The following is a 72,089-nucleotide window of genomic DNA, read 5'->3' as shown; positions in this document are numbered from 1 at the left end:
TCAGCTGAGAAACACTCAGAAGGTTATGTCTAAGACCTTCTACCCAATACACATTATCAACACTTCTTTTTCCATTTAGAGAGATGGACCCTTTGCCTTTCACCATACATGATGCATCATTACCAAATCGGACTACACCTTCATCATACTCTTCTAGAGATAGAAACTTTCTCTAGTCACCAGTCATGTGGTGAGAACAACCATTGTCAATAATCCACTCATTAGAATTATCAAAGTGGGAGACAAGAGCCTTCTTGTCTGACACATCTTCCTTAACAACTACAAACACCATGTCTTCGCTTTCTTCATCTTCTAATTCATTATCAGTGGCACCTTCATCAACTGCAACAAGACAGTTTCTCCTATTTCCTCCTTTGAACTTTTTGAACTTTTCTAGTTTGTCCTTATTATAATTATTAGGACAGTTGACAGCAATGTGTCCTATCCTATTGCAAGAAAACCATTTCAAAGGGAGCTTACCTCTGTATTTTCTAGTTCCCTTAGGAAGTCTCTTGGCAAGAAGAGCTTCAAATTCCATCAGGATCTCCTCATCATCCATATCCCTTCTTTGTTTAGGTTCACAGCTAGTACTAACTTCTTTTCCCTTTCTAGATAGTGCAATAGATGCTCTAAAGGTTGATTCAGTCTTCTAAACACTACCATCCTAATTGTTTAGCTCATATGCCGTCAACTTAGCAAGAATGGAGTCAAGGGTTACCTTTCTCTTGTCAATAGATCTCAACTCCTGAATGTAGGTCATGGAGACAACTGAGAGGCGGGGGGGTGAATCAGTTGTCTAATAAATTCAAACCAAAAACTTATTAACCAACTTAATGCTTAATACTGGTAAATCAGTTAAGTATGCTGGTAGACAGTGTTAACAGTAAATTGCTATATCGGTAAGAATTAATGCATGAAACATAAGCACAAAGTCATCCACAACATATGACACCAATATTTGTACGTGGAAACCCTGTAAGGGAAAAACCACGGTGGGAAACCTTACCCACAATCAGATGATACTATTGCAGATAGTAAGTGTACAAGAGGGGTCTACACATGCAGAAAGGCCAACAACCTAGAGCTCACTACTCAATCACAAATGGGAGTCACACTAACTACAGTTGGATGGTTAAATCCAATAAGAATGTACTGCACAAAATTGCATCTACATATGCTAAATTCAGTACCGGTGTAATGCTGATATGCTTTTACAAACACCTAACTTCACCTTCAAATGATGTCTTCGTGTATGCCTCTGCTTTATCTCGCATATACTTTCACTTGAATCTTTTTCGCATTCCACACTTGATCTTACAAATAAGATCTTACATTTATACCATACCCTAAGACCAATTTTAGTAGGTCGGCTCTACAAGATATTACAATAAAAACATTTTACAAACAATACAATATCCGATGCAATAACCGATTGAATATGTCGGCTTAATGCATTTACAACAATAATAAATCATCTCCATAGTTTGCCATGCTGATTTGGAAAAGATAAACCTGCTAGTGTAACCCTAGATAACCTGGACCTATTTGCCGGTAAAAGCAAATATGCAAATAAGAATATACCAATGATTATTACTTCAAAATAAAGTGTCCACATGATGTCTTTGACATTACCAAGTGTCTTCCATGTCATTCCAGGTACTGGTGAACATTATATCTTGCCGGTTAATCATATACCGGTAACTATTGCATAGTTGCTATTTGCCGGTGAATGTTGTTGGATCTCCAAAGTAGGTGTATTTAGTAGGTGTTCACATCAATAACAAAACCATACCAAAATACCAACAATCTCCCCCTTTCACATTGATGGCAACACAAGATGGACAAACCATCAAAGTGCCAAAACAGAAATGCCAAGTGTAAAACCAACAATCTCCTCAAGGTGACAATCTCTCCCCCTGGAAGCAACATGAGTTAGTTGATGTTATCCTGTACCAATTTTCACCATAGATATCTCTCCTCAATTGATAATGTGTTTTTCCATATATCTCCCCCCCTTTGACATCAAATGCCAAAGCTATAAAATTTAAGTCCATACAAAAATAGCAACTACTCCCCCTAAGAAGTAGCTTCCTCATCAAATACCGGAATAAAAGATTTGTCCATTTAATTCTGCCAGTTGATGAAAATCATCAACTATCTAAGTCTCTACTGGTGGAGGTATGACTCTGAGCTGATCTCTGAGATACTCAAAAGTTTCCTTAGGCAAAGGTTTTGTGAAAATATCTGCAAGTTGTTCTTTAGTATTCACATAAACCAGTTTTATCTCCTTTTCTTCAACTTTTTCCCTTAGAAAATTCAGTTTGATAGAAACATGTTTTGTTTTAGAATGTAATACTGGATTCTTAGATATATCAATTGCTGTAGTGTTATCACAATATATAGTAATAGGTTCCTTGCATTTTACCTTTATGTCTTTCAACATCTGCTTAAGCCAAAGTACCTATGTATAGTTTGTTGCTGCTGCAACATATTCTGATTCTGCTGTTGATAAAGATGTACAACTCTATTTCTTACTTAACCAAGAAACTAATCTCTTTCCAAGAAAGAATGCTCCTCCAGTGGTGCTTTTTCTATCATCCACATCTCTTGCCCAATTTGCATCTGTGTATACATATAGATCAAAATTTTCATCTCTAGGATACCATAATCCAAGATTTGCTATGCCTTGTAAGTACCAGAAAATCCTTTTTACTGCTGATTCATGATTTTCCCTAGGATTACTCTGAAATCTAGAAACTATACATACTGCATTCATAATATCAGGTCTGGTTTGTGTCAAATATAGTAGACCTCCTATCATAGATTTGTATCTAGTTGGATTAACAGGTGTAGATTCATCCCTTTGAGATAATTTGTCATTTGTAGTCATAGGTGTGCTTACCAGTTTAGAGTTCTCCATCCCAAATTTATTAAGTAGTTCTTTCAAGTACTTAGATTGACTCAAAAATATGCCTTTATCAGTCTATAAAATCTGCAATCCTAAAAAGAATTTTATTTCTCCGATCATAGACATTTCAAATTCTTGCTGCATTTCAAGAGAAAATTCTTTGCATAATTCATCTTCTCCTCCAAAGATTATATCATCACCAAATACTTCAATAATCAAGATGTCATCATTAGTTACTTTGTAATATAAATTGCTATCTGCATTTCCTTTAGTAAAACCAATCTTTAAAAGATACTTATCCAATCTTGCATACCAAGCTCTTGGAGCTTGTTTTAATCCATACAGAGCTTTTCTTAATTTGCAAACCATATCATTGTCATCTGTCAAGGAAAATCCATCAAGTTGTTCAATATAAACTTCCTCTTCAAGATCTCCATTCAAAAATGCACATTTAATATCCATTTGATAGACTTTGTAATCCTTGTGAGCTGCAAAAGCCAAGAATAATCTAACTGCCTCAATTCTGGCTACCGGTACAAAGGTTTGATTGTAATCAACTCCTTCTTTCTAAGAATAACCCTTACACACTAGTCTTGCTTTATTTCTGACAACCTTACCATCTTCATTGAGTTTGTTTCTAAATACCCATTTGGTTCCAATTACATTTTTATTTTTAGGCCGGGGAACTAATGTCCAAGTATTATTTTTCTCAATTTGTCCTAATTCTTCTTCCATAGCTTTAATCCAAAATTTATTTTCACATGCCTCATTGATAGATAATGGTTCAATTTGAGAAATAAGACATACCTCTTCATTTGCCAATCTTCCTCTTGTCATGACTCCTTTAAATTTGCTTCCAATTATCTGATCTTCAGAATGATTTAGTCTTACATACCGGGGTGTCTTAGTTTGTTGTTGTTCTTCAATTACTGTGGAATCCTCTGATGATACTGGAGTAACTGGATCATCATTCTATACCGGTGGATTTATTGTAGGTCCATTTGTCATAATTTCTGTTTCTGGTTCAGAGTCTATATACCTTGAAGTTCCTCTGAATTGTTCATCAATATTTACATTTATACTCTCAATAATTTTCCGTAATCTTTTATTAAAACATCTATATGCTTTACTCTTAGATGAATAACCAAGAAATATTTCTTCATCACTTCTAGGATCAAACTTGCCAATATACTCATCTCTTCTAATATAACATTTACTTCCAAAAATTCTGAAATACTTAAGAGTGGGAGTATTACCAAACCATAGTTCATGAGGGGTCTTACCGGTTTCACCTTTGATGTGAACTTTGTTGAATGTATAGACAATAGTGCTTACTACCTCTCTCTAGTACACATGTGGTAGATTTGCTTCTGATAACATACTTCTTGCTGCATCCAAAATAGTTCTATTTTTTCTTTCAACAACTCCATTCTGTTGTGGTGTCCGAGGTGCTGATAACTGTCTTTTGATTCCATTTACTTCACAGAATGTATTAAAATCTTTAGATGTGAATTCTCCTCCTTGATCTGATCTTAAACATTTAATTTTCTTACCGGTTTCATTTTCAACCATTGCTTTGAATAGTTTGAACTTCCCAAGTGCTTCTGATTTTTCTTTGAGAAAAGTAACCCAACACATTCTAGAATAATCATCAATAATTAGCATAAAATAACTATCACCTTGTAAGCTTTTAGTTCTAGCTGGACCACATAAATCAGTCTGAATTAAATAAAGGGCATTATTGGATTTTTCTGGAATACTTTTGAAACTAGCTCTAACTTGTTTTCCAAATTGACATCCCTTGCAAATTGTATTCTGAGGTTTCACAATTTTAGGTAGATCTCTAACTGCCTTAGAAGTACTGATTTTTACCATGCAATCAAAATTTATATGAAATAGTCTTTTATGCCATAGCCAACTTTCATCTATATGTGCAATTAAGCATGCCTTTTCACTGTTATTTAAATGAAAGATATTACCTCTAGTCTGATTACCAGTTGCAATTTCCAAACCAGTTCTATTCATGATTTTGCATTTTCCATTTTTAAATTTTAACTGAAAACCTTTCTAAACTAATTGACCAACACTTAAAAGATTATGTTTTAATCCTTCAACATAGTAGACATTGTCAGTGTTATGTTTACCATCAAGAGATATTGAACCCTTACCTTTGATTGAATAGGCTTTGTCATCTCCGAAAATTACTAAACATCCATTGTATTCTTGAAAGTTCAAGAATTTACCTTTGTCTCCAGTCATGTGATGTGAGCATCCTGAGTCAATAATCCATTCATTCTTTGATTCAACTTTAGCTGCTAGGGCTTCTTCTACTGGTTGAGCAATAGGTACTGGTTGATCTTTTGTTATAGCAACAAAGACCCATCCATTGTCTGCGGATCCTCATCAGAATCATTAGTCACATCTTCATCAGCAATGTAACAAGATTTATCATTGTTTTTCTTAAATCTGTATCTCTGATATTCAGGATTAGGTTTGTATGTTTTCTAGCTTCTTCTCTTAGTCTAGCATGTCTATCAGGGCATCTTGAAGCCATATGACCAATCTTATTGCAGTTAAAACATTTAAAGGGTCATTTACCTTCATACTTACTTCCAATTGGGCCTTTTGGCATTTTTCTTGCAAATAGTGCTTCGAGTTCTTCAAGCTCTTCATTCTCCTTCCTAGTTTCTTCAAGTTCTCTTGCATAAAAGGCTCTGCAGTCTGATTTGTCAAAGGATGGAGCAGATGATGTTGATGCTTTGAAGGCCAAATCCGTTTTTATAGTAGTAATAGGACCAAATTCCTCAATTTCAAAAGCTGAAAGTTTTCCAATCAATGTATCCCTAGTTACTGATGTATTAGGCATTGTTCTCAACTCATTTATAGCAGTAACCAATACAATATCTGATGCAATAACTAATTGAATATGTCAGCTTAATGCATTTACAACAATAATAAATCATCTCCATAGCGTGCCATGCTGATCTAGAAAAGATAAACCTGCCGGTGTAACCCTAGATAACCTGGACCTATTTGCCGGTAAAAGCAAATATGCAAATAAGAATATACCAATGATTATTGCTTCAAAATAAAGTGTCCACATGATGTCTTCAACATTACCAAGTGTCTTCCATGTCATTCTAGGTACCGATGAACATTATATCCTACTGGTTAATCATATACCGGTAACTGTTGCACAGTTTACTATTTGCCGGTGAATGTTGCTGGATCTCCAAAGTAGGTGTATTTAGTAGGTGTTGACATCAATGACAAAACCATACCAAAATACCAACACTGAATAGCGGAAATCCTTATTGCATAGACCGGTAATAAGGTTCTCAAAACTTTTCTAACAATGGTGGAATCATCCATAGTACCTCTTGCACTCTTGATGTATCCAACAATAGTTTTAATTCTTATCCCATATTGTTGAATGGTCTCTCCTTCAACCACCCACATGTCTTCAAACTTTCCTCTAAGGATTTGTTCCTTAGCTTGCTTCACATGCTCATCACCGCCATACATACACTCTAGAGTGTCCCATACATCTTTGGGATTTTCTTTATCCCGAACATCTATAAACTCAATATCAGATAGCCTACTGATAAGAGATTCCATGACTTGCCCATTCTCCTGAATTTCTCTTCTTTGATCATTAGTGAGAGTACCGGTAGGGATAACATAAGTATTCTCAACATAGTTCCAGTGTTGAGCAACCATGCTTTTAATGTATATCTTCATTCTGTCCTTCCATATCTCAAAGTTATCTCTGTTGAACTTAGGACCTTCCCTCTTCATCATTAGAATAAGATCTTTTCCTCAAGCGGTTAAGCTTATAGCACAGAGGACCTAGAGGACGCTCTGATACCAATTGATGAATAATGAGGAATAGTAAATACCCAACAGATATTGAGAGGGGGGGCGTGAATCAGTATAGACAAAAACTTTCTCAAACAACTTAAACTGCAAAGACTGCACTAACCGGTAAATAATATCACCAATCTAAGTCAAGGCACTACCGGTAAAACACAATATGAATGTAAAAGACATAAACCGGTAACACTAAGATCTTCACAAAACCTAATATCTCATTTCCACTTCACCCATATGCTTAGACAAGTAATACATCAGAAGTATAATGACCACTGGATCAACATGCTTTTACCACTTAATAGAAAACACTAAAACATCACATGAAAAAGCATCACACATAACACACTTATTTTTCACATGGAAACCCAACTGAGAAAAACCACGATGGGGATGAATACCCAAAAGTTGTTCTTGAACTCTTTTGAAGTTCACTCTGTTAGGAGCCTAGTCCGGTTAAAGACTTTATAACAAGTTTTGCTAGGAATCGATCCTGCTAGGGATCACTTGGTTAAGGGATGGCTAAATACCTGGTTAGAGGTTAAAACCCTCTTAAAGGTTACCTTGTCAGAGGATTTAAAGAACTCAATGATTTTGAGTCACCCTATTAAAGGATTTACAAAAAGCCTATATAAGCTACCCGGTAAAGGGATTTTCCATATGCTGAAATGGTTAGAAGTCAACAGGTAATACACTAATCTGATAACAACACTTAATGCCAAGGCAGATCCACTTCAGTTCCTTTACATCTGCAATCACACTCTGCAGATCTCTACTCACTGCTCTAGTCTGGCAAGAATCACTTCCTATAGATTCATTTGCCATCAACTTCAAATGAGAATCATCATCGACCTTATAGACAATGATTAGGTCGGTAGCCAAAACCTAAAACCCTAAGCATCTAGGTTAACAATACAGTCGATCCACTCCTGACCATTTAATCACATTACATAGGGTAAAACAATCTTGAACAAATCTCAAGATGTTCTCCATTGTTCATTCTTCACCGCTTCTGGAAGCTGATAACCCATCATGCACTCTCCACCGTTTACTGAGATTTTGTACATTCCTGAGGTAGATAGAATCAATCTTCTTCATGCAAGATCCTCAAGGATATTCTTCACATGCACATGGCTGATGTGGCAACACGATCTGATCTTCATTTCAATGCTAGCTCATCACAGGATGTCATCGGTCGAATCATATAGACCTGGAATACATCAACCAGAAACCTTGAAGTTGATACTACCAACTGGTAGTCATATAAAATGAAACCCCGATACAAACTTTGCATATACTAGTTCACTTCAATATACCGGTTCACACTATCCTACCAGTTCACTTGCTAGTTTGCATACTTCAATATACCAGTTCACACTTCAACATATTGACATCAACGACAACATACAATCATACCATGTTATCAAACTTTGCACATATGCCAACAAAGTAAACTTCTTATGAAGGTTTATTCCAAACTTTGTTGAACATACTCGTCACATAGTTCACATGATGAAAGGTAATTCTCTTTTCAAGTGGACTCATGAAGGAAAGAAATCTTTTCATGAAATTAAGTAAGCTATGGCAAATGCCCCAGTTTTGGTATGCCTTGATTATACCCAAGAGTTTATCATGTATAGTTATGCATCATATCATACCTGTTTGGCTATACTGATGCAAAATAATAATGAGGGTGTTGAATCACCCATTGCATTCATGAGTTACCCATTAAAGGCTCATGAATTGAAATACTCATAACTAGAGAAGCATTCCTTTGCCGTGGTTAAAATGGTAAAGATTTGTAGATTTTATATTCTAAATTCACATGTCATTGCACTTGTTCCTAATGTTGTTGTCAAGTCAATTCTCATACAATAGGAATTTGGAACTAAAAGGGCAACTGGGTTTCTAAGATTCAGGAATATGACATGGAAATTAAGCCTACTAAGTTGGTTTGTGGAAAAGGTTTGTGTTAGTTGATCGTTGATAGAAAATCAAGTGATGAAGTGGTGCTAGAGAATGAAGGCATGAATCAAGATCTTCCCAAGGCTTTATTTGTCCACACCACTATTGAGTGGTATTTTGACTTGGCATATCTTTTAACATATGGAGAGTTTCATGCACACTTGTCATGCATTGAAAGTGTTGGCATTTTGGCATTAAGTTGTCATTGATGTCAACTGGTTTGGGAAGGTCACCGAAAATTAAGAAGGGGTGACCAATATGATGGAAATACACATCAGAGTGAGTAGATAGAAGGAAGGTTACTGGTACACATGACTTGGGTCATCTACCGGTAAAGAAGGCTTACGAGTAAGGCATAAAACAGGATAAAAGTCGTTTGTGTGTTATGAAGGTACAAAAACCGGTGAGCTGATCAGAAAGGATTCTTGATGGTTATACTGGTAACTTAGACTAAACTAGTGGTCAACCTAGGTCGACAAATTATGTCAAATCGACATAGGAATCCAAGAAAAGGAGGATGTCGACAATCATGACATCTGAATACTAGGTGGAGGTATTGCATAGGTTGGTGGAGTGTACATTGATGAAACAAATCTACATACATGTTGGCTTTAATGAGAAGCTTGCAAGTCACAAAGGTTGCCAGAAGATTGCGGCTTGAGGAAGGCTACCTGGAAAAGCAATTGCATTGATCTTACAAGAAGATTTTATCTTTTTACCTATTAGGTGAAGGAAACAACAAATCCATTAATGGTGCAAGTGACATATGAAAGCAAAAAAGTGTGGTGCGGAAATCCAGTTTTAGAAAATGCACATTGGAATGCGAAGTTTAGTTGGTAATTGAACGTTGTCATAAAGACCATATCCCTAAAAATAAGATCATATCAGAAGGGAGTCACATTGAGTTGGAAAAGGAAAACCTAACACAATAGTATTTGAATGCATTCTTGGCAGGAAATCATACATATAAATAAATGAGCTCAAAATAGAGGAGATTGATGCATGTAGAGAATAGAAAGAGAGCTTAAGTGCAGAGAAGGATCATTTTTCCTTATAATTGATTCTAAGAAAGTTGCAGAGTGAATGAGAAAGAAAACTGGTGAGAGGGTTTAACCAGGAGTGATTTAGTATCGGTATAACTATAGAAGGTCCAACAATTAAGAAAATCGGTGAGGTGTGATAGAGAAAGACAACATCCAAGCATGACACAATATGTTCTAAGTTTGCACGAGAGAGAGAGATAAGAGAGGCCAGGAATCAGGGAAAGTGATATCACAATCGATAGTGTGAGATTCTATGGAGAATAAAATACTATCAACCGGCAGAAAGATTTTTGATCAAGTGTTGCATAATTCATTTGCAACAAGAAGCCTTAACTGTATCTAATTTGTATTTTAATATACATCACCAATTTGGAGTTTGGTGCAGAGGCTGGTGCTCCTTGGGTTGGTGCCCTGAAGCAAAAGGGGTTGGTTCTCCTTGGGTTGGTGCCCTGAAGAAGAAGGGGTTGGTGCCCTAAATATTTGTAATCCAGTGTTCTACTTGTGAGGCTGGATTAGAGCAGTAGTCTCCAGCAACATTTCTAACCGAGGTTTTTCCCATATTGGGTTTTCCTCATATATCTGGTGTTGTGGGTTGAATTTGTGTGATTGATCTCTTTGGTTTTCTTTTTTGCTTCTTAGGTTTGATTGTTTAGTGCTTAAGTCAATAATTGTTATCTAGAATTTGTTTTGAAAAGTTAAATAGCTTAGGAACCACTGATTCAGTGGTACTATATGTTCAATAGAAAGGCGGACCTTGAAGCTTAAAGTGGTGAATTTTGTCTTATGGGACAATGGTTTATATAAGAAGGGTTTGGATGGAATTTTCCCTTGTTGTGTTGACAAGCAACAACAAGTAAGGTTACTTCAATATTTTCATGATCTTGCTTGTGGTGGACACTTTTCAGCTCCTATCACTTCACACAAAATTTTGTGTGCAAGATACTATTGGCCAACATTGTTTAAGGATGCATATAGTTGGGTTTGCAAATGTGAGCAATGTCAATAGTTTGTTGGTAAGCCTAATCTAGTTGCACTTCCTTCTAAGCCAGTGGTAATTGAAGAGCCCTTCCAACAGTGGGGATTGGATTTCATTGGAATTGTCAATCCAACATCTAGTGTAGGTCACATGTATATTTTCACTGCGACAAATTACTTCACCAAGTTGGTGGAGGAAATTCCAACTAAGCAAGCTACTTCAATAATGGTTTGTCAATTTTTTAAAGAGAAAATCATTCCAAGGTTTGGTGTTCCTCATAAGATAGTAACTGATATTGCTTCCTATTTTTCATCTTATGAGATCATTGACTTCTGTTTCGATTATGGTATTACTCTTTTGCACTCATTTGACTATTGTCCACAAGGAAATGGTTAGGCTAAGTCAAGCAATAAGAACCTGGTTACAATTTTTAGAAAGCTTATTGATGAGAGACAATAGACTTGGCATAAGGCTCTCTATCATGCACTATGGGTAGATTGTATAACTCCTAAGAGAGAAATCAACATGTCACCTTTCCAACTTTTGTATGGACAAAATTTTGAGATTCCTATCACTTTGGAATTTCTAGCATTGAAGCTTGCGAAGGCCATTGAAGATGAAACTTACCAAGGTTCGCTTGATAAGAGGATTGTGTTTCTTTCTCAGTTGGAGGAAACAAGAGTAGAGGTGATGGATAGAATTGCTGCACACCAAAGCCAAGTGAAGGTGTTATTTGACAAGAAGATGACTTCTCGTGAGTTCATAGTTGGTGATCAAGTCTTGTTATGGGACAAGAGGAGGGAACCAAAGGGTTTGCTTGAGAAATTTGATTCCTTATGGAGAGGCCCCTTCACTATTCATGAAGTATGTGGTGAGCATAGTTACTTGCTCATGTATGTTGATGGTACCCCATTCTCACTACCTCATAGTGGAGAACATTTGAAGCTCTTTACTCAATAAGGAGCAATGCAAAAAGGAAGTTGTACATTTTGTAAATTCTTGTATAGTTTTTTCTTTTTGAGCCGTTTTGTCACCTGACTGTATTGCCCAATGGATATAGGCACTCGGAGTTCTGGATTCTACAAGGTTCAAGTAGTGTAGCTTGTTCCCTAGTTAGAGCCATATGTTGTCCTTGATTTCAGCATGACTAAAATCGTGAGGTAAACATACGAAATTGGTCCATTTTGTACCTTACATCCTCCGAGAAAGGTTGATCGACTTCGTCGGTTAGTTGCCTTTTACTTTTTGTCATTTATTTTTGTCGTTCTTGAGTTGTTAGATTTTGCATTTTTTCTTGCAGGTTGGACTTTAAAGTCCGACCTGCAGGGGAGTCTAACTGCACATCGGTCTTTAAAGTTCAATGTGTAGTCTCATCGAATTAAAGATGCATTTTAGACTTTAAAGTTTGACTTACAAAGAGTTCTTCATGCAAGTCAGACTTTAAATTCCGATATACATGGTGCGCATTATAATTAATGACATCATTAATAACTTTTTAAGGGTTATTTATTCAAAGTTTTGGTGATTTTTATTTCATTTTTAGCTTCATCGTTGTCTTATGTGTGCTCTTTGGTTCTCCTTTCGTGATTTCCTCTTGATCATGCCGGTGAATTCCTTCTCCTTGTTGTTCGACGTTTTTGAGGTAGGTTTTCATTTTGTTTTCATGCTTTCCTTATTTCTATGTGCATTTTTTTAAATAAGGTAGGGTTTTAGGATTGTACATCGATGTTTTTTATGTTTTGTAGAGATTAGGGCATGTCAGATTTTAAAACTTGATGCCCTAATCTCCTTGTCTAGATCCTTTCCTTTTTTCCCTCGCATGTCAGGTTTCAAACGTTGGCATGCGAGATAAATGTTGTTTTTTCCCCCTTCCCACATGTTAGATTTTAAAATATGACATGCAGGAGATGTTCTTTCCCTAACAAGTTGGACTTTGAAGTCCGACATGTTAGAATTATTGTCGTCTCTTTGAGCATGTCAGATTTTAAAATCTGACATGTTAGTTGCCTTATGTTTTTACCTTCTAACATATCGGACTTTAAAATCTGACATGTTAGCAAGATGTGTGAATATTGGTTCACATAACAAACTTTAAAGTCTGATATGTTAACATGTAATGTTTTACCTAGATGGCATGTCGGGTTTTAAAACTTGACTTGTCAACCTTTGTGTATTTTCTAGCTTACAGGTCAGGTTTTAAAACCCAACATGTCATCTATTGCATTTCCTTTTACATATCAGACTTTAAAGTCCAATGTGCATATTACCTTTGCATTTCGTTAAGGTGTAGGTCGGACTTTAAAGTCTGATCTGCAAATATTGTTCTTCCCACTTGTATATTGGACTTTAAAGTCCGATATGCAATGAATGTTGTTTTTCCCTTGCAAATCGGACTTTAAAGTCCAATGTACGAATGTTGGTTTCTAATTGACATGTCGGACTTTTTTTTACGACCTCCCAGTTTTCGACAATCTTTTTCCTAAGTCCAGTTTAGCTCCGGATTCTTGTTCCAATTGATAAAATTTTCTTTTCTGATGGAGATGATCTTCAAAATGCTAATCTTTAGTGTTGGATGTAGTATTTTGCAAATGTCCAAGCCTGATCAAGGAAAATTAGAGCCTTCCTCAAGTCAGTTAGAGTCCTCACTAAACAAGCCATCGATAAAAAAATGAAGTACAAGTATGATAAATACTTGAACATGTATCCAGAAAGATTAGTTGACTCCAATATCAAGGAGATAAGGGACATAAAAATTGGTCATGTGAATATGCAGGAATTAATTGGTCAAGTTGGGAAATATCCTTCACACATGTCAAGTTTGATCAAATCAGAGCTGCACAAATATGCTTCCTTCCAAGTCATAGCTCATGATCCAGACTTTGTACTTGTAGTGGCAGATCATTTTTATCCAGATACAAGACAAGTAAAGGATGTCGATCAGAGTGTTGTTATGACATTAGATAGTGTTTTTTTTAATAGTGTATTCAAGGGCTTTCCAGTTGAGGAAGTAGCTAACATTACTCAGGAAAGTGCTCAAGAATATTTTAAGAAAAATGAAGCAAAGTGTAAGAAAATGATCAATACAATTTTCTCTCTTTTGTTAGGAATTCCACCAATTAAATATGGCCAAAATATTTTCATAGAAGTGTTTTAAATGAGGAAGACAATGATAAGGTTACTATGGTGGCACGAGTAAAGGGTTTAAAAGATTCTCATTATTTTTAAAATTGGATGTGTTATTATATGAACATAATCAGAAAGGAAGCTACCAAGATAGATTGGGGTGAGAAGATCAGTGATGCACTTTGTCCATAATTGAAAGAGGTCAAAATAACCCTGATTTTTTACATGACCTCATACCTTGTGTATGTAGCCGCCTCTATGTGGCAATATCTAGGTTTGTCTACAAAGAGTGACAAGAAGTTAGTGCCTGTTTGGACCTATTATGATCAACTCACCATCAATAATCAAGGAAGTCATTTCAGAAGGGTCAATGATGCCTTATTTTTTGTATGGAAATGTATGTTTGATAAGGACTTACAAAAGAAGATACTTTCAGAAGCAACATCCAGTAAGGTTTCTCAGTTTGGTTGTGTCTTACTCCAATTTATTACATTCACTTACATCTGGATAGGATGTTTCATAGGTTAGCCTTTCATTTTGCCAAGCTATCCATCTGATAAGATTATACTCATGGAGTTATGTCAGCAATTGATCTTTGTGCATGAAAAGAAGTCACAGGCTCATAAAACTGGCTTGAAGTTTCTAGAAGCTATTGGCCGATTTTCAGTAATGACTAATCCAAAGGCCAAGAATATCAAAGAAGAGATGCAATGGAACACCATGAGGAGATTCAAAGATCAAAATAATTTTGGTTTTTATGGAATGAAGAACAAACTTAAAAGAAGTTACACTCATGTATATGGGTTTGAAGATGTATGGGCTGATTGCAAAGATGAAGAGGATGTAAGGAAGATGTATTTTAGTTGCCTTACATTGGAGCAAATTGAAAATATGGATTTGGCAAAAATCCCGATGACCATGGAGGATACTGATGATATAGTGGATCAAGTCTATTTTGAATGGAATATTGCTGATTTCCCATTGCCGCATGTTCAATGATCAAAAAAGGAAAGTAAGTCCATTACTCAAATAATTGCACCTATTTTGGCCAATACTAATGCATGGTTATTGAAGAAGAAGATCAGAATGAAGAATCTTCTTGCTAGTTCTGGTGATGATGATAATAGTGATGGTCCAGTTGGTAAAAAATCTATAGTTGAATTGAGGACCAAAAGAAAAGTAGTTGTGCAAGAAGCACCATCGATCCCTTCGACACAATCCAAGGGAAAAGGACCTAAAATCAAATTTATTATCAAAGGGTTGAAGAAAGGTGAATCTTCTTCAATAGTACAAGTGACACAAACAAAGGAGCCTAAGCAACAAGCTATTGAAGAGACTGAAAAAGAAAAAGAACAAGAAGAAGGAGAAATTCCTCATGAAGAGGAAATATAGGTTGAAGAACTAGCTCATCAAGGTGAGAGCGATACTCCCACCACTTCACAGTTATCAACTCACACATAGGTTATTATTCATTACATTGAATATGATTTAGATCAAGAAGAAAAGGAATATAATAATGAAGGGTTGAATATGGAAATACCATAACGAGAGGGTGATCAACAGTATATTACATTGTCTAGTCTCTCTAGTTTTGATGATGTTCCCTCATCCATTATTGAGTCTTTAATTTTAGATTTTACTTAATCTATGGTGCAAGAATTTGCTAAATAATAGATGGTGCCTTTACCTTCCATAGTAATTATAATTGAAGTTCCACTGAGTGTGAGTACCATTGTTGCCACTAGTGCGCCATCCAAATTTTCATCCATAGTTGTTTCCAAGGAGGAATCAATAACGACTACTGTTGCTCCATCAACCAAAACACCATTGGTCATCATAGCCTTGATACCAATAATTTTATCTACAACTGCTGCAACTTCAAGTCAGAATTTTCCTCAGATACTAATTGATATTCAGAAGGAGGACACAACTCCATCCACTAACACAAAATTACCACCATGGATGGATATAGTAGCACACAAAATAAAGAAATGGGTATTTTCATGGAATGAATTTGATTTTAAACAGTTGGCTCCTCCCAAATCCAAAAGTACTAAAAAACCAAAGACTATTTCTCAGGTACTAGTGGATCCTACTATCAAAAGGAAATATGCCGAGGTTATGGTGACATCTTCAGACAAGAATACAGATAATATTCAACGTGCAGATTATACTATGCAGAATATTGAACTTGGAGCAGAGACACATGAGATTATCAAATTAGACTCTCAGTCTTCTTTCAATTCTCTGATGCGAAGATTTGATCAAGAAAGAGATTAAAAGAATGAATTAAAGTGGAAATGTGACCATTTTACGAGTGTGCTTCTCAAGGTCACATAATCTTCCTAGGATATTGAGCCAATTATTTATTCAATGGATACTGAGGCTCTCAAGAAGTGGAACAGGTAGGCATCAAGGGCCGAGTAATGGATTGCTTGATTGAAATCAGAAGGTCCCCATCTTCTAGATTCAACAATTAAGTTGTTGACTGATTTTGACATTATTCAAAGTCAAATGAAAGGTGTCAAAACTTCCTTATCTTAAGAGGTGGAAGATATTGAAAAAAGTGTAACTCTTTGGGGTAAAATGGAGGATTTAAGAATTCATGTCCTTGTGGAAAATAAAGTAATTCTAACAAGAGAGAAATACATCCAGATTCTGTCATTATTGTCTCATAAGAAAGAAATAATAAGGTCAATGATTATGGAACTGGATCGGGAAAATAAGGTGATAATGAGATTGATCTTATTTCAGTAAGGATAGCTAAAATTTCTTGTTATTTGTATGATGATAATCAAAATCTTGTGACCAGTGATGCCATCATACAAGAATTTATTTCCCTAATAGATCACTATACATAACAAGATTTTACATTGAATGCATTTGATAAATTGCTAGAAATACAAGTTAGTTTTGAAGTTCTTGCATCAATGTTGAAAGATGGAAAAAATAAATACATGAAGGCTAAAGATGCAGTTTCTCATGTTCACATTATCACCAATTGTACCACAATGTCGGACATAGCTAAGATGGAAGCTATTTTGGTCAAGTTCAAGGAATTCCAAAAAATCCATTGAGGAGGAGAAAGATGAATAAAGTGTCCCCTTTTTGACAATTTCTTTTCATGTAGTTGCATTGTTGGATGCTGCAAGTTTTCTCATAGTTGCATATTTTGTTTTTGTTGTAGTTGTAGTGAAGTGGGACCATACAGAAAAATCAGTCAACTATGTCCACATTTTTCTCCACTTTTTTCCTATATAAGGAGGACCCTCATTTATATATATCTATCTTTGATATGCTTAGCAAAACTCTGCCAAAATTTTGTGCCAACTAAGACTTTGTGCTTTTTGTTGTAAAATTGATTCAAGGAAATAAAGATAGCAATCAACTTATTTCCAAACTTTGTGTTGAATAGAAGATTGTGATTATGATTGGGATTATTCTTATGTTTAATTCTCATAATCATTCCTTACGTTCTTGAATCTTTTGGTGAAAATTGTTAAAGTTTATGAAAGAGATTTCTAATTGTGGAAATAGAATTTATGTTGTTTACATATTTGGGAAATTTTCTGATGTTAAGTGATTAGTAGTAGGCTTTGTATTACTAATATTACTTGTGGTTTAAGGAATTGAGAAGTTATACTTGAAGACTTTGAGCTGCAAGTTAAATGTCTTATCATTTGTAATCTTTACCTTAGTTAGAATTACATTCAAGAAAGACTTTGTGTTTCTTGATTGTAAGTTTTGGTTTAATTTATTGGAGTAGTTTGTTCATTTCTTTAAGTATCATAAGTGATAGGGAATTTTACTTTTATTACTCTCATTCCCAGAACTCAAGGCACTGAATCTATGGACAAATTTAGACCTATCAGTCTTTGCAATTCCTTTTATAAGATTATCTCTAAGGTTCTAAGTTCCAAACTACTGTTTGTCCTTCCTGCTCTTATTAATCACCTGCAAAATGGTTTTGTCCGTGGACATCAAATTCTTGACTCTATTATAATTGTCCATGAGAACATCCACTCTCTTGTTAAAGCAAAGAAGCAGGGTCTCATCCTCAAGCTTGATCTCTCCAAAGCCTATGATAGGGTTGACTGGTATTTTCTCATGAAGGTTCTCATGTCTTTTGGTTTCTCCTCCAGAGTTTTGGATCTCATCACCCAACTTATCACCTCTGCCTCTTTTTCTGTCCTTGTCAATGGTTCCCCTTCTCCCTTCTTCCAAGATTATAGAGGTCTAAGACAAGGGGATCCTATTTCTCCCATCCTCTTCATTATTATGGCAAATTGTTTTGGAAGGACTATGGAAAATATGGTTTTGCAAGGCTCCTTTAAGGGTCTCCACCCTTCCTCAGCTGATCTTGTTTGTTCTCATCAACAATTTGTCGATGATACTATTATCATGGGGGAATCTAGTATCTTTGAAGCTAAAATCTTAAAGAGTACTCTTTGTAAGTTTGCCTCTGCTTCTGGTCAGCTAATCAACTAGACAAAAAGTGAAGTTTTTTTCATCAATTCCCTTGAGAGAAGACAACAAAGAATCAATAGAAAACTGGAGTGTAGGATTGCTGATCTTCCTGCTACCTACCTTGGTCTCCCCATGGGCACTGCATCTCCTGAATCCTTTTGGAGTTCTCTAGTGGACAAATTCCATAAAAAGTTAGCTGGCTGGAAAGGAGCCCTCCTAAGTTAGGCTGGAAAGCTCCAACTTCTTAAAGATTCTGTTCAAAGTATTTCGATTTATGCTCTTAGTCTTTTTAAAATTCTAGTTAAGTATGCTGATGCAATTGAGAAAATTCAAAGAAGATTCCTTTGGTCTGGGGTTGATGACAAGAAAAGAATATCTTTGGTGGCTTGGGACCAGGTCTATAGACTGAAGAGCCAAGGAGGTCTTAGCCTGAGGAGAATTCAAACCTTAAATGAAGCTCTCCTATCCAAACAAGTCTAGAGAATGTTTCATTTAGATACCGAATGGTGTAAAATTTGGTGAAGTAAGTACTCTCTTAAGTCCTCCTCTCTTTATTCTTTTATTAATTTATATCTTAGCATTAATGGATCCCACATATGGAATCATGCCTCTAAATGCAAAGAAAGTTTAGCCAAAGGAGTGATCTGGAAAGTTGGAAATGGTAGGAAAGTTAAATTCTGGGAGGGTCCTTGGCTTTTTGATAAACCTTTGATAGAAATCAATGAATGGGCCCCCCATGCTCCCTCTTATATTAGAACATTTGGCTCCTTAGTTGTTGAGTATTGGGCTGGTAACAAATGGCAGAATATTGAAAGCATCCATCAAGATCCATTTGTTTGCGGTTTGGTTGAATAAAGAGGTAGACTCCCTGATTTGGAAACATGATCCCAAAGGTACCTTAACTGTTTCCTTTATGTATTATGTCCTGTCCCCCACTCCTTCAGGTAATCCTTATTGGTCTAAACCCTGGATTAAAGGACTTACCCCCAAAATCAATTTCTTCTTCTGGACCATCCTCCATAATAAAATCTTGACCCTTGACAACCTAAAAAGCAGAGGCTTTGCCTTGCCTAATAGATGTGCTCTGTGCCTTTAAGAAGAAGAGTCTATGGACCACCTTGCCATCCACTGCTCCTTCTCAGCCTTAGTCTAGGAAAGATTTCTTAAAATTTTTAGTATTGTCTGGGTGTTTCCTAATACTATCAGTGATTTGTTTTTCACTTGGAATATAAAATAGACTAACTCCTTTTTGAGATCTTTGTGGTAGCTTTCTCTTCCTCACATCCTGTGGGGACTATGGAAAGAAAGAAATAATCAAATCTTTAGGGGGTTCTCCCTCAATAAGGATATTGTTTTCCAAAAAATTCAATGGGCGATTCTGGAAAATATAGGGATCATTGAGGGTTCTTGTTTCTCGAACAACTCTCTGGAATCAAACATCTTAAGTGCATGGAATATGAAGATTACTGAAAGTCGTAACCCCAACCATAATAAAAAGCTAGAAGCTAGATGGCAAACCCCCCCTTATGGTTGGTTCAAAGTTAATTTTGACGGTGCTGCCAAAGGCAACCCGGGTCCTTCAGGTTATGGAGCTGTTCTAAGAGATGACAAAGGAATTTGCAAGGAAATGGTTGTTGTCCCTATTGGAACCCAAACTAACCATAAAGTTGAAGCAATGCTATCTCTCCAAGGTATCCTCCTAGCTAAAAAATGGAATTGTCCCTACCTATGGATTGAAGGGGACTCAAACAATATTATAAATTATCTTAAGGGGATCTCAAAACCATCATGGTCAATCTACAATATAATCATCACTGCTATAGACCTTATTAGCACTTTTAAAAAAGGCTACAATTCCCACATTTACTGGGAGGCCAATGGCTCTGTTTACTGGGCTGCTAATGTAGTGGTTAACAAAGAGGAAATGATTACATGGATGAGAGAACAAGGACTCCCCAAAAATGTCAGGCAAATCATTTTTAATGATCGATATAGAAGCACTTCAAAAATTCTTGATGGACAGGATAATTATGAAAATGACTAATTGGAGTACTTCGAGTCATTATAATAATGAGAGACTCATTCATTATAATACCAATGCCATTAGTTCCCATGCTTTCTAGGTAACTTTGATAGTTCTGAAAAGCTCTCTAGCTAATTTGCTCTGCAAGTTTCAAAATTTGGCTTTGAACAGTGACAAGATGGGTGGTAATAGGAGGCAATATGAACCAAGTAGCTGCAAAGAATGGAAAAAAAAGGAGGAGGTTTGGGGTATTCTATAGAAGGGTGGTTTCTTAAAATTCATGGAGAGACTCCATGAACAAGATGGCATGGTCACCAGTTTTTTCTGTAAAAACTGGAGAAAGGGTATGCTGAAAATGGGAGACCAAATGGTTGAAATTGATGAATATTTAATTGCTCAAGCCACGGGCCTCACAAGAGAAGGGTGCAACTTCTACAGAGATAGGAAAGTTAGTAAGGAAGCTATTGAAAGATACCTAGATACCGAGAAGGAGAAAAAACAACTGATAAAGTTGAGCAAAACTTACTACCTACCTAGGGCTTTTGCCAAACCTTGGTGGGAGGTCCTCTTTGTTTTAATGCATTATATCACTTTAGATGGTAGGTTCACAAAAGTTTATGGTTATCACTTTGTTCTGCTGAATCACTTTAGGCACAATGAAAAGGTTAAATTGCCTTATTTTCTTCTCTACTCGATGAATGCTACCATTAAGGCCTACAAAGAGAACCTAATGGGTGATACTACCATGCATCAAGGCCTAATGGTCCTTATTTATGACCATCTCAAGGCCAGCCAAATTGCTCAGATGTAGCCCTCAGTGGAATCTGAGGATGAGGGGTCTGACCCTTCCTTCTCAGAGGAAGAGGAGTCTAATAGTGACCCTTCGATTGATACTGAGGATAGCATGGATGTCTCAGATTATGAAAGTGGGAAGAAGAGGAAATACATCAAAACTAGACCTTCATCCTCTAAGGGCAAAAAGTCTAAAGGTAGATCCAAGATTAGCATTTCTTCAGAAGAGGAGGTTTCAAATGACTCTCAGGAGGAGAACCCTCAAGGGCTGCTAAAGAAGAAGACAAAAGCTCACACCTAGACCAGGAAAAAGCACAAGAAAGAGGAGATTGTTAAGGAATCAAAAGTCCACAAGCAGGTAAGGGCCCTGGAAGTTGATCAGAATCTAGAAAAGGAGACCATGGAAGAGGCTCTTAGGGTTGTAGATATAACTACTACTCGACACACCCCTAAAGAGGAACAAGCAACCCCTAGAAAAGCTGACCCCCCCTCTAACCCTCCCCCCGAGGGTATGCAAGGTTTCATGGAAACTATGGAGTGGCTTATTAATGGTTACAAGAAAGTTGTGGAGGAAAACAAAAAAATCTGCAATAGAATCTTGATCTTGGAAACCATCAATACTGGGGAAGGGAAGACCATGGCCAACTACATAGAGGACCTAAAAAGTACCATTGCTAAAGCCGAAAACATAAGAGATGCCTTCAACCCTAGGTTTGAAAAATAGAGAAGGATTTGCTGGAAAGGAAAAATCTGGCTGATGCTAACGACCAAACTCTCTCGAATACTATTAGCAAAGTCAAAAAAATTGAGGAGTGTCTGAAGAGCATTGCTGAACAAAGCCTAAGCATCTTGAAGATTTTAGCTAACAACACCAACACTCTTATTAGCAAACTGGATGAAGAAAAGGAAATCCTGGACCTTGACCCAAAAACTGAAGGAATAGGGGAAGTTCAAGGTCCCAGAACCCGCACTAGAGGTAAAAAGAAGGAAAAGAAACCTAACAAGGATTTGGAAGACCTCAAAGCTATCGGGGCCACTTACGACAAGATGGTGATAAAGGTGGAGGACCTATTGAATAAAATTACTATGTAGCGCCTTCTTTGTTTCTTTGTTGTTGTTTGTTTTGCTATCCTTTTGGTTTGCTGGCTTTTTTGCCAGTCATTTTGTATGTGGTTCTTAAGCACTGGACTTTTTGGTGTCTTATTTTAATCTCATATGTTACAGGTTTTGGGTCTTGAAAACTTGCTTTTTTAATTAATTAGAGCAAGTGGAGGAAAAATATATAAACTTTGGAAAAAGAGAGTTATATGCCTGAAACATACCCACATATTTTAGTTTCTAGTAAATTAGAGAAGAAATTTCAAAAGGAACCTCTCCTTGCTGAGAGGAGAGATTAATTTCTTGACATAGCTATGTGTGAATTATGTATTTTGTCATTGGTATGCTAGTGACAAAATATTCACCCAACACTATGCGAGTTAAAAATCCTATTTATATTAACCTTGATGAAGAGATGGATGAAAAGGATGTTCATGTTAACAATGTTGATGATAATGAAGATTAATATGAATATGTTGATGTTGACAATTATTTATCTAAATAATTTTCAGAAGCATTAATCATAGATCCTAGTAGTAGTCAAAGTGATCCATCGTTAGAGAATGGTCGTTGATTAAAACTTGTGGTAGCTCCATCTACCATGCTCAAAGGTGCTTCTCTTGAATAATTTCTACCTTCCCAAAACAATGTTGAGCAAGAGTGGGAGGTGGATGACTTGCTTGATTAGCTTCATTCGTACTATAGATTCTCTCTCTCCTCTCTTTCTTGTTTGTCACCTTCTTCTATTTTTTTCTCAATTCTTCTATTTTTTATCCCTAGTGTTGTTTACTTGAGGTCAATGCAAAGAGTTGAGATCTTTTTTGGTCTCTCCCATATTGAATCAAAAAGACACATGTGCCCTTCTTCCATAGTGGTTCTACTTTCTTTGGGGGATGAGGATAATTCAATGCAAATATACTTTATGATATATATTATTTATCATAAGGAGCATAAAGACACAAGAATTAAATAGAACCCTTATGTGCTTTTTTGTTTTTTGATCATTATAGTTTGATTTGCTCTCTCTTGGGGGCATATCATTGTGATAATGTGCTTGTATTTTCGATGAAATTACACTACCTTAAGGAAATTGCTCCCATTGTGATGTACCCAATTGCTTTAATGTGGGGGCATATACTCCACTCAATGTTTCTCTCTTTTTCACATCGTGTTGGCATTATGTTTTCATTGATGTCAACGGGTATGGAATGGTCACCGATGAATTAGTGGTGATCGGTAAGTGTGAGAAACTATGTGATGTCAGCCAGTATTTAGGAAGATGCACATAAGTAGATAAACATGGTATGTTGCTGGTACACATGAAGTGCAAAACCTATCGGTAAGCAGGATCACCGACAAGCAAGCAAGTAAACATGGCAACCGAAAAGTCAACAAAGAATGACAAAGGGATATGATTACTAGTACACAAAGAAAAGTGTAATGTAGCCGTAAACACTCTTAGTGAATATACCGGTGTGTTTGCTGGAAGGCCAAGCTTATTGACAGATAGAGAAGAAGTTAGCAGGCATGAAGGAGAACCGGTTAGGTTATACCGGTAAGGTAAGATGATCTGGTTGTGTGTCTTGGTCGGAGAATGATGCCAAACCAACATATCAGTCTGAAGATGATGCAAAATTGACTTACCAATCTGAGTAGAGCTGGATATCAACAAGGATGACACATGGCAAGAAGGAAAAGGTTGATTAAGTGTCAACCGACATGGTAGGTGATAAGTAGGTTGACATTAATGAATAACCCGCATATCATGGGTCAATGATAGAATGTTGTGGCTCGAGGAACACATAGAGGTAGGATGGTAGATTTGGTTTTGCAGGATGATCTGATCCTTATGCACATTGGTTGAAGGTAATAGCTGAGCTATTAATGGAGGTGTACAGAGAAAGGATGAAAAACTAGTTGCAGACAACCAAAAATAGAAAATGTGTAGTGGAAGGCAAGGTGATGGCATTGCTGATTGATGTGATGAAGATTGACTTAGTTGAGGAAAACCCTAGAATGCCACCATTTGAATGGTTCTTCTGGTGGGAACCTCCTAATATAAATATGTGGATTGAAGATTGCATTGATTGATGCTAGATGTTGCATAAGAGATAGAGGCCAATGAAGAGAGAGTGATCAAATAAAATATCAAACATGCCTAAGTGTTAAAGAAAAACTCATTGAAGAGGTTTAATCAGTAAGAGGGTTTAACTGAGGTTTAACCGGTAAGGTTAAAAGGCATATAGAAGTCTTGTGAACTGACAAAGGAAGATCAAGATAGATAGCACTAGAGAGAGATAGAGTGCAGGGTAAGTATAAGAGAAAATTAGCTGAAGGTAAGAAAGGTAGAGGGGGATCGGTAAGGGATATGAGGAAGTGAATTAGTAATCAATAGTAGAAGAACCGACGAAACAGATTAGAGAGTAACCGACAGACAAAAGTTGAGTGAGACTTACAAAATCCTTTTGTAACAAGGCAATAACTATTGTATTGAACTATTTTATTGTGTTACACCAAGTTGGTGCTTGGTGCAAGGGTTGGTGCTCCTTGGGTTGGCATCCTAAATTAGTAGGGGTTGGTGCCCAAAATCTTTGTAAAGCTATTTTTCCTTGTGAGGCTGGATTGGAGTAGTAGACTCTAGCAACATTTCTCACTAAGGTTTTTCCCTCAATGGGTTTTCCTCATACATATGGTGTTATGTGTTGTATGTATTTGTGTGATTACATTTGATTACTTCCCTTAGCTCACCATTATATCCTCCTTGTGTTTGACTTAATAACCGGTACCAAAAGTTAGGTTTAAAAGGTTTAGAAGATTGGAAACCACTGATTCACCCCCCTCTCAGTGGTACATTATGTTCAACAATTGGTATCAGATCCTTAGGTTCCTAGTTGATCAAATATTTCTCTACTTTGGGTAGATTCTAGTCAAAGAACATAATGGCAAGAAATGAGTCTGCCTCCTCAAAAGATCCCATTTTGTATGGAACCAACTATGCGTTCTGGAGTAGAAGAATGGAGACCTATCTTTCCTCTCTTGGTTTTGATGTATGGATGTCTTTTAAGATTGGATACACCATCCCTAATGCTCCTCCTAATGATCCAGATGCTAAGAGGGCATATGAAAACAATGCTAAAGCCAAGCATGCCATTCTAAGCAGATTGTCAAACAATGAATTTGTTAAGGTCATGCACTGATCATCCTCTAAGGAGATGGGATAAATTGCAGAGATTATTTGAAGTAGATTTCAAAGTCAAGGAATCCAAACTGCAAGCTCTAAGAGGTCAGCTTGAAGGCCTGAAGATGAGAGAAGAAGAAAAGATTGAAAACTATCTTCACAGGGTAGATGAAACTAGATGAAGTAGTTGTCAAGAAGGTTCTCTATATCTCTCACTTCCAAATATAATACAAAGGTCTCTTCTATTGAAGAAGCCAATGATCTGAAAATATTTTCAATGGATGATTTATTTGGCTCCTTAACTGCATATGAGATGAGGACAACTGGTGAAGGAACTTCTAAGAGAGAGGCTTCTTTCAACTCCATCAAAAAGGGCAAAGAAGAAGCTACACATGGAAAATCTAGTGAGGACCCCAATGCAGAAGTGGCAAATTTTGTGAGGAATATTAAGAGAGGATCTGGTAAGTACAAGGGTAAACTACCTCTAAAATGCTTTAACTATGGTAATATAGGACATTTTTCCTCAAAATACCCCTATGGTGATATTGATGAGGAAGAGCTACAAAGAACTGGTAGATCTTTGGGAAGGAACCAAGAAAAGAAGGCTTACCGGAAAGGAATAAGAAGCTACCAAAAGAAGAAAATACTATACACCATTGAGGACGCTGCCACAGATGAAGAGAGTGCATCAAAAGATGACTACTATGAGGGAGAAAGAGTATTCAATCTCTTTATGATAGTAGATGAACCAGTAAATGAAGAAGAAGAAGATGGGGACATTGTAGGGGAGGTGGACCTAGAAGGTGAACTCATAAATGCACTAGAAGAGTTGAGTAAAACAAGAAAAGAACTCAAAAAGGTGAAGCATGCTTCTACAAAAGGATAATATCTTTTGAAGCAATCCTTGGATAAGTCTAATCAAGTGATTTCTGATTTGAAACTCCAGTTAGAAGAGGCCAGGAGGATATGTGAAGTCACATCCCATGACTTGATAAAAATGGAGAAGAAGCATCAAGATCTAGAAGGGGAAATTGTAAAGCTCATAAATGAGCTTGAAAATAGAAAGGAAGAACTAAAAAATGAGAAGCAAGTATGAGGGTAGCATTGAAGCCTTGGAGAAGATGTTGAGAAAACAAAAGCAATCAAAATATATCAACGATTTAGGATTTGAAGAAGGTAAAAGTTCAAACAACAAAGAAACATCCAGTAAGGTGATACAATTCACTTCTTCAAGTGATGGTGAAGAGGAGAAGACATTCACTATACGTAAATATACCAGTAAAAAGACTTATGCAGAGGTTGAAATAAACCACTCTACAAAAAAGTATGCTCAATCAATGAACCGAAGGCCACACTTAATGTACCGAAATAAAGATCCTAGGAGAAAAGAAAAGGTTGATCATGAAGGGTTCACTAGAGTCAGAAACTTGAAAAGAAGAGCCCCGGTGAGTCAAATGTTTGCAAGCTCAAGGAAACCAAACCGATATGTACCAAACTTTCATGGTTATTACTACTAGTGTAACAAGTTTAGACATAGGATATCTGACTGTAGATTGATGAATAAGTCTACTATGAGTTATGATAGTAAAAATTATTTTGCTACACTTCGGGAGATGAATTTCATTTGTTATCAATGCAATGGTTTGGGTCATAGAAGTTATGATTGTAGGAGAAGTCAACTTGTTTCCTAAAGTAGGTTTTCAAACTCATCTTTCAATGACAATGTGAAGTGCTATAACTGTCATAAGTTTGGACATATTGTAAAGCATTGCAAGAACAAAAAAATCAAGCAGAATAGGACAACTCTTGATCAGGAATCGGTAGCCAAACCAGAACATAAAATTGTAGCTGATAAGAAGAAGGAAACTCAACTGGTGTGGGTTGAGAAAGACAAGATTAAAGTAGAGTCAAGCCTAATTTTGTAGACTGCTCTACATGCAGAAAGAAGGAATCTATGGGTAGTTGACAGTGGGTGCTCCAACCATATGATCGGTGATAAAAATAAATTCATAAAGTTTGAAGATGAGAATGGTGGTTTTGTGAGGTTTGGAGACAACTCATCAATCAAGATAAAGGGAAAATGTACTCTGAATATTGATGAAAAATTGAAGGCACATGATGTATACTATGCAGAAGGTCTAAAGTGCAATTTTTTGAGTGTGAGTCAGATGTGTGAAAAAAGGTTATAATTTCACCTTTGACTCTACCGGTTTCTAGATAAGGAAGGAGAGTACTAGCCAGGTTATAGAAGAAGGTAGGAGAATAGATGGAAATGTATACAATCGAAAAGAATGTTTTGAGTCCTAATGCATGTTGGGACAAGTGGATGCGAATTGGTTGTGGCATAGGAGATTAGGCCACATAAATTTTGATAACCTGGTCAAGGTGAGCAAGAAGGGTTATGTGAGAAATATACTAGAGATCATCAAACCGATAAGGACATTTTGTGATGAATGTGTTAAAGGAAAAAAAACTAAGGTTTCCTTTCAAACTAAAGAATATAATACTTCATGGCCACTTGAACTTGTGCACACTGATATATGTGGTCCAACTAGGACAAGAGCTCTTGCTAGTGAGATATATTTCATTCTCTTTATTGATGATTACTCAAGAATGACATGGGTGACTTTACTCCATGATAAATCACATGCATATGAGAGATTCAAGATCTTCCGAAAGATGGTAGAAAAGGAAAGTGGATACAATCTAAAATGCCTAAGATCAGACCAAGGTGGAGAGTTTACATCCAATGAGTTTGAGGAATACTGTGAGAGACATGGAATTAGAAGACAATAGTCAGCCCCAAGGACACCACAACAAAATGAAGTGGTAGAAAGGAAAAATAGGATATTCAAGGAGATGGCTAGGACCATGTTGAATGAGGCAAGCATACCAAATATCTATTAGAAGGAAGTAGTACATACTACAATGTACACTCTAAATCGGGTTTAGTTGAGAACAAATAGAAATATGACACCCTATGAATTGTGGTGTGACTGTAAACCATCAGTTAAACACTTCAAGGATTTTGGAAGTAAATGTTTTATCAAAAGAGACATGGATGGCTTAGGTAGTTTTGTTTCTAGGAGTGATGAAGGCATCTTCTTAGGTTACTCCACCCACATCAAGACGTATAAATTCTACAATAAGAGACTAAGAAGAGTCATTGAAAGAATGAATGTATGAGTTGATGAAGATATACACAAGGGAAGACAACCACAAGTGAAATGGTATGATGATACTGGTGATGAATACAATGAAGTTTAGATTGACAATAAACCAGAATATTAAATTGGTAAGTCCCCCAGCCAGTATGTATAGAAGAATCAATTAGAAGAGAAGATCAAAGGCAATAAATTTGATGGTGTGCAGAAAAGGAGAAGATTAGCAAGGAATAATGAGCAGGTAAACTTCTGCCTCATGATAAAAATGGAACCTAAAACTTTCAATGAGGCTAGTAAGGATGAGAAGTGGATGGGTGCCATGGAAGAAGAATTATAGCATATTGAGAAGAACAAAAATTGGGAGTTAGTCCCTAGACTGCCAAACAAGAACATCATTGGCACCAAATGGGTCTACCGAAACAAGATGAATGAAGAAGTAATATTGTTAGGCATAAAGATAAGCTTCTGTGCAAAGGTTACTCTCAAGTAGAGGGCATAGATTTTGAAGAAACATTTGCACCGGTAGCTAGAGTAGAAGCCATAAGGATGTTTCTAGATTTTTCAGCCTATAAAGGATATAAAGTATATTATATGGATCTAAAATCTTCCTTCCTAAATGAAAATTTGGAAGAAGAAGTGTAAATGGAGCAACCAAAAGGGTTTCTATTACATGATGATGAGACCTTTGTGTTCCCATTGAAGAAGGACTTGTATGGTTTGAAGCAGGATCCTAGAGCATGGTATTCAAGATGATAAGTATCTAAAGGAGAAGAGATTCAGTAAAGGAAGTGATGACAACAATTTGTATGTTAAAGAGGAAGGAAACCACATGATTATTGTGGTTGTGTATGTAGATGACATTATTTTTGGTGGCAACAAGGAAACTCTTTGCAGAGATTTTTCTGATAAGATGCAGTCAGAATTTGAGATGTTAATGCTTGGGGAGTTGACATACTTCCTTGGTTTATAGATATCATAGCTAGATAAGGGAATCTTCATCTCACAAATAAAGTATGCAAAGTACATGCTAAAGAAGTTTCAAATGGAGGATTGCAAACTAGTGTGTACCCCCATGGTGACTGGATGTAAATTGAACAAGAATGATGAGTCACCAGTAGTGGATTAGACATTGTATAGATCCATGATTGGAAGTTTATTGTATTTAACTACTTCTAAACTGGATATAGTGCAGGCAATGCATATGGTGGCTAGATTTCAAGCAGTCACACATGAATGCAATCAGCAAAATTTTTAGGTACCTATAGGGGATACTCAATTATGGATTATGATATCCTAAGCAAGGGGAATTTACCTTGGAATCATACACAGATGCTGATTGGGTAGGTTGCATTGATGACCGGAAGAGCACAAGTGGTGGTGCATTCTTCCTAGGTGACCAGTTGGTCTCTTGGCATAGCAAGAAGCATGATTCAGTATCCCTATCAATAGGTGAATTAGAACACTTTGTTGCTGCCACATCCTACTCTTAGATGCTTTGGATGAAGTAGACCCTCAAGGATATTCAAGTGGACAATTATGCTCCTATTTCCATCCAGTGTGATAAATCAAGTGCCATCAACATATCAAAGATCTTGGTGATGCATTCAAGGACCAAGCATATAGCCATCAAGTATCATTTTCTCAAGGAGAAGGTTGAAGGACATGAGGTCATGGTGGAATATGTCCCCACTAGTGAACAAGTAGTAGATATCTTCACCAAGCCATTACCAGTAAGAATTTTTGGGTATTTGAGACATAAGTTGGGAGTTGTGTCACCTGCCTCATGCACTTAAGATAGTAAGAAGATGTATGGTTGGGGGGGAGTTTTGTAGCAATATTTAAATCTCTTGAACCACATGCTGTGTGTGTGAAAAGTGGAATAAGTATCTGCAAGTTGTAAGACACAACACTTCAATTAAGTCATTACATGTATGGTTAGACAGATATAAGAATGAATAATAAAACCATAACAAATCAACCAATTTCCTTCTAAAAGATGCGAGTATAGACTTTCTCTCAGATTTGTATAAGCAATACTAGTGACTAGAGTACACCAAGATCAAGGATTTAATCTATATGATCACGAGAATAAGCTAAATGGATGCAAGATTATGCTAGCTGGATGAATAGTAATCTATATGAATTCAAACAACCATAATTGAACTAAATATGCAAAAAGGAAAGATAAGATGCAATAATCTCAAAAATCAAGCACGCTATCTTCAATGACTCTAGAGCAAAAACTGTATAATAAAAATAAATCTCCAGGGTATTTTGAATGAGAGATGAATACTAAATTTATAGAGAATCACAAGAGAGACCAACGGTCAAAATCAATTAGCAACAAGCGGTTGAGATTATCCAAGAAAAAACACAATTTAGGATAATTGAAACAATTGAGAGATCAGATTCAGTTAACCTTGAGATAGATTCCAATTATAGTTTGATTGAAATGCATTCAGATTATAAGTTTGAGTTTGAATTGGAGACAAAATTCAATTAATTTCATGCACTTGAGATAAAAATAGGTAATTCCATGCATATTTCTTTGATTTATTCAAGAAAAAAGTCTTTTCAATGCAACTGAATTTCTTTTCTCAAAAGCTTTGAGTTCCAATTTTAGAGAATGATTAATAATTCATTTTAATTGTTTTTTTGATTTCAAGTTATCTCAATTTAGAAGAAGAAATACTATCTCAAGTTTGGTTTTTCTTTCAATTCCATGCATATTTCTTTGATTTATTCAAGAAAAAAGTCTTTTCAATGCAACTGAATTTCTTTTCTCAAAAGCTTTGAGTTCCAATTTTAGAGAATGATTAATAATTCATTTTAATTGTTTTTTTGATTTCAAGTTATCTCAATTTAGAAGAAGAAATACTATCTCAAGTTTGATTTCTCTTTCAATTCAATTCTTCTATTTTAGTCTCAATTTAACTCTTGCTTTGCATATTGATTCCTATTTTATGATAGATTAATTCCTTCTTTATGATTAATGGAAAATTTATTAATTAATTAAATATGCTAGGATATTTAATAAATTAAATAGGATAATTGGTCAAAATGATTTTATTGGAATGATTTAATTAATTAATTAAATATTTAATTAATATAAAATAATTCACTTGCCATGTGACATTTAATGATTGAAGAATTAATTAATTGTGTGCTCAAAGTTGATTTAATTACCTTTGGTTAGGACCTTGGTGATGTTGTCGAGATTAGAGATCCATAGTTTAGGTGACCATTTTTAGGGTATTACATTTGCCCCTCTTTGAATTAATGTGCGAGCAACACATTGGTTCAAAGAATAGTTGATGTCTAGGAGATACCAGTTTTGAACTTGACTGATCATGAACTAGATGAAGAGATAGGTGTTTAGCTTATCTTGAAGCGATGAAACTAAACATAGTTGATTAAAGCGATACCGATCCTGAACTTGATTGAACTAGGACCGATGAAGAGCAAAGATATGAAACTTGAACTTGATTGATGAAGAAGCAAATATTATTGATCTAGAACTTGATTGAACTAGACATAGTGAGCGAAGATAAAATTGATCTTGAACTTGATGTATCAAGACATGATAAGCGAAGATAAACTGTCCAACTTGATTTGATGTGATGAAAATGAACACCTGCTTAGATTGAGCATGTGATCAAAGATGCTCTTTAAAATTTTGATTGAGTTTAAACAAATAATCAGCTTGATGAAAAGCGATAAAAATGACTAACGTTAAGAGACTGATTCAGAAGAAGGCAAATATTAGCTTGATTTAAAGCAATGAAACCGATATGCCCCTAGCGATTGATTTGACTCAGATGAACGAGAAATCTCAACTTGATATGAAGTGATGAAGCTGAGATGCTCGCAGCGATAAGAATTTGTTTCATTTTCTTTAGTTGAAAACATTTTTGCTCGACTTTTGATGAAGATTTGAAAATTTTCTTGACTTCTAAGATGTGAGGCTATGAGGGACTTCAAAGATGTGAGGTCATGAGGTCATGAGTATGCCCCCTAGGGAGCGAAATCAAAAGATAGAGAGGGTACATGATGATTATAGGCAATTGTTGGCGATGATAATTATTTGAGCACAAATATTTTGTTAGAGGAATATTTGAAGATTTAGCGATGATTGATGAAAAATTGAGCGCAAATTGAAGAAAAGAATGAGCATTTGATGAAAGTGCTAAGTGGTCATAGTTGTGCAAAATTGATTAGAAGAATGATCTCAAATTTTGATTTCGATCCCAAAAATGGAATCAGGACGGACAAATTAGCTAAGGGTATGATTTCAATGTCCATCGGAGCAAGTTGAAAAATTAGGTTTTGGGCTATATAAGGGGTCCAAGTGTCATTTTCAATTCATTTTAACCTCTCCAAGTTTGAAATTTGAAAAGCCCTCTACAAAGAAAAATGGTCATTCCAATCTAGGAGCACTGATTCGAGTGCCAGAGATGTCATAATCGACCGTGAAACTATGAGCCATTGGTAAGAGACTAATCTTTTACCTTTTTATCTCATCAATTTTGATTTTTTGTTGAATTTTTTACTTTTTCATGGTGTTAAAAACCGGTCTGTGTCATTTTGTCGTGTGAGATGATATTGTCTCGTATGATAAACTATCTTTTTGTGTTTTATCATTTTTGCCCATTAGATTTATCATTTGGGACCTCTCCACGTATCATATGAGTGTTTTCTTGAAAGACCATTTTATCGTGAGAATGCATGTAGTTTATTGTATGGGAGTCTTTTGTCACGCTATATGAATTCCTAACTCGTATGAGTTTCTGCATAGACTGTGAAATGCCATATGGAAAACAGTGAGCATTTTTAAGTGTCCAAACATGAAAATTTGATTTTGCAATTGATGTATTTGGATTTGCGTGATGTTTAATTTGTTTTGTAGCGTAATTTGGATAATGTTTTGATTCTCTATTATTTGATTCTTGCAGGCTTGATTGCCACATGTCCTATTTTGATGTATCTATCCTCCTACAATGAGGATATTTTGTGAGTTATCTAATATAGATAGAGTACATATTGACTTGTGTGGGTTTACCCACCTTTTACAGATGCCGGATATCCATGTGAATCACAAGATGCTTAGTGCACTAGTTGAGAGATTTAATTCTAAGCATAACACCTTCCATTTACTAGTTGGGAAAATGAGCATCACTCCAGAGGATGTTTACAGGATATTGAGGACTCTATTTGCTGAGGATAAGGTTGATTATGATTTTGCTCAGCGTTCTAGTATATTAGCCTTGAGACACATTTTTCATGATGAGGACATCCTTATGCGGGCTATTAGTTGGGATGATATGATGGCCAATTACAGTGAGAAGTTTCCCTTGGCATGTGTCTTGGTAGGATTCATTGGTTGCTTCGTTATGCTTGACAGAGGTCAACAAGGTTTCTTATGCGGCTAGGCTAGGATGCTGGAGAGACTTTTGGATCATCCTGAGAGATTAGGGTGGGGTTCTTGTCTATTAGCCCACATGTATCATGAGATGCATGAGGTTGTATATAGGGAGGGAAAAAGCATGGCAACAGGTGTCCTAGTTTTATAGATATGGGCTTGGGAGCATATCCCAGTTTGTAGCTATTGTGGATGATGCCAGAGATCCACACTAGCTGATAGTTTATAGATATTCTGGATACATTACTGAGCCCCATCTAGGCAAGACAGAGTACTGGCAATGACAACTTGATGATTTGATCATTGTTGTGTGGAGACCATATAGGGGTCTTGAGCTTTGGGACAACTGGAGATCTGTGCAACGTGACATGTTCATGACTCATCCTCTTATCGATAGATTAGTGACAGTTATTGAGTGGTTTTTTGTATCTTGGGTCATGAGGAAGTATGGTAGGCCTCAGGGGATTTCATAGGATTTCACCGCCTATGCTCGTTATGTAGACGAGGAGAGATGAGGATGGGCTCCTAGGTTGTTATCTTTGTTTGTATTTTTAAGCATATCAACTCTTATGTGTCATCTATGATATCATTGGACTCTTCTGGAGTTTCTATACTAGATGTATCTGAGAGATGATCTAGACCCTATTCATACTCGTTTGAGTCAGTTTCTGAATCATCTACTTGTTGTCTACCAGTGTATGTGACTGGAATTTTTAGTGGTGCAAACAATTCTCTGATTCTTTCTACCTCTTCTCTCATATCCTCGAGGACTTCTACTCCTTGTAATGTTGTAGTTGATACCATTGGAAATTGAGTACCAGTTGTTTCCTCTCTCTTGATTGCTAGTTCTTCTTGTTCTTTTTCATACTCTTCTTGAGTCTATTGAGTGTTTACTTCTTGTGATGTTGAAGGTAGTATCTTTTTCCTCCACTTAGAATGATGATGCGAAGTATGTTTCTGGTCTGATGTTTTTCCTGGATTGTATCCCCATCCAACTTTGTCATTTGTAAACTTAGTTTGTAGATGAATAGGTTCAATAATAGCTTCTTGATTTTTGCCCAGAGGACCAGTACTTGAATAGCCTGTGTGTTGAATCATTTTACATCTTGGACCATATTGTGTCAGAGAAATTTCACAATGTCTTACAATCCTCTTCTATTTCATCTGCATGGGAAGTGGAGGATTGTACAAAGAGACCATCATATATGACATTTGGAGTGGAAGTCTGTGGCTTCATAATCTCTGATGGTTGTCCTGACTGTCTTGCTGATGGAGGAAGAGAGATTAGTGAAAGGACTGGTTCTATCTTGTATCCATCCATGCTAGTATTTGTGATTTTCAATTTCTTTTCTAAGTCCTTCATTAAGGCTTCTAATCTTTCAGCTATAGTGACTGCTCTATTATGAGGCACAAAGGTATCAACACACTTTGTCAATGCTTTACAAGGGGAGTTTGTATCAACAAGAATATTGACTTCAACCCCCTTATAAGGAAATTTTAACCACTGATGATATGTAGATGGAATTGTCTTCATTTCATGAATCCATGGCCTACCCAGTAAGATGTTGTATGACATAGGAAGATCAAGCACCTAGAAAATAACATGTCTTTCTACAGGTCCTACCCTAATTGGTAATAGTACCATACCTTTAGAGGTTCTTTCTTCTTCATCATAAGCTTTGATTGTTATTTTATTAGCCGGATCAATGACATTTTTAGAAAAGCCCAGCTGTGTAAGCAGATTATAGGTACAAATATTCAACCCAATGCCTCCATCTATCAAAACATGTTTAACTCATTTTTTATGGATCATAGTTTCAATGCACAATGGCTAGTTATGTGGGTGATTCAACAAGTTCATCTTCTTCAGAGGAAGTGAGATAATGAGGCAAAGTCAGGCGACCCACCATAGATTGAAAGCAATTGATATCTAAATCTTTTGGGACATTAGTAGTGAGCAATGCTTTGTCCATGATCTCTTTATGTGAAGAATAAATTTTGAGCAATTCAAAGATGGAGATTTGAGCATTCGTTCTTTTCAATTGTTCGACAATGCTATAACCAGGAGAGAATGATTCAACCAACTGTTTGGATTTAGCCATGTTTGTATCTATTTGTCTATTTGAATAACTTGGTAAGTTTGATGTTGTTTGAGCAGGAGTTGAAAAACTAGCTCCTTGGAAAGTGACTTTCTTTTCAGTGCGGGTCACAACAATTGCATTTTGTGATTCATTTTGTTTATCTTTGATTATGATAACATTGCAATATTCAGGTTGGGAAGACTCAATCATGTTAATCACATTATCATTGCTGGTATAGGTGTAATTAAGTTTGGCACCTTCTTTTGACTTTGAAGAATCACCTTGTTCATAAATAGGTAGGGGATCTTTAAAAGCTTTGTGATCAGCATTAGTTGTGTGATTTCCAACAATAATTTTGCCACTGTCAATGAGGTCTTGAATCTCATGCTTGAGCTTCATGTAGTTGTTTGTGTTATGACCTTTGTTTTGATGGTATTCATAGTATTTATTTGCTCTCCAACATTTTGGTTTAACTTTGGGATCATATGGCCTAGAATTTTTTGGTAAGGTTATCAGATCATTTGCCAATAAAGTTTTGAAAGCAGATTCGTATGATTCTTCTAGAGGAGTGAAGTCACATGTAGGTTTTGAAAGCCAAGGTTTCTCTTTAAACCACTCTTTTACTTTCTTCAGAGGATTTTTTTCTGTAGTTTCACTTGATTTGAGTTCTTGTGTACCACTAGCCAAGTTAAATATCATGGATTTTGATTTTGCTTTAACAGTGTCTACCAATCCATCATTAACAACATTTCTGTTGTTGTCTTTGCCATCTTTCCAATATTTGTTCTTTTCTTTGGAACTAGAACCTTGCTGTGTTTCTTTCCAAAGTGAGATATCTCCTTTCTTTATAAGTACATCTTCCATTCTAAGGGAACTGTCTACAATTTTGTTGAATGAAGGGTATACTTGCATTTGGATACTGTATTTCAATTTAGGGATTAAGTTGTTGATGAAGATATCCATCTTCTCAGAATCTGGAATGGGCCGTGAATATCTAGAGAACATCTTTCTCCATTGTTGGAGGAAAGTGAGAAAGGGATCTCCTATTTTCTGTTTGGTATTGCAAAGCTCTATCATAGTGACTGGGTGACAAATTTTATAGGAGTATTGTTGTAGAAACAGTTGGATAAATTTTTCAAAAGTTTTTATTCCCATAGGTAGGCTTGAAAACCATTCCATAGCTTGCCCTCATAAACTTCTCGGGAAAAGGCGCATGAGATATGTTTGTTTGTGCATGAACTCCATACATAAAGCACAAAATTGTCTAACATGGGCTTGACGATTTGAGTTGCCATCATATTTTTTAAATTTTGGGATCTCCACTCGTGAAGGAAATGGAGGCATGTAAAGGTTTTTATCAAATGGAAATGGGCATATCATGTCTAGAGAATATTGTTTTGATTATTTATCGTTGTTTTTCCATTCTGTGATCTCAATTCGTAACGCTTGTAATTGTTTGTTTACCATTGCTAATGATGTTTCTTCCTCTTTAGTGATGAGGGCCTCAATGTTATAACCAGTAGGAAGTTTAGCACCTTGCTTTGCTAGTTCTAGAAAATAGTCTTCTTTTTCTCTAGCCATGATAACCTTCATCATTTTTTGGAAATCTTTATCCTTTTGACATTTATGAATATCAATTTTGGTAGGTTTAGAGGCTTCAGATTTATCCGATGAGGAATCACTATCGGTAGCCTAGATACTAAGATCAACATAAGTATTGTGTTTAGCAACTCATCTTTCTTGTTTTGTTCCAGATATGGTGGGAGACAAAGGTTGGTCATAAACTGGCATATTTGATGATGAAGGTTTATTAGTGACAGGGTCCTCTACATAAAATGGATTATCCAGATATGAAAAGGATGTTCCTTTGCCTCTGTTGGCTTTCTTACGAGAGCTTCTAGTTTGAGTAGGAATTTTATTGACTAAAAGTTGTTTGTGATGCAGAAGTCATGATTAAATTTGGAGCTAGTTGTTCATTGAACGTATCGATTGAGAGAAGAAACTAAGATTTAGTCTGGTTTCAGGAAAGATCTATCATGTGTAAGACGTGATCTAAGTTACCTAGTTTTATTTAAGAGAAGTGACTAAGACTCAGTCTACTTTTAGAAATGATCTATCATGTGTAAGACGTTTTATCTAAGTAACTTAAGTTTGATAAATGGTTGATTGAACTAGCTGAAGGATGATCGACAAAATCATGCAACACAACAACAAAAGTGCACTATTTAGATTTGTTTATGCTCAAAATAATAATAACTAGTTTTATGCTTGTTGTAGACTATTTTTAGGCAAGTTTGACTATTTTGGACTGACAAAATCAAAGATTCATATGACAGGTTTAACAGGACTAGATGACAGTTTAATAGCTTTAAGATGATAAAAATAGAATTTCGTACGAGTTGATGCCTATGTTTGCACGATAGATGGGTATGCCTCAGACAAAAAACTGATGAATGTGATGTTTTTTTTTATAACACAGGAATAGAGATCAGATGATAATTCCCTAAGAAAGACGATAGTTTATCAGATTTCATACGACACAGAATAAGGACCCAGATGACAAACTGTAAGACTTGATGAAATTTTGTACGACAAAAGTTATGTAGCAGGTTGATAAATTAGAAGACTCGTATGATATTTTACTGGATAGAGACAAAATTATGATAGACAATGACTAACGACAACCAGTTTTGAGATGGACAACTGATGTAGACTAGTTTGTGACACAGACCGAGTTTTGACTAAGATAGACTAGTTTATGACATGGACAAAGTTTGACTGTTGAGTTATTTATTGTTTTCTCCAGTTTTTGGTATTCAGTTTCAATTTCAAGGATGAAAACACAGTAAACACACAATATGTATAATGACTTCAATTACAGAATGCTAACCCTATGAAAATTGGTGAGAGAAGAAAACCTTTGCTTACAGACTCAGGTACACAGCCAATAGCTAATTAGAATAAGGTCACTTAGTCTCATGCAATGGATTCTTAGTGTCGTATTAGCTGACTCTAAATGCTAATGGGGGCACATAAGGGCAAGTATCTTGGGAGAGTTACTATCTCTCTTGCACAAAGATTATCCCCCCTTTCGGAGGTGAACTGGGTAGCTTCTAATCTTAATTGGAACTAGTAAGGGATCTGTTCGAACGTCGGGGTATAAACTCAATTAAGAGGTCTCCCAGCCTTGAAAACCAAGGTTTGATATACCCAAAGGTATGGAGGAGTGCTATTCCTGAGCATTTCCATTGACTTGATTTTCATCAAATCACTTTTATTTTATAGTGGGTTGGAGTACTTGGTGTTAGCCATTCCCACTTGGGTCGTTCCCCTCTCATCGACCTTATTGGCTTTGGCCTTATAGGCTCCTTAGGAGGGCAGACCCACTAAAGGTACACAAATCTCAAACTTAGAAAAATCCTCAAGGGTCTGGATTTCCGATTGGCTATGCAGACAAGAGCATACTCTCCTACCTCTCAAAATTTTCTTCAAACATGAAAGACAGATTTATTCGTTAACCAGATAGCAATTTAGGTGCCTAAAAATGAATTTAAAGAATACACAATGTTTACTCAAATCTCCTTAGGCAACCTGCAAAGACAATGAATCACTAGTCATATTGACTTTGTTTGACAAGCATATTCTTCGACAAGTGTTCAACAAAAACTGATTAGGCCGTGAAAATTACTCAGACAGATGAATTGTTGGTATTTTGGTATGGTTTTTTCATTGATGTCAACACCTACTAAAACTCTAGCACTTTGGAGATCCAACAACATTCACCAGCAAGCAAGTGACTTTTGCACAGTCACCGGTATATGGTACACTGACAGGATACAATGATCACCGATACTCAGAATGGCATAGAAAATATTTGGTAATGTCGAAGATATTGTTTGGACATATTTACTTGGACAATTTTTTATTGGTACATTCGTATTTGCATATTTGCTGTTACCGGCAAATAGGTCCAGGCTACATCGATAGGTTTATCTTTTCCAGATCAGCACGACACACTATGTAGATGATTAATTATTGTTGTAAATGCATTAAGCCGACATGTTGAATCGGTTATTTCATCGGATAATGTATTATTTGTAAAATGATTTTATTGTAATATCTTGTAGAGCCGACCTACTAAAATTGGTCTTAGATTATGGAATAAATGTAAGATCTTATTTGTAAGATCATGTGTGGAATGCGAAAAATCTTTGTGTGAAGGAATATATGAGATTAAGTAGAGCTATACACATAGACATCATTTGAAGGTGAAACTAGGTTTTTGTGAAAGCATAACAAAACTACACTGGTACTGAATCCAGCATATGAAGATGGTATTTTGAGTAGTACATTCTTATTGGATTTAACCATCAAATTGTAGTCAGTGTGACTCCCATTTGTGATTGAGCAGCGAGCTCTAGGTGCTTGGCCTTTTTGCATGTGCAGACCCCATTCATGTACACTTACTATTTGTAGTAGTATCATCTGATTGTGGGTAAGGTTTCCCACCGTGGTTTTTCCCCTTATAGGGTTTCCACGTACAAATATTAGTGTTATGTGTTGTGGATGACTTTGTCTTTTTGTTTTCATGCATTAATATTTACAGGTATTGCAATTATCAGTTAAATCTGTCCACCGGTATAACAGACTGGTTCACCGGTATTGAGTGATTAATTGGTTAAGTTGTTTTAGTTTATAATTATAAAGACAATTGATTCACCCCCCCCCTCTCAGTTGACTCTGGGACCTAAAAATTGGTATCAAAGCATAGTCCTCTTTTACAGAAGTTTTACAGCTTGAGGAGATCCAATGGCTACTAACTATTTCAGGAAGGACAGTCCTAAACTTGATGGAACCAACTATCGTATATGGAAGATCAGAATGAAGACACATCTGAATTGCATTGGAAAGGACATCTGGGAAGTTACAAAAAATGGTTATACTGCTGCTACTCCCGGTCAGCCTAATCCACCTACCTTGGGAAGAGATGAAGATAATGATTGCAAAGCAAGAGAATCACTTTTGAGTGCATTGACAGATCAAAAAATTATGGGACTATCAGATAGATCAACTGCTAAAGCTATTTGGGAACATTTGGAAACACTGAATGAAGGAGATTCCACAGTCAAAATTGCAAAACTTGAAAGCTTCCGGGTCAGGTATGAAAATCTGAAAATGGAAGAAGATGAAAGGATTTCTGCTTTTATGGAAAGAGTTAATGAAGTTGTCTTAGGTATTAAATGTTGTGGAGGAACCTTAAGTGAAGATGAAATTGTTTCAAAAGCTTTAAGAGGATTTCCACCGACATATAAAATGAAGGTTATTGCTATAAATGAGTTAAGGACAATGCCTAATACATCAGTAACTAGGGATACATTGATTGGAAAACTTTCAGCCTTTGAAATTGAGGAATTTGGTCTTGTTGCTAAGATAAAAACAGATTTAGCCTTTAAAGCATCAACATCATCTGCATCATCATTTGACAAATCTGATTGGAAAACTTTTTATGCAAGAGAAATTGAGGAATGCAGGAGAGAAAATGAAGAACTTGAAGAGCTTGAAGCACTATTTGCAAGAAAAATGCCTAAAGGTCTAGTTGGAAGTAAGTATGAAGGTAAAGCACCCTTTAAATGTTTTAATTGCAATAAGATTGGTCATATGGCTTCAAGATGCCCTGATAGACATGCTAGACTAAGAGAAGAAGCTAGAAGGACATACAAGCCTAATGCTAAATATCAGAGATACAGATTTAAAAAGAACAAAGACAAATATTGTTATGTAGCTGATGAAGGAGTGAGTGATGATTTTGATGAGGATCCGACAGACAATGGATGGGTTTTTGTTGCTATAACAAAAGATCAATTGGCACCTACAATCCAACCGGTAGAACATGCCTTGGTAGCTAAAATTGAAGTAAAGGATGAATGGATCATTGATTTAGGATTCTCACATCATATGATAGGAGATAAAGGTAAATTCTTGAACTTTCAAGAATATAATGGAGGCTTAGTGAGATTTGGAGATAATAAAGCTTGCCTAATCAAAGGTAAGGGTTCAATATATCTTGATGGTAAGCACAATATTGACAATGTTTACTATGTTGAAGGTTTAAAGCATAATCTTTTTAGTGTTGGTCAATTAATTGAGAAGGGATTTCAATTACAATTCAAAAATAGGAAATGGAAAATCATGAATAGAACTGGTTTAGAAATTGCAGCCGGTAATCAGACTAGAGGTAATATCTTTCATTTGAATAACAGTGAAAAGACATGTTTGATTGCACAAATTGATGAAAGTTGGCTATGGCATAAGAGACTCTATCATGTAAACTTTGATTGTATGGTAAAAATCAGTACTACTAAGGCAGTTAGAGACTTACCTAAAATTGTCAAACCTCACAATACAGTATGTAAGGAATGTCAATTTGGAAAACAAGTTAGAGCTAGTTTCAAAAGTATTCCAGAAAAATCCAATAATGCTCTTGATTTAATTCATACTGATTTATGTGGTCCACCTAGAACTAAAAGCTTAAAAGGGGATAGATATTTCATGCTAATCATTGATTACTATTCTAGAATGTGTTGGGTTACTTTTCTTAGAGAAAAATCAGAAGCACTTGGAAAATTTAAATTGTTCAAAGCAATGGTTGAAAATGAAACTGGTAAGAAAATAAAATGTCTAAGATCAGATTAGGAAGGTGAATTTACATCTAAGAATTTTAATGCATTCTGTGAAGTGAATCAAATCAGAAGACAACTATCAGTACCTCAGACACCACAATAGAATGGAGTTGTTGAAAGGAAAAATAGAACCATCTTGGATGTAGCTAGAAGTATGTTATCAAAAGCAAATCTACCACATGTATATTGGAGAGAGGCAGTAAGTACAAAAGTCTATACTGTTATCACTGTTTAAAAAATGGGTGCTTTTTCCATTATTGGCTAAGTCTGTAATGTTTTTTGAGTCTGGTATGTTCTTGTTGCTTCAAGACTATTTCAAGTACAAATGGGTTTAGGGTTTAGGTTTTAAATCGCTTTAATGACTGATAAAAACCCTTTGGTTTCTGTTTCTGCATTACTTTATTCACTTAAGTAATGGGTCCCCTTGTCATGAAAATGTTCCCCCCCTTGTAATTTACCTAGGCGGTCCCTTCAATTGATTTAACTCCCGCTTTTAAATATGCCTTTTTCTAAATGTCTGTCAAGCCTTGTAAGCATCACACAACTTTCTATTGATCTGACAGTCCACGTTGATTCATGACCTAAAAGTGCTCACAATTTATCTATCGTGAAGTAGCGAAAGGCAGAAAGGTGGACCCGACACATAGGTTTGAGCCAAAGTTAAATACCGGTCAAATCCCATCTGATTGGACGGACAGCGTGATTTCATGAGATCAAGCTAAACATGGTTTACTCATCGCGAAGTGGCGAAAAGGATTGGCGGGACCCAACAATGAAGACTTTCCCTTCGGTTAAAAGGTGATCAGGTCAGGCCAAGATTGATGGCTCGCGTTGTTTCACGGCCAAGAGATGCTTGTGGTTTACTCATCGCGAAGTTGCGAAAAGGGTTGGTGGGCCCAAAGGGCAAGCTAAGCATGAAGTTAAAGGCCGATTAACTCTGTTTTGATCCAACAGTTCTTGTGATTTCATGGCCACAAGTTGAATAATGATTAGTGTTCATGAAGTTGCGAAAGATAGGTGGAAGTCACACGTAGGTGTGACATGGCAAAATAGCTGCTACTTTTGTGGAGCTTGATAGGGACATTTCAAGTGACACGTAGTTCTAAAAGATTATTAGGGGCCCGCCAAGGTGTAACTGGTGGTTATGTGGGAGTAATGAAAGATGGCACGTGCTAGATCTAGAATGGAACCCAAGCGAGTTGCCATTGCTGATGGTCGACTGCCATGTGGCATGTATTTACTGATGAAAAGGTGGGGTAAGTGATTCCCGGATGCAGGGCCCACTTAATAGGTATTCACCTCAGGATTGATCCAACGATTCTCATTGATTCGTGGCCTGAAGAAGCCCAAAGATTAACCTTAGCGAAATGGCAAAAACTGCTAGTCGTTAGGGTAAGGCGCGGTTAGTTAGAAAGATTGATGGTCCCTGTTGGAACTAAAGGTTGGGTGACTGGAGTTAGATCTAACGCTTGGCACGGATTCGCGAAGGGGAAGTGCTCGATTGTTAAGTATTATGAAGTGGCGAAAAGATGGTAGGGCCCAGAAATCAAGTAGAGAGATTAAGCAGGGGTAAAGATAATGCAAGTTCCCATGATCCAATAGCCAGCGTTGCTTCATGAAAGAAAAGAGTGCAGGTTTTATGCTCTGCGAAATAGTGAAAGAGTGAAACAGAGGAAAGACTCAGAGGAAAGGGTCTTATGTAGTCTGCATCAACTTGATTGCTAATATTGTTTCATCAAAGTTTGTTGCAGAGTGAATTGTTGCAGAGCGATTTTCTTCAGGCGAATAATCAGGTTTTTTGTGCTTTTCTTGATAACTGTGATTTGTTCTCAAATATTTTCCATGTGAATTACTTTGTTAGAGGTCTGTGCTAGTTGCTAGTGGTGTAGTTGCTCTTCTTCAATGGCACCTAGAAGAGAATTCACCGGGAAGGTGGACTACCAAGAATGAAATATATGTGATGATTTTTTAGAACAATTAACTATGTCCACCAATGTTGGGGCTAAGATCAAAGAATTAGTACCCAAACACCCTCATCTAAAAATTGGAGATGGCTTGTATGATAAGGGTAATTGGTTGAGAGACCCTGAAATAGGAATGTCACGCTTAGGACTTCTCAAAGTCATTTTTGGGCAAAGAGATTCCCTAGCTCTTGTGAATGGCATATGGGAACAGGATGTGGGAAAGCTTGTGGTCCCAGGTGTTTTTATGGATACATACCTGTTAACTTTGATTGCACAAAATTATGACTCTGTGGCAAGGTGCATCAGGAACATAAAGGGGTCAGTCCTGATTGAAATCAATGAAGATGAATTCAGAAAAGCTTTCAAACTCAGTGAATCCTCCAATTTGTTAGAGCCTATTGATTTTGAATCATTAGCCCAGATTTACAACATACAGAGGGATCATCTTAGGAATGGCCCATTAAGAGAGTTCTTTGTGAAGATAGGGGGGTTGATAGTTGTAGGCCCCAGCATAATGGAAGCATTCTTCCTCAATTTATTCACCCTGAGAGCTAAGGGTATGTATTGGGCCTTATGCTAGATCTTTGGGGAAGATGCTAAAAAGAATATGCCAACCCATTATATGTTGATGATTGCCCAAATTTTGAATCCTTCTTTGGCCATTACATTTGATTATGCTTCATACCTTGCTGATGCCATTCATAAAGGGTTAGTAGGAGTCAAGAATGGAAAGGTTAACAAGCCATTTAGATGGTATTCTATGTTAATGCACATGGTCCTGTTCAAGGGTTCTGATTACTTTGCAAAGGAGATGGACCTGGTTAAGGTCAAAGATAATGAGGAAATGCCAGTACAATTGTGGAGTACTATTTTACATGGGATAGAGAGGATGCAAGTTATCTAAAGTTTGATAGATGCTTTGCATCTAAGATTAGGATCCTCTTTTGTAGAGAAAGCCCTAGAATCCATAAAGCTCTTTTAGAATTTATTAGACCTAAGGAGTTTGTAGAGGATATCAAGAGTGCTCACAATTGGGGAGACATCTATTTGTACCTTGTGTCTACTATTTTCAGAGTATTCGGATTTAGAGGCATCCCTTATTTACTACCCTATCAGGTCCAATTGAAAAAAAGGATTGCAGAAGTGTTAAGATAGATTGGAGGGGTGCAGGAAGCTGAGTTGACTAACAGAGCTAAAGGGACTATTTTCCCAATTGTTACCATGGCCCACCATTTTGTAATCACTAAGGGTGGATGGAGATTCTTTGAAAATTTCTTTAAATCATATAGGTTATCAACTGCAGTGTCAAGATGTGCAGACCCTCAGGACTTCTTCAATGGCATGTTCAGGAAAAGAGTAGTGTGTAGAGGTAGGCCTCATCAATTTTAGTTTCTTGAGGATTTGATTAGAAACTCGTTCAACATAGATGAGAAGGAACTAAGGAAGGAGAAGTGGGTGGCATATAAGAAAGTCCTTGATTTTATTCTTCAGTTTGACACTAGCTATGACCCTTTATCTAGCTTCACCCCATTTGAGGAGAAAATAAAGTTTTTGATTCTTTATTTTGAAGATATAATGCAGAATCTAAAGGAAAAAAGGGAGGCCATAATGCAAACTGATCCTGATAAGGTTAAGATGGTCTTGGCCAAGCCTTCTTTTGCTAAAGCAATCCCACTAGGTGACTATGCAATGCTCAAGAGACCAAAGTACATTGTAATGATGCCAGTGACAGGTGAGCCTTCCTCTTCAAAAGGGTAAAGGAAAATTGAAGATATTGTAGACATTCAGGATTCCCCTAAGACGCAAAAAGTGGGAAAAGAAATTGAAACCGATGAGCCTCAATATTCCCCATCTCAGTCTCCTATCCACACTGGAGATGAACAAGCTGTAGTTGAACAAATATTGCAGTTAGGTAGTCTTGGTGAGATTGCTTATACTTATGAGGAGACCCAAGAAGGGATGCCCGCAGAGGCACCAAATGCTGAAATGGATTTAACTGATGGTGAGTTAAAGGGCCAAGAATTGGACATTACTGTTAATCAAGCTAGTGAGGAATTCCTAGCTGACAGCAACTTCTTCACATTAGGAGCTTTTCTACAATTTCTTTGGAAATAGAACATTGATTAATTCAAGATCAGATGTGAGAAAAGGGTAAATGAGAAGCCTCTCAAAGATGTAGCCCAAGTAGAAGAAGAAGTTAAGCAACAAATGATGGAGTAATTCAAAGCAATCACCCTTGAGAAAGGGAGTGATATGTTGGATAAAGCTGGTGTCTTAATTCTCCGTGAATGGGACATAGCTGATGCATTGATCCTTGATGCAGTAAGAAAGGAAACAAAGCCAATGGAAGGTGTAACCTTCAACAAGGATAATGCTGCTCTTGTCCTATGGTCATTAAAGAAAGATGAGAACAGGAGGAAGAAAAATGCCTCAAATTCTAGCCTTTTTGGAGGAATGATTGTCAAGAGAGTTCATGACACGGGATTGGTGGAGGAAGCTAGTACTGTTCTAGAAACTGGAAAGTTTAATGTGGCAGTAGAAAAGAAAGAAGCCCAAGAAAAGGCTACTCCCCAATTGAAGCTGGAGACTATTTTGAAAGTTTATAATGAAGCTAAGGAAGGAATAACCAATATGGACAGCATCATCACTAAATTCTAGAGCCAACTAGCAAGTCAACATCACCAAGGTGAGCCTTCAACATTGATGATCACTTCCTCTCTAGCAGGACCTCCACCTACTAGTCCAATTATAGAATTCCCTCCTTCTCCTATGCCTTCTGGTTTCCAACCGACTGAGACTTATCAACATGAAATGGAAAAGTTGAAATAGGCCCAGGCCTTATTTGCAAGAAAGTATGAGGAGAAGATAAAGGCAACAATTTTAAGCTTTGTTGAAACTATTGATGCTCCTAAAGTATATGTCAATATGAAAAGAATTTTGGATACTCTTAATGAGTTGAATGAGGATAGGGCTATTTTAGAGTCTGTTATGAATAAATGGTTGCCCAAGGAAGTGGAATTAGAACTGATGTGTGCATCACATGATGAGGTAGAGGCTGATGTCACTATCAAGTCTACATGTAAGTTGGCAAAAGAATTGACAAGGTTGGCTGAAGGAAGAGCTAATGTGGAAAGAAAAGCTAATTTGCATCAAAAAAAATATACCGAGCATAAATTTGCATTGTTCCCTGGAGGTTTTGTCAACTAGAATTAGTTAAAGGATAAACAGGCATGGGTAGATGAGTTAGGGGCTAATTTATCCTTAAGGGTAAATGAGATAATCAATAAAGATGACACCTCTTTGTTTGTTAAAACAATTGAGAAAATAGAGAAGATCAAATCTCATTATAGGTTTTTGGATTCAGAGGTAAGGAAAGTGAGGAACACCTGGAAAAAGTTGTTAAAGTTGAATAAAAAGATTATTGGCCACTCATGGCCTAATGATGATCTTTTCCAAGGATGGTCGCAAAAGTATGCGATGGCCGATGTGGAGGTTCAAGAAGAAGACGCTCCAGAACAGATAGAACATATTCCAGAATAGTTAGAGGGTGCTCCTAAATGGTTAGAGGGTATTGTAGAGGAGCCACCAACTGAAGAAGCCATTGAAGCATAAAAGGAAATTTAATTGCTTCTTGAGTGAAGTAGTATTGTGTAACAAACTTTTTGAAAGGATGGTCCGAAGCTTGTTTGCATCCATGATTATATAAATGTATACCAGGACCAATGTAAGGGATTGCAAGGAATTGTAAAGAAATGCTGTAGAAATTAATCTAAGCTATTTTCCAAGTATGATGAAGAACATCCAAATGTTTTTGTAATATTTTCTGAGATAATATCAATATACAGACCATCAACTTTGATCCTAGAATTTGTGTTGTCTTCAAATGTGTTTGCAGATATTTACTATTTTTGATTTGAATAATCTAGGGTTATTCATTTGAATACAGGTTGTAAGGAAATCTTAAATAGGAGAGTTTCTTAGCTTTTCTCTTCAGGAGGGAAATTAAATATGCATGAAGCACTTCTATCAGTAAATTCTTTGTTGAAGGCTTTGAATTTGATAAATGCAATCTAGTTTGGCTAAGGGTTAATTCTTACATATGTTAGGCATATGTGGGGTTTTATAGAAGCCAAGGTGATGGGATGTGTGGGGATATTTTATTGTAGGAGTATTGTAGAAACCTAGATGACTCTGTGGCCTAGATAAGGCACTGATATCTGTTGTAGTTTTCTTCTGCATATCTTGTAGGTCAATACTAAACATGAATTTAATTTTTATTTCTTTGTTTTAGTCAGTTCTAAGGTGATGGAATCCACTGGTTTTTGGGACAATGGTTAGTGTGGGTTTTGTTTAAAAGTGTGAAAGAATTCACCTAGGGTATACCCGCCTAAACGTTTTTTAAGTTCGAAGTGTAGAAGGTCATAAAACCTTGTCATATGTTACTCTAAGGTTTTCCTTCTCTTTGATTTCTCTTCTGCAGACAAAGTTTATTATTTTATTACTAGGGATGTTAGAGGGAATCATAATTTGAGAACAACAAAAAAGGTGACTCTGCTGGGGAGAGTCATACTATAAAATCCAGCTTGTTTTCATATTTCCCATAGATTTGTGGGTGGCAACTCTGTTTGTTTAAACCAGTCCTTTTAGAAATAAGGAAATTATGAAAAGAAAACAAGTACAATGTAGGGAGGAAAGCATACTTGAATAGTCAAGAAGGGGTGAGAAAAGGTCAGTGTTGCATGAGCCGTCGAATGCTGCTTGGGTCACGAAAATCAATAATATGGGTAAGATATCTGAAAGACCTGTCTATGCTAGATCAAATTCTTCTTCAAGAGAATCTAAACATGATGTTTTTGGTTTCCATTATGGTTTGTTCAGAAATGTAGAAGATGTTAATGTTTTAAATCAAGGTATATCTCATAGTAGTGCCTCTGGAAGAGACAAAACTAGTTCAAATATAGTCAGGAGTTCTGTACCTAGGACAATTGATGGAAACATTAGCTTGATTGATATTGATCAAGTCAATATATCAGACTCAGAAGAAGTTTTCCCCAATGAATATAAGATATCCCAAGAGATAGAGGACCTAAATAGAAAAGTCTATCATCTCATCTCTTTGAGAACCCAAAATGAAGCCAATAAAGAGAGAGAAGTTAAAGCCAAATTGATGGAAAGAGACAAGCTTCTGAGACAGATTGCAGAACTTGAGGTCCTTGCTCAAGAAAAGGCAAAGAGTGAGGATGAAGGTCCTGTGATCAGGGAAATTCTAGTCCCTAAGGCCAAACCAACATGTAAGTCAGTAACCCAGCCAAATAGGAAGGTTTTTAGTGACCCACAGCCTGTTAGAAATGAGGTTGATAAAGGGAAGCAGAAATGCATGGAAGATGGGTCGGGATCTAAAACTATAGTGGAAATATCTCATAGATTATCAGCACATGAAAGGGAAATGGAAAGAATGAGGAAAGAAAAAGAAGACCTACAAATGGAATTGGAGAAAGCTGAGTTAGAGGCTGCTAACCAAGAGGTTAAAAGAAAAATTGGTTATCTAAAAGCTCCACCCATTATCTTTCCATCAGAAGGTCTGAATAAACCTATACCTCAGTAAGTTTCCCTCCCTCCTATTAAAATCCAACCCACCTTGCCTGTTAATATAGCAACAGTTAGTCAAGCCCCTATTATTAATTAGAATAACTAGATCTCTGAAACTCAAGCCCCCAATATAAAAATGAACATGGGTAATAACAATGTTGTTAACCCATTCTAGAGAAGACCCATCAACTTAGAGTAGTACAGGCAGTTATTTTTTGATGGAATCCTTGGATATCCTAACCATGTTCCAACTGAGTGAAGAGACAGACTCCCTAAGTTTGCTGGAAATAATGCAATTAGTGTAGAGGAGCATTTAAAATCTTTTGGTGACTTAATAAATGATTATGAGATAGTGGATGAAGATGTTATAATGAAATTATTTGTTTAGTCCCTGGTAGATGATGCAAGAGATTGGTATAGAGGTTTCCCTATTAGTAGCATTGGGTCTTGGGAGGACTTTAAAAATTGCTTTCAAGAGCAGTATGGTGACAAAACAAATGTGAGTTTCATGCTTAATGAATTTAATAATATCAGAAAATATGATAATGAAATGGTCACTGATTTCAATGCTAGGTTTCCAAAAGCCATGCATAGGTTGTATCAGGTAATGAGGTTAGATGATAACATGTGCCTGAACACTTATTACAATGCATTTGATTCCAAAATGGCTTATATCCCGAGGGATAAAAATCCACATAGCCTGAGAGATGCATTCATAATTGCTATCAATGTGGAGAGCAATAGGAAAGCATCTGGAAAACTGGGAAGAAGAACTGATGGTAGGCTGTGGCAAGAAACAAAACAACAACCAAACAAAGTGGCTAAGGAGGAGGATAAGATAGAAAAGTTAGTCACTGCTATGAAGGATCTAACTGCTAAGGTAAATAAGAATGATAAGCCTTACTCTAATTGGCAAGATAGACCTCCTAGATCGCATTATATGCCTTATAACACCAACTGGAAGGATGGTAAGCCTTAGAATGAGAAGCCTAAGATTGCTCAGAGCCAAGACACCCCTGATCCTTTGAGAGGAAAAAATGTTCATAACATGGAGAACACTCCTTGGTGTATTGCTTGTGACGGGCCACATTCCCCTCATCAGTGTGCAGTTGCTCAAGCCTTAGAAGAGTCCATGAAACAAGAGGCTGAGCCTAATATTAACATGTTTGAGACCATTATAGAAAGTGATGAGGAGTCTCTGCAGAGTGAATTTAGTGACTGTGATGTGCTGGATAGTAAAAGGTCCTACCAAGGACAACTAACACTTGATTGGCATCCTACATTGAATGTGGTAACCATTGAAGATGAAGAAGTTCATCTTAGAAGACCTAGTGATGAAGAAGTGAAAAATCTCACCAAGGCTGCTATAGCTAAGGCAAAGCACAATTACAACCTAAGAAGCACCAGAAAGGATAGTGATCAGGGTGAACCCGGTTCCATGTTTATAAAAGAGGTGATTCAGAAAAAGACAACAAGTAGTGCCATTCCCCCTCAAATGGGTCAAGAAAAGAAAGATCAAATTAAAGATGTACCCAAGAGTACAGGTGATAATAATACCAATGATACATAAGGAGATGCCACAACAAAGAAGGCAAGTCAGCCTAAGGTAGGAAGAGTTAGAGCTAATACTGAAATGAGCAGTAATTCCACATTTGACATGGCTCAAGCTCTTAAACAAATGAAAGTTATTGTCCCATTAATAGAATTATTGAAAATAAAAGAACATAGGGAAGCAACATTGTCTTTATTTTCTAACATATCTAACAGTAACACAGTTTTACCCATCGGTTCAGTTAAAAATGGAAAGGATCAGGAGTTCCAAACCCCAGAGGTTTATGTTGGAACAACTATTACTCAAGAACCATCACAGGTAGATCCTTTTTATGTCACTTTATTAGTGAATAACTGGTTGATTAAAAATTGTATGATAGATTTAGGTGCAGCTGCTAATGTAATGCCTTATGGTGTTATGAAAGAATTAGGATTATCAGTGACTACAATGTATGGGAAATGTTATGCTATGGATAATAGAGAAGTGCCTGCGATAGGTACAATGAAAGATGTTGAAGTGAAAATAGCAGCATTCCCTGAAGCAACCTATAAAATGGATGTTATTGTCACTGATACTAAGCCTCATTATGGCATGTTGTTATCTGGGCAGTGGGCAGCAGCAGTAGGAGGAAATGTCCAATTGGACTTATCTTATGCTACCATCCCAATCAATGGGAATCAGGTCAAGTTGTATAGAGAACCACGTGCCCCTAGAGTAATTGAAAATGTAGATCCTAATATGCTCAATTGTATGATTGACGTAGATCTTGATAATTTTAGACTACAACCAATTTTACCTCAGTTAAAGAATACTGACCCTATTGTGATCGAATTAGAATCACAACAACATGGTCTATGGTAAATGTACTTTGATGGAGCTTGCTCCAAAGAAGGATCTGGAGCAGGGGTTCTTTTTGTATCCCCATCAGGTATAGCTTTTAAGTATTCTTTTTTAGGCTTTCCAGTGCACAAGTAATACTGCAGAGTATGAAGCCCTATTATTGGGGCTTGAGGTTGCAAAGAGGCATGGAATCCAACTATTGAAAGTTTTAGGAGATTCAGAATTGGTTGTCTCTCAGATAAGATCCAAATATGCATCAAAAATGATAGATTGAAAAGATATAAACATACAGTCTGGGATGTTATTGAGCATTTTAGTGCATTTTCTATTAATTGGATAGAAAGATCAAAGAATATCATGGCAGACTTCTTAGCCAATGTTGCATTAAAGGATGATGATGCAACACTAACTGGTATATCCACTATGGAAATAAAGTCTAGGCCTGCCATCCCTGATAATGTGTATAATTGGCAAGTTTTTACTGATGATGAAGATATTCTTAGGTTCATACAATGCATAGATGATTATGATGGACAAAAGATTGATTGCAATGCATTGGTGGAGGTGGTTGATAATAGAGAGTCAGTATTTGGAAATGACTTGGTTCAGTTGGAAACAAATGAGATACCTAAGGGGTGGATAGAGCTTGAGGGCATGTTCAGTTATAATGACAGTCACTTGCATCAACAATCTACTACCAAGTTAGAAGACTTGGAGGAAGTACACTTAGGGACTGAATCATCCCCTAAGTTGGTATACATTGGAAAAAACTTGCCTCCTCATGTAAGAACTAATCTCATTAATTTATTTAAAAGGTATAAGCATGTGTTTTCTTGGTCTTATGAAGACCTAAAGGCGTATAGACAAGACTTGTTTCAGCATGAAGTCCCTTTACTTCTAGATGCTAAGCCTTTCAAACAAAAGCAGAGACCTATTAATCCCTTGTTAGAAGATAAGATGCAGCAAGAATTATCCAAGCTAAGAGGAGGGATTAATAAACCTATAAGACATTCTTCATGGGTCTCCAATTTGGTCCCAGTAAGAAAGAAGAATGAGGACATAAGATTATGTGTTGATTTCAGAAATTTAAATATTGCTTCCTTGAAGGATAATTATTCTTCTCCCAATATGGAAGCTATGCTGCAGAGAGTAACTGGTTGTGATCTTTTGTCAATGATGGATGGTTTCTCAGGGTATAATCAGGTGTTAGTGAAGGAATCTGAGCAATTCAAAACCACTTTCACCACCCCTTGGGGAACATATGTTTATGTTAGAATGCCTTTTGGATTAAAAAATGTTGGAGCCACATTTCAGAGAGCTATGGATGTAGCCTTCAAAGAATTCATTAATGTCATCATGGTAGTGTACCAAGATGATTTAATATGCTTCTCCAAAAGAGCTGATGATCACTGTGGACATTTGGAAAAGGTGTTCAATAAGGCTTTAGAATTTGGTGTGTCATTAAACCCCAAGAAGTGTCATTTTGTTGTTGTTGAAGGGAAGTTGTTGGGGCATATTGTCTCCAAGGAAGGGGTAAGAATAGACCCTGAAAGAATTGAAGCAATAAACAAAGTGCCTGAGCCGAAGAGTGTTAAAGGTATTCAATCCTTTTTAGGCAAAGTAAATTTTGTTAGAAGATTCATTGCAAACTTTGCAGAGATAGTTAAGCCCATTGTCAAGTTGCTCAAGAAGGATACCAAGTTTTGTTGGGATCAAGAAGCCTCAAAGGCTTTTGCTGAAATTAAAAAGGCCATTCAGGAAGCACCTGTGTTGAATTCCCCAGATTATAGTAAACCCTTTTCTTTGTTCTCTTTTGCTTCATATCATACAGTAGCTGTAGTGTTGTTGCAAAAGGATAATGAGGGACATGAACATCCCATAGCCTTCTATAGAAAGTCTTTACAAGTAGCAGAATTAAGATATGAAATCATGGAAAAACAAGCATATGCTTTGGTTAAAGCTGTCAAGGCTTTTAGACCCTACTTGGTAAGTGCACAAGTAGTTGCTTATGTTCCACATGCTGCAGTCAAGGACATTTTATCCCAATTTGAGGTCACAAGAAAAAGGTGCAGATGGATAAATAGGATTCAAGAGTTTGATTTAGAGATAAAGATTACTAAATTGGTAAGAAGTTTAGGCCTTGCAAAGCTCATGACTGAATCAAATCTTCTTGATATCGAGGTAAATAATGTTGAAGTTGATAACACCATGGTCACCAGTATTGAAAGGCAACCTTGGTATTTAGAGATAGTCCAATTTTTAAGAGATGCTACATTTTTAGAAGGAATGACACATAATCAGAGAAGAACTCTAAAACTCAAGTCACAAAAATATGTTCTCATTCAAGGAGAGCTGCTAATGTGTTTGGATGAATTCCAGGCTAAAAGGGTGTTGATTGAAATGCATGATGGAGTATGTGGAGGCCATTACTTTGCTAAGACAACTGCTGGTAAGATAATCCAGGTTGGGTACTATTGGCCTACCTTATTCAAGGATGCTCATGAACATGTCAGGAAATGTGACCCATGTCAAAAATTTTCATCCAAATTGAAGTATGAAGGAGCTTTACCCCTAAATCAAGTCACAGTGGAAGCCCCTTTTGTCCAATGGGGCATTGATTTTATTGGAGAGATTGTTGAGAGATCAGGAAGAGGTCATAGATGGATCATAGTAGCCACTGATTATTTTACTAAATGGATTGAAGCTATTCCCACAAGAAGAGCTACAAGTAAAGTTTTCATCAACTTCCTGATGGATAATGTTATAACTAGATTTGGAATCCCTGCAAAATTAGTAATGGACAATGCCATGAGTTTCAGGTCAGAAGAGTTTGTTGGATTTTGTACCAGTCATGGAATAATCATGTCTTACTCTTCACCCTATCATCCTCAAGGAAATGGACAAGCTGAATCTAGTAATAAAAGCCTCTTGAACATCATCAAGAAAATCCTAGAAGAGAACAAGAGGTCTTGGGATTAAAAGTTGAAATTAACCTTGTGGGCTGATAGAGTAACTGTCAAGAAGGCCATTGGAATGTCACCTTTTGAACTAGTTTATGGTACACAAGCTAGACTACCAATAAACAATCTTCTTCCAGTTTATAAATTCTTGCAAGTTGAAGACATGGAGCTATCTGAACCTATGGAGAACCGAATGATTCAGATAGTGGAAGTGGAAGAGATTAGAACTCTAGCTTATAAGAGAAATCTGAAGATCCAATTGCAGCCTAAATATCTATTTGATAAAAGGACATCATTGAGAAAGTTTCAAATCGTTGATGTTGTTCTTCAGTGGAATGCAAAAGGACAAGACAAGGGAAAGCATAAAAAGTTTGAGTCATTATGGATTGGCCCTTCTATGGTTTGTGATCAAAATGGAAAGGACTCATATTTTTTGAAGAATATGAATGATGAAGTACAGGAATTTCCAGTGCATGGACAATTCCTGAAACACTACTTCTCTTGAAGTCCATGCACAGTAGGTCCTCTGTTTGTATATATTTGTTTGCTTTATGTTGCTTGTTTTTTGGGCTTGTGTTTTGGTTTGTTTCTCCAGATTTTTTTGAGTTCTTGTATTGACCTTGCAATCAACCATCCCCAGTCAGAGCCGCTGTTATCACTATTTAAAAAATGGGTATGCTTTTTCCATTATTGGCTAAGTCTGTAATGTTTTTTGAGTCTGGTATGTTCTTGTTGCTTCAAGACTGTTTCAAGTCCAAATTGGTTTAGGGTTTAGGTTTTAAATCACTTTAATGACTGATAAAAACCCTTTGGTTTCTATTTCTGCATTACTTTATTCACTTAAGTAATGGGTCCCTTTGTCGTGAAAATGTTCCCCCCCTTGTAATTTACCTAGGCGGTCCCTTCAATTGTTTTAATTCCCACTTCTAAATATGCCTTTTTCTAAATGTCTATCAAGCCTTGTAAGAATCACACAACTTTTTGTTGATCTAACGGTCTGCGTTGATTCGCGACGTAAAAGTGCTCACAATTTATCTATCGCAAAGTAGCGAAAGGCAGAAAGGTGGACCCGACACATAGGTTCGAGCCAAAGTTAAATACCAGTCCAATCCCATCTGATCGGATGGACAGTGTAATTTCATGAGATCAAGCTAAATGTGGTTTACTCATCACGAAGTGGTGAAAAGGGTTGGCGGGACCCAGCAATGAAGACTTTTCCTTCAATTAAAAGGTGATCAGGTCAGGCCAAGATCGACGGCTCGTGTTGTTTCGTGGCCAAGAGATGCTTGTGGTTTACTCATCGCGAAGTTGCGAAAAGGGTTGGTGGGCCCAAAGGGCAGGCTAAGCACAAAGTTAAAGGCCGATTAACTATGTTTTGATCCAACGGTTCTCATGATTTCATGGCTGCAAGTTGAATGATGATTAGTGTTCACGAAGTCGCAAAAGATAGGTGGAAGTCACATGTAGGTGTGATGTGGCAAAATAGCTGCTACTTTTGTGGAGCTCGATAGGGACATGTCAAGTGACACATAGTTCTAAAAGATTATTAAGGGCCCACCAAGGTGTAACCGGTGGTTATGCGGGAGTAATGAAAGATGGCATGTGGCAGATCCAGATTGGAACCCAAGTGAGTTGCCATGGCTAATGGCCGACTGCCATGTGGCATGTATTTACTAATGAAAAGGTGGGGTAAGTGATTCCCGGATGCAGGGCCCACTTAAAAGGCATTCTTCTCAGGATTGATCCAATGATTCTCATTGATTCATGGCCCGAAGATGCCCACAGATTAACCTCAGTGAAATGGCAAAAACCACTAACCGGCAGGGTGAGGCGTGATGAGTTAGAAATATTGACGGTCCTGGTTGGAATTAAAGGCCGGGTGACTTGAGTTAGATCTAACGCTTGGTGCGGCTTCATGAAGGGGAAGTGCTCGATTGTTAAGTATTGCGAAGTGGTGAAAAGATGGTAGGGCCCAGAACTCAAGCAAAGAGATTAAGCGGAGGTAAAGATAATGCAAGTTCCCATGATCCAACAGCTAGCATTGCTTTGCGAAAGAAAAGAGCGTGGGTTTTATGCTCTACGAAATAGCGAAAGAGTGAAACAGAGGAAAGACTCAGAGGAATCATGACCCGTTGGAGCCAGTTTTGAATTTGATTTGGTGAATTCAATTATGAAAAGAAAGCCGAAGCATGCGAAGTTAATTCCTAAAAAACTTAAATGCCAACTTGTCTTCTGTAGTCCGCATCAACTTGATTGCTAACATCATTTCATCAAAGTTTGTTGCAGAGCAATTTTCTTCAGGTGAATAATCAGGTTTTTTGTGCTTTTCTTGATAACTCTGATTTGTTCTCAAGTATTTGTCATGTGAATTACTTTGTTAGAGGTTTGTGCTAGTTGCTAGTGGTGTAGTTGCTCGTCTTCAATGGCACCTAGAAGAGAATTAAATGGGAAGGTGGACTACCAAGAATGAAATATATGTGATGATTTTTTAGAACAATTAACTATGTCCACCAATGTTGGGGCCAAGATCAAAGAATTAGTACCCAAACACCCTCGTCTAAAATTGGAGATGTCTTGTATGATAAGGGTAATTGGTTGAGAGACCCTGAAATAGGAATGTCAGGCTTAGGACTTTTCAAAGTTGGTTTTGGGCAAAGAAATTCCCTAGCTCCTGTGAATGGCATATGGGAATAGGATGTAGGAAAGCTTGTGGTCCTAGGTGTTTTTATGGATATAGACCTATTAACTTTGATTGCACAGAATTATGACTCTATGGCAAGGTGCATTAGGAACATAATGGGGTCAGTCCTGATTGAAATCAATGAAGATGAATTCAGAAAAGCTTTCAAACTCAGTGAATCCTCCAATTTGTTAGAGCCTATTGATTTTGAATCAATAGCCCAGATTTACAACATACAGAGGGATCATCTTAGGAATGGCCCATTAAGAGAGTTCTTTGTTAAGATAAGGGGGTTGACAGTTGTAGGCCCCAACACAATGGAAGCATTCTCCCTCAATTTATTCACCCTGAGAGCTAAGGGTATGTATTGGGCCTTATGCCAGATCTTTGGGGAAGATGCTGGTGATTGCCCAAATTTTGAATCCTTCTTTGGCCATTACATTTGATTATGCTTCATACCTTGTTGATGCCATTCATAAAGGGTTAGTAGGAATCAAGAATGATAAGGTCGACAAGCCATTTGGATGGTATTCTATGTTAATGCACATGTTCCTGTTCAAGGGTGTTGATTACTTTGCAAAGGAGATGGACCTGGTTAAGGTCAAAGATAATGAGGAAATGCCAGTACAATTGTGGAGTACTATTTCATCATGGGATAGAGAGGATGCAAGTTATCTAAAGTTTGATAGATGCTTTGCATCTAAGATTAGGATCCTCTTTTGTAGAGAAAACCCTAGAATCCCTAAAGCTCTTTTGGAATTTATTAGATCTAAGGAGTTTGCAGAGGATATCACGATTGCTCACAATTGGGGAGACATCTATTTGTACCCCGTGTCTACTATTTTTAGAGTGTTTGGATTTAGAGGTATCCCTTATTTACTACCCTATCAGGTCCCATTGAAAAAAAGGATTGCAGAAGTGTTAGAACAGATTGGAGGGGTGGAGGAAGCTGAGTTGACTAACAGAGCTAAAGGGACTATCTTCCCAATTGTTACCATGGCCCACCATTTTGTAATCACTAAGGGTGGATGAAGATTCTTTGAAGATTTCTTTAAACCATATAGGTTATCAACTACAGTGTCAAGATGTGCAGACCCTGAGGATTTCTTCAATGGCATGTTCAGGAAAAGAGCAGTGTGCAGAGGTAGGCCTCATCAATTTCAGTTTCCTAAGGATTTGATTAGAAACTCGTTCAACTTAGATGAGTAGGAACTGAGGAAGGAGAAGTGGGTGACATATAAGAAAGTCCTTAACTTTATTCATCAGTTTGACACTAGCTATAACCCTTTGTCTAGCTTCACCCCATTTGAGGAGAAAATAAAGTTTTTGATTCTTTATTTTGAAGATGTAATGCAAACTCTAAAGGAAAAAAGGGAGGCCATAATGCAAAATGATCCTGATAAGGTTAAGATGGTCTTGGCCAAGCCTGCTTTTGGTAAAGCAATCCCACTAGGTGACTATGCAATGCTCAAGAGACCAAAGTACACTATAATGATGCCAGTGACAGGTGAGCCTTCCTCTTCAAAAGGGTAAAGGAAAATTGAAGATATTGTAGACATTCAGGATTCCCCTAAGAGGCAAAAAGTGGGAAAAGAAATTGAAACCGATGAGCCTCAATATTCCCCATCATAGTCTCCTATCCACACTAGAGATGAACAAGCTATAGTTGAACAATTATTCTAGTTAGGGAGTCTTGGTGAGATTGCCTATAGTTATGAGGAGACCCAAGAAGGGATGCCCAAAGAGCCACCGAATGCTGAAATGGATTTAACTGATGGTGAGTTAAAGGGCCAAGAATTGGACCTTATTGTTAAGCAAGCTAGTGAAGAATTTCTAGCTAACAACAACTTCTTCACATCATGAGCTTTTCTACAATTTCTTTGGAAACAAAAAATTGATCAAATCAAGATCAGATGTGAGAAAAGGGTAAATGAGCAGCCTCTCAAAGATGCAGCCCAAGTAGAAGAAGAAGTTAAGCAATAAATGATGGAGTAGTTTAAAACAATCACCCCTGAGAAAGGGAGGGATATGTAGGATAAAGCTATTGTGTTAATTCTCCCTGAATGGGACATAGCTGATGCATTAATCCTTGATGTAGTAAGAAAGGAAACAAAGCCAATGGAAGGTGTGACCTTCAAAAAGGATAATGCTGCTCTTGTCCTATGGTCATTAAAGAAAGATGAGAATAGGAGGAAGAAAAATGCCTCAGATTCTAGCCTTTTTGGAGGAATGATTGTCAAGAGAGTTCAGGACACAGGATTGGTGGAGGCAGCTAGTACTCTTCTAGAAACTACAAAGTTTAATGTGCAGCAACAGAGAAAGAAGCCCAAGAAAAGGCTAATCCCCAATTGAAGTTGGAGACTATTTTAAAAGCTTATAATGAAGCTAAGGAAGGAATAGCCAATAGGGACAGCATCGACACTAAACTCTAGAGCCAACTAGCAAGTCAACATCATCAAGGTGAGCCTTCAACATTGATGATCACTTTCTCTCTAGCAAGACCCCCACCTACTAGTCCAATTATAGAATTCCCTCCTTCTCCTATGCCTTCTGGTTTCCAACCAGCTGAGACTTATCAACATGAAATGGAAAAGTTGAAACAGGCGCAGGCCTTTTTTGCAAGCAAGTATGAGGAGAAGATAAAGGCAACAATTTCAAGATTTGCTGACACTATTGATGCTGCTACAGTATATCTCAATATCAAAAGAATTTTGGATACTCTTAATGAGTTGAATGAGGATAGGGCTATTCTAGAGCCTGTTATGAATAAATGGTTGCCCAGGGAAGTGGACTTAGAACTAATGTGTGCATCATATGATGAGGCAGAGGCTGATGTCACTATCAAGTCTACATGTAAGTTGGCAAAAGAATTGACAAGGTTGGCTGAAGGAAGAGCTAATGTGGAAAGAAAAGCTAATTTGCATCAGAAAGAATATACCTAGCATAAATTTGCATTGTCCCCTGGAGGTTTTGTCAACTAGAATCAGTTAAAGGATAAATAGGCATGGGTAGATGAGTTAGGGGCTAATTTATCCTTAATGGTAAATGAGATAATCAATAAAGATGACACCTCTTTATTTGTTAAAATAATTGAGGAAATAGAGAAGATCAAATCTCATTATGGGTTTTTGGATTCAGAGGTAAGGAAAGTGAGGAACACCTGGAAAAAGTTGTTAAAGTTGAATAAAAAGATTATTGGCCACTCATGGCCTAATGATGATGTTTTCCAAGGATGGTCCCAAAAGTATGCGGTGGCCGATGTGGAGGTTCAAGAAGAGGATGCTCCGAAACAGTTAGAAGATATTCCCGAATAGATAGAGGGCGCTCCTGAATGGTTAGAGGATATTGTGGAGGAGCCACCAATGGAAGAAGCTGTTGAAGTATAAAAGGACATGTAACTGCTTCTTGAGTGAAGTAGTATTGTGTAACAAATTTTTTGAAAGGATGGTCCGAAGCTTGTTTGCATCCTTGATTATATAAATGGATACCAGGACCAATGTAAGGGATCGCAAGGAATTGTAAAGAAATGCTGCAGAAATTAATCTGAGCTCTTTTCCAAGTATCATGAAGAACATCCAAATGTTTTTGTAATATTTTCTGAGATAATATCAATATACAGACCATCAACTTTGATCCTAGAATTTGTGCTGTCTTCAAATGTGTTTGCAAATATTTACTGTTTTTGATTTGAATAATCTAGGGTTATTCATTTGAATACAGGTTGTAAGGCAATCTTAAATAGGAGAGTTTCTTACCTTTTCTCTTCAGGAGGGAAATTAAATATGCATGAAGCACTTCTATCAGAAAATTCTTTGTTGAAGACTTTGAATTTGATAAATGCAATCTAGTTTTGCTAAGGGTTAATTCTTACGTATGTTAGGCATATGTGGGGTTTTATAGAAGCCGAGGTGATGGGATGTGTGGGGATATTTGATTGTGGGAGTATTGTAGAAACTTAGATGACTCTGTGGCCAAGATAAGGCACTGATATCTGTTGTAGTTTTCTTCTGCATATCTTGTAGGTCAATACTGAACATGAATTTAAGTTTTATTTCTTTGTTTCAGTCAGTTCTAAGGCGATGAAATCCACTAGTTTTTGGGACAATGATTATTGCTAGTTTTGTTTAAAAGTGTGAAAGAATTCACCTAGGTAATACCCGCCTGAAATTTTTATAAGTTCAAAGTGTAGAAGGTCATAAAACCTTGTCATATGTTGCTCTAAAGTTTTCCTTCTCTTTGATTTCTCTTCTTTAGATAGAGTTTATTATTTTATTACCAGGAATGTTAGAGGGAATCAAAATTTGAGAACAACATATACATTCAACAAAGTTCACATCAAAGGTGAAACTGGTAAGACCCCTCATGAATTATTGTTTTGTATTACTCCTACACTTAAATATTTCAAAATATTTGGAAGCAAATGTTATATTAGAAGAGATGAGTATATTGGGAAATTTGATCCTAGAAGTGGTGAAGGAATATTCTTAGATTATTCATCTAAGAGAAAAGCATATAGATGTTTTAACAAAAGATTGCAGAAAATTGTTGAGAGTACAAATGTAAAGATTGATGAACAATTCAGAGGAACTTCAAGGTACATAGATTCTGAACTGGCAATAGAAATTCTGACTAATAAATCTACATTGAATCGATCGGTACAGAATGAAGATCCAGATACACTGGTATCATCTGAAAATTCCACTATGATTGAGGAACAACAGCAAACAAAGACACCCCGATATGTAAAATTGAATCATTCTGAAGATCAGATAATTGGAAACAAATACAAAGGAGTTATGACAAGAGGAAGATTAGCAAATAAAGAGGTATGTCTTATTTCTCAAATTGAACCATCATCAGTTAATGAGGCATGTGAAGACAAATATTGGACTAGATCTATGGAAGAAGAATTAAAACAAATTGAGAAAAATAACACTTGGACATTAGTTCCCTGGCCTAAAGATAAAAATGTAATTGGAACCAAATGGGTATTCAGAAACAAACTTAATGAAGATGGTAAAGTTATCAGAAATAAAGCAAGACTAGTGTGTAAGGGATATTCTCAGAAAGAAGGAGTTGACTATAATGAAACCTTTGCATTGGTAGCTAGAATTGAGGAAGTTAGATTGTTTTTGGCTTTTGCAGCACATAAGAACTACAAAGTATATCAGATGGATATTAAATGTGCATTTCTGAATAGAGATGTTGAAGAAGAAGTCTACATTGAACACCCTGATTGATTTTCTTTGACAGATAACAAAGATATGGTTTGCAGATTAAGGAAAGCTTTGTATGGATTGAAGTAAGCTCCAAGAGCTTGGTATGCAAGATTAGATAAGTATCTTTTAAAAACTAGTTTTTCTAAAGGTAATGCTGACAGTAACTTATACTATAAAGTGACTAATGATGACATCTTGGCTATAGAAGTTTTTGTTGATGATATAGTCTTTGGAGGAGAAGATGGATTATGTAAAGACTTTTCTATCAAAATGCAACAAGAATTTGAAATGTCTATGATTGGTGAAATAAGATTCTTTTTAGGATTGCAGATATCACAGACTAACAAAGGTATATTCTTAAGTCAATCTAAATACTTAAAAGAATTACTTAAGAAATTTGGGATGGAAAACTCTAAACCAGTAAGCACACCTATGACTACAAATGACAAACTATCTTTAAGGGATGAATCTACACCTGTTAATCCAACAAGGTACAAATCTATGATAGGAGGTTTATTGTATTTGACACAAACAAGACCTGATATTATGAATGCAGTATGTATTGTTTCAAGATTTCAAAGTAATCCTAGAGAAAATCATGAATCAACAGTAAAAAGGATTTTCTGACTTACAAGGCACTACAAATCTTGGATTATGGTATCCGAGAGATGGAAACTTTGACCTATGTGCATACACAGATCAAAATTGGGCAGGAGATATTGATGATAGAAAAAGCACCACCGGTAGAGCATTTTTTCTTGGAAGCAGACTAGTTTCTTGGTTGAGTAAGAAACAAAGTTGTACATCTTTATCAACAGTAGAATCAGAATATGTTGCAACAACAACTAACTGTACACAGGTACTATGGATTAAACAAATGTTGAAATATTTAAAGGCAAAATGCAAGGAACCTATAACTATATATTGTGACAACACAACATCAATTGATATATCTAAGAATCTAGTACTACATTCTAAAACAAAACATGTTTCCATCAAACTGAATTTTCTAAGGGAAAATGTTGAAGCAAAAGAAATAAAACTGGTTTATGTGAATACTAAAGAGAAGCTTGTAGATATCTTCACTAAAACTTTGCCTAAAGAGACCTTTGAGTATCTTAGAGAACAGCTTGGGGTCATACCCCCACCAGGTACATGTCATCAACCGAAAAAATTCATAGAGAAATCTTTTACTCCGGCTTTGATGAGGAAGCTACTTCATAGGAGTAGTTGGTATATTGATATTAGTTGGTATTTTGTATATGAACTTGGCTTTGTGGTAACTTTGGCATTTGATGTCAAAGGGGGAGAGATTGATATGGAAAAACAAGTATGGAATAACAAAACATGTATAAAATAAATGTTACTCTCAGGGGGAGAGATTGTTGGCTTTTTGTTGGTACTTTGGTATTTGGCATTTCTATTTTGGCACTTTGATGGTTTTTCCATCTTGTGTTGCCATCAATGCCAAAGGGGGATATTGTTGGTATTTTGGTATGGTTTTGTCATTGATGTCAACACCTACTAAAACTCTAGCACTTTGGAGATCCAACAACATTCACCGGCAAGCGACTTTTGTACAGTCACCGGTATATGGTACACCAGCAGGATACAATGATCACCGACACTCAGAATGGCATAGAAAACATTTGGTAATGTCGAAGATATCATTTGGACATATTTACTTGGAGAATTTTTTATTGGTACATTCGTATTTGCATATTTGCTATTACCGACAAATAGGTCCAGGCTACACCGACAGGTTTATCTTTTCCAAATCAACATGACATGCTATGTAGATGATTAATTATTGTTGTAAATGCATTAAGCCGACATGTTGAATTGGTTATTGCATCAGATAATGTATTATTTGTAAAATGATTTTATTGTAATATTTTGTAGAGCCGACTTACTAAAATTGGTCTTAGGTTACGGTATAAATGTAAGATCTTATTTGTAAGATCATGTGTGGAATGCGAAAAAGATTTGTGTGAAGGTATATGTGAGATTAAGCAGATCTATACACATAGACATCATTTGAAGGTGAAGCTAGGTTTTTGTGAAAGCATATCAGAACTACACTGGTACTGAATCCAACATATGAAGATGCTATCTTGAGCAGTACATTCTTATTGGATTTAACCATCCAATTGTAGTCAGTGTGACTCCCATTTATGATTGAGCAGTGAGCTCTAGGTGCTTGTCCTTTCTGCATGTGCAGACCCCATTTATGTACACTTGCTATCTGCAGTAGTATCATCTCATTATGGGTAAGGTTTCCCACTATGTTTTTTCCCCTTACAGGGTTTCCATGTACAAATATTGGTGTTATGTGTTGTGGATGACTTTGTCTTTTTGTTTTCATGCATTAATATTTACTGGTATTGCAATTATCAGTTAAATTTGTTCACTGGTATAATAGATTGGTTCACCGGTATTGAGTGATTAATTGGTTAAGTTGTTTTGGTTTAAAATTATAAAGACAACTGATTCACCCCCCCCCTCTCAGTTGCCTTCGGGACCTAACATGAACAACAAGACAGGGTCAACGTTAGTATGATAAAAATTGAATAAGAAAACCTGAAGAATGAAATCTACTTTTAACCCAAAAACATAGAATACTGTACAAAAAATCTCATCGAGTTGTACGATAATTTGTATGAGATCATACGATACTTGCAGTTTGTCATTCGACACTATGGGAAAAATCATACGATATTTCATAGTAACTATATGGATGAAATTCCCCCAAAAAATAAAAATCTGAAAAATAAGAAAAAATTAGTCTTCGACGCCGAAAGATGTAGTCTTCTACCCCATGGTGGGCACCAAAAATGTGTGTGAAAAGTGGAATAAGTATCTACAAGCTGTAAGACACAACACTTCAATTAGGTCATTACATGTATGGTTAGACAAATATAAGCATGAATAATAAAAGCATAACAAATGGACCAATTGCCTTCTAAAAGATGCGAGTATAGACTTGCTCTCAGATTTGTATAAGCAATACTTGTGACTAGACTACACCAAGATAAAGGATTTAATCTATATGAGTATGAGAATAAGATAAATGGATGCAAGATTATGCTAGATAGATGAATAGTAAGATATATGAATTCAAGCAATCATAATTGAACTAAATATGCAAAAAACAAAGCTAAGATGCAATAATCTCAAAAAGAAAGCACAATATCTTCAATGACTCTAGAGCAAAAACTGAATGGTCACTGGTGAATAAGTAGTGGTGACCGGTAAGTGTGAGAAAGTGTGTGATGTCAACCAATATGTAGGAATATGCACATAAGTAGGCAAACATGGCATGTTGCTAGTGCACATGAAGTGCAATAGCTACCGACAAGCAAGAAAGTAAATAGGACAACCAAAAAGTCAATAAAGAATGATAGAGGAATATGATTACTGGTACACAAAGAGAAGTGTAATGTAACCATAAATAGTCTTAGTGAATGGACTGATGTATTTGATGGAAGGACAAGCTTATTGACCAACACAAAAGAGGTTAGTAGGCATAAAGGAGAACTGGTTAGATTATACCGATAACGTAAATGAACCGGTTGTGTGTCTTCGTAGGAGAATGATGCCAACTGACATAGCAGTCTAAAGATGATTCAAACTTGACCTACCAATCTGAGCAGAGGTGGATGTCAACAAGGATGACACATGGAAAGTATGAAAAGGTCAATGAAGTGTCAACCGAGGTGGTAGGTGATAAGTAGGTTGGCATTAATGAATTGTAAGGAAAGCACACTACAAAAAAACACTTCCCTAATGTCAATTTGCAGGGAAAATAAGACTAGTATGTTTTAAAAATTTACAGAATACTAAGATTAGCATATACAAAATAGAAACAATATCAGAATTCAAATACACACTGAGATAAACACCATGAATTTATATGGGAAACCCTTTCGGGAAAAAAACCCACCACCGACAAGAAGAGAACTTTATTCATAGCAAAGAATCTTTACAATAAAGTCTTTTATCATAGCACAGATGTTCACTCTAATCACTTAGGCTACACACCACAGTATATGGCTTATCTTCAGAACAACAACAATATTCAAGTTTCCTCTTGGCTTCATATACATTTTCCATGTCGACCGTTCAACTGTTAGTTTGCACCAATTGGTTAGACATCTAACTGTCTGCGTTAGTATAGATTTGTGAGAAAACAATTATCCCACATGCATCCATGAATCAAACCAGTTTGTATTCAAATACATTGATTTAGACAAGTTGACTCCATCGAGTATCGGCGTAACTTCAAAACTACATCTCCGATGGCTGATGATAGACCCAATTGCCGAAGGCAAATTCATCCAGTATCAGTGTAGTAAACAACCAGTTCTCTCGATCTCTAATAACACCCTGATTACTGAAGGCAATTCTATTGGGTCATCGAAAATACAACCAAACAACTATCTCAATCGTCCGATCTTCCTTGATCTGCTCGATCTCTCTTTCTACGCTCCGCCATGTGGCACCCCCTAATTGGCTCCAGTGTCCCTGCCCTGCCACCTTAGCATGACCTCACTAACCACCTAGAATGAAGCTCTTCTTTGTCAGGCCCCACCTTGGTTGCCAAGTCACAAAGGATAAACTTTGTGCATCTTGCCATAACAGTATAGCGACAATCATCCAATCATCCTAGACTTGCTCACCCGTTAACCTGTCTAAGCTTCTCTTTTGTCAGGCCCCACCACTTGGTCGCCAAGCCATGATGGATAATGTTTGTGCATCTCCATCATGCGGTGTAGTCATAGTCATTGATTCACCTTCAACATGCATGATCTTTAACTTGCTTCCTTTTTGCACGCGCATTGTTGCCAAATTGCAAGGGATAACTTTCGATCATCTTCCCATCGCAGTAAAGCGATGATCATTGGATCTGGATCTAACTTGCACGCCTTTTATCCTTTCATCCATCCGATAACTGATGCTACCCCAATGACTGAAGACAACTTCATTTGGTCATTGGGATGCCTTCAAACCTGCTACTCCGAGCTCTATTATGTCAAGTTCATCGGCAAAGGTTGTGCCGATAGAGCTCACATATTTTCTTCACACTGTTTCATCGACCAGAGTTACCTCTATTAGTATGAACAAAGGTAAAGTGAATTAGAGGTGCATTTCCAACATGAATAACCCACATATCATGTGTTGATGATCAAATGTTGTGGCTTGAGGAAGATAGAGAGGTAGAATGGTAGATATGGTCTTGTAGGATGATCTAATCCTTTTGCATGTTAGTCAAAGGTAACAACTGAGTCATTAATGGATGTGTATAGAGAAAGGCTAAAAAAGCCAGTTGCAGACAACCAAAAATAGAAAATTTTTATTGGAAGGCAAGGTGATGGCGATGCTGATTGACGTGATGCAAATTGAGTTGGTGGAGGAAAACCCTAGCATGCCACTATTTGAATAGTGTTTTTGGTGGGAAACTCCAGCTATAAATATGTGGACTGACTATTAGATTGATTGATGTTGGATGCTGCATAGGAGATAGAGGCTGGAGAAGAGAGAGTGATTAGAGGAAATATCAAATGCGCCTAAGTGTTAAAGAAGAACTAACTGAAGAGGTTGAATTGGTAAGAGGGTTCAAGAGAGGTTTTACCGGTAAGGTTAAAAGGCATATAACAGTCTTGTGAACCGACAAAGGAAGATCTAGCTAGATAACAGCTGAGAAGGACAGAGTGCAGGGTAAGTATTAAAGAAAATTAGTTGAAGGTAAGAAAGGCAGAGGGGGACTGGTAAGGGATCCAAGGAATTGAATTAGTAATCAGTAGTAGAAGAACTGGTGAAACAGAGTAGAGAGTAACTAGTAGATAGAAGCTGAGTGAGAGTTACAAAATCCTTTTGCAACAAGGCAATAGCTATTGTATTGAACTATTTTATTGTGTTGCACCGAGTTGGTACTTGGTGCAGGGGTTGGTGCTCCTTGGGTTGGTGCCATAAATTAGTAGGGGTTGGTGCTCCTTAGGTTGGTTCCCAAAATATTTGTAAAGCTATTTTTCATTGTGAGGTTGTATTGGAGCAGTAGACCCCAACAACATTTCTCGCTGGGGTTTTCCCATATTGGGTTTTCCTCACACATCCAATGTTATGTGTTGTATGTCTTTATGTGATTGCATTTGATTACTTACCTTAGCTCATCGGTATATCCTCCTTGTGTTTGATTTGATAACTAGTACCAAAATTTAGTTTGAAAAGGTTTAGAATATTGGAAACCATTGATTCACCCCCTCTTAGTGGTACATTGTGTTCAGCATATCAATACTCAATTTACTTTACAAACTTAGCCTTTTCTTTGTAATTTTCACAACTCATAGTAAGTGAACCTTACTAGGCTAAGTAGTTATGTTTCTCTTTTATTTCATATGATGTCCCTTTTATCTTGATCTCAAACTACTAAGATACCTAAATTCCATTGGGGGCCTGGTGTGTCTTGTCTCCTTAACATTTTGATAAGCATTTTTCAATGTGAACCTTTGTACTTTACCAAGAGTATGCTTAGGCTCATACTTTCACTAAAGTGTGGCATAAATGTAGCATTCCATTTTGTACTCCCTTATAATTGTGTCCACATTTGGGACCTCACCTTGGCATTCATGCCTGGGACCTAATTCTACTCATACTATTCAATTTTCACTTCATACTTCATCCTACCCTTAAGTTTTGGTCTATGACTGGGTAGGACTAGGCTGTGGCATCCTAGTCCCCTTAGAATAGAGTAGCTAGCTCCTCAATCCTCCAAATTAGGACCTAGTTTTGGATCCCCTTAACGGTCATGAGATTTGAGTAGGAATTATGGCTCTATGTCGGCTCATGTTGGAAAATTAAGTTGTTTTTTGATGAGAAAGTATAAAAGGATGTCTACCCCTCTCAGTTTATCATCTGGCAATAATATTGATCAATAAATTCAAGCAATCAAGAATTCAAGTCCAAGCGAGCAAGAAATCAGTCAAGATTCAAGCATTGCAATTGACATTCATGTTTTATGTTATTGAGGACTTCATGCAACACTAATTCCATGTGGAGATAAACAAAAATTCACAATGAGGTATACAATTTATTTTTCATTCATTATTGAACATCTCCCTCAAAAGGAGAACATTTCCATTATTGCATTTCAATCGTATTTCATTTCTATTTCATGGTAAGAATTTGTTGAAAATAGCCAAGATCAAGATCACATTGAATAACACAAAAGATAAGTATATTTGATGAGAATAAATTGTATTCTAATCAATATGCAAAATATTGATCAGTTGGATCATTAAAATTTATATACAATATAGATGAGCCTGCTTATAAAGGAAAGGCCATATGGATATATGAGCACACAATCATAACATGCCGATTAATGAGAAACAAGGGCAGGTAGGGATAGGTAGTAGGTAGGAGAAATAATAAAATATTCCACAAGAGGTGGATCACCCACCAAAGGTGGAATGTAACAACAAGATAAGACCACAAAAGGTGGAATTTCTCCTACATACATCATCCCTATGTGCACACTTCCCTAAGTGTCTCATATACAAACTACTATGAAATGCATTACCCTAAGTCAACTTAAGTAAAGTGTAATTATGAGACATAATTTACACCACCCTCCTTAAGTGAAACTTAAGGGAATGTAGACTTAAGTCAATAATTCAAGATGGGTCCTAGCTATTGGGCCATGTTAGGTACCCATGTACAAATGAAAATGCATGCAAACCAATGCAATCTCTCACAAACACAGAAAGAGAGAAAAACCAATGGGAAAAAACTCCCCCCCAAAAGAGAGATGAGAACTATACAAAAGAACTCTCAAAGAAGTATGAGAAGAACAAAACCCCATGTGAGGAAAAAGTCCCCCCAATAAGAGAGAAGAAGAAGAGAGACCAAGTAGCCCCCCCTAGAAGTAGAATTTGTACCAATGGTAGAAGCTTGAAATTGAATGAAGAAACTACTCCATGATCATTGAACAATATTCCTCCCCTTAGGAAGAAACAAAACCAAAGGTGTGTCCATGAATTCTCCCTAATCATGAAGCAAAGATGTGGGACAAAACTCATCATGTGTTGAGTCTCTAAAATATGCTCAAGTCTCCCCATATCAATGCTGAAAGTTACCCTCTTCAAATCAGGTGTACTGATCCACACTACTGAAAATGACACTCCAAGTTCTAGTGGTGATGAATGTAGAACAAGATCCAAAGACTCACATGTCTCCTCTAAGGATAAAGAGACCTCCTCCAACTGTTGTACATAAGAATCCACAATCATGTCAACCTTGAAAGAATGATATTGTAGAGAATAAACAATAGGGTCAGAGTGTTCCCTTGCAACAATCGAAGAAGGATCATCTTCATCAAGAGATGGTAAATATCATCAATGATGTCTCCCAAATCTATAATGTAGAACTCCACAAACAAACTTGCAATATTTTTCAAGTAGTCATTTGAAGGAATTGAAGTTGGAAGACAAGGAATATCT

This window comes from Cryptomeria japonica, chromosome 9 (assembly GCF_030272615.1).
Source record: "Cryptomeria japonica chromosome 9, Sugi_1.0, whole genome shotgun sequence".
NCBI classification, from domain to species: Eukaryota; Viridiplantae; Streptophyta; class Pinopsida; order Cupressales; family Cupressaceae; genus Cryptomeria; species Cryptomeria japonica.
Note: the sequence above shows the minus strand (reverse complement) of the source record.